The sequence below is a fragment of the Clytia hemisphaerica genome, unplaced genomic scaffold (assembly GCF_902728285.1).
Source record: "Clytia hemisphaerica strain Z4C2 unplaced genomic scaffold, Clytia hemisphaerica genome assembly, whole genome shotgun sequence".
Lineage (NCBI taxonomy): Eukaryota > Metazoa > Cnidaria > Hydrozoa > Leptothecata > Clytiidae > Clytia > Clytia hemisphaerica.
The window spans coordinates 1,028,625-1,089,572 of NW_027104338.1; the positions used below are offsets into that span (position 1 = coordinate 1,028,625).

Genomic DNA, 60,948 nt, shown 5'->3' on the forward strand with positions numbered 1-60,948 from the left:
TTCATCGCGCAATCAGCGAAGACAAAAGTAACCATGACGACCATCCAAGATCTTGGATGAGCGTCATAGTCGATATTTTTATTCCCGTCGTTGAAAACACAACTTACAAAAAGTCATCAATGCTTTGAAAAAAGAGTCAGTGATAGAGAATCATAACATACAGTCTGTCTATTATTTCGATTCAATTAAAGTGACATTTCCATAATTAAAAGTTTAGTAATTACTGTTATACATTTGGGGATCGTGTAAAGGATTTCTTTCGAAATAAACTCATTTCAACTACACTTGGAGGTTTCTGGGGAATTCGTAAATAGTAGACTGCATACTGATACAGTCTGCTAGACATTAATAAGGTAATGTTTGCTCTTCATCTTTGATTCTTTCAACAGTGATTAGATTGACACATGCGCGATAAAATTTCTATATTTATTTGTCTTCAGAGGTTACTATTTTCTTTGAAAACTTAACCTCTGATACTCAGGGTATCCTTCTGAAACATCCAGTTATCGCAAGACAGGCATTGTATTGAATTGATTCGATTTTTTCAGAGAAAGTGGAATAACCGGGACGATCGTATACTACATCTACATGGACAAGATGTAGTCTTACATGGGCTTTGTAAATACAGTTGAGGCTCTCTAATTCGATTTTCAAGGGGAATCGGATTTTCATCGAATATGGGAGCGTATCAAATAGTAGGAAGTCTCCCTAATCCGATAAACACGAGGTAAATATCGAATTATAGAGCTGAGAAAGCAAAATATAAGCGAGACTCGATTGGTTTGAACGCGAATCAGGACAAATGTCTAAGTTCTTGCTAAAAACCTAAGTTCTTCGGAAGAAAACTTTCGATATTTTCCTGTTTTGAAAAGTTTTGAGGAATCGAATTTCGAAATTATAATTCAAACGCAAAAAAATCGAAAATTTGAATTTCGAACTCCGTCCTAAAGGTCTTTTTACACGCTAGAAATCGAATAAGAGAGCGAAAAACCTTCAAGGGACTTCAAATTTTCATCGTAAAACGGGAGCTTATCGAATAATAGAATGTCGAATAGTAGAGCGTAGTTTATGAGAGTTTCTTAAGGAAATTTGACGGTGACTTTCAATTTGATCGAAAACGGGAGCTTATCGAATAGTAGAACGTCGAATTAGAGAGCTTCCACGGAAGTGAGTCCCGTGGGAGGAATTCGCGAAGCCGGTTGATGAGACCAATACCTCGATTGGCTTTTTTAATTTTTTCATCAGGATGACGATCAAAGGCTAACTTTTGATCAAGTATGAGACCAAGATGGTTTTGATGATCTTGAACCGAAATGGGTAAATTGTTGAATGTAATTACTGGAGGATCTAGGTTTACCCCCCCCCCTTTACCCTCCTTGTAAAGTAGACTTCAACGGCCTGTTTAGAAGGCAAGGTTGCAAATTCATTAAACTGAAAAGGTTAAAAAGTTGACAGGGTCGACTTTTGGTCATTGGTCAATACTAAACAGGTTAGAAAACGCTCAAAATTCTGGATTTAGATTTCAATCTCGATTTCAAAATTATTTTTCGTTAATCATCAGCACGGGCTCATCATTTTTAACAGACTCTCCAAAGATACAGGACTTAAAGCTTTTGGCGATGAGCTATTATCTAAATTTAAAAGCAATTAAGAGGAATCGTGGTCAAAAATAAGAATAATTTATTTCTCTCTATTATCAATTGATTTTATGTCAAAAATGAACCAAAAAGTACTAAACAAGGGAAAGAAATTTGGTAAATCGTGACTTCCAATTTTCCCCAACTGACAACTGACAGCAAGATTACATACCACAATGGTAAAGAAACATCTCCACATTTATAAACCTTTCGTTTGATAGAGAATCCAAAAAGACAAGCAACATAAAAGTTTGTCTGAATCGCAGACCTCTAAAAACCCCAGGTAGTATCAAGCACGAATCAATTAGTGGATGCCAGCAGCTTACATAAAAGTTGTTTTCTCATACTATTTAATCCAAAATTTTTTCTCTTTCTTAGGAAAAATAATCCTAAACTATTCTTACGGTATTCTTAGGTTAAGATCCAAATTGAACTTAAATTTAACATATAATACATACCTAAAGCATAAAATTGCATTTTTAAGAAAGTTTTGAATCTTATCCAAGGTGGTTATATTCTTAGCACATCCTTATAAAATATATTCTTATAAAAGAAAAAGCGTGTATTCAAAAAAATTGATCTAAAATTGTTTAATTCTCCCACGATCCTGGATAAATGCCACGGTTGTTCAAACTGAATGCGCGCTAAATATGGAATCAGATACTGCCATGGTGCGCCAACTGGTTAAGGCTGGGCCCACGGCAACAACTTTTTTATTTAAAAGTTTTTCCCCGGATATCGGCCTGACTGCCGTTAGAAGACAGGAGACGGAGTTCATGGAGTAGATCAAGCGAGATCAAGAAGGGAGACAAAACAAAATGTTAAGTCTAATTTCAATCGATAACTCATTATACAATATCCAAACATACAGTTCCATAAATTCAATAAAGTTCAACACGTCGAGAAGGCGGGAACGCACGATCGACTCTGCCTGGCGAGTGCCTGGTACCTGGATCTCTTCTCTCATGTTGATACTCCCCGACGGGAGGACTTGTCAAGGTGAGCTTCCATTCAATGGTTGGTATAACTACGAAAATGAATAATAAAATTGCGGAACTATGTCCTCATGACAACACTCCCTCGACAATGGAGATTGGTCCCCAATCTGTAGCGTTTTTATTTTTTTGTTCTATTTTGGCATTGCTCGTAATGTTCTTTTTGCGTACTCTGAACCAACAGTTAATTGCTAAATGGTTCTTGACAAACGTAACAGAGTTTTTCATTGTCCATGGTTTTGGACTGGTTTGCTTTATTTTCGGACATTTCTCGATGTAAAGGGTTTTTTCGATTTCGACGATTTTCTCTTTTCGATTGACAACTTCAGCTTTAGTCTTCTAACAGCCTTTTCGTACGAATCAATCTCGTTCAGGAATAAATCATTTTGAGTGTTTTCGTCTAAACCAGCCATAAAGAAATCTAACTTTTCATCTGGTTTAACATTCAGCTCGGTAAACATTTGTTCCATTTTCTCAACATATTCCTCTAACGTAGACTGACCCTGTTTGATAGAATAGGGGTCCTTTTTCAAAAGAGATTCATTGTCAAACTCAGTAGTCAGACTTTCAATGATTTTATCATACGTATTCTTTCGCTCGTTGCTTAGTCCTCGGAAATACCATTTTGGTCTTCGTCTTAAACGGGTTGGTAGTAGAGTCAGCTTCTAGTTGTCACTCAATTCAGCAACGGAAGACAGTTCATTAAAATCAGCCAAGAAAGATCTAAAAGTCTTATCATACTCATCGAAAATCGGAAAGTCATCGTGGTCAACGTTTAGGTGATTCATATGATCTCAATAAACAAAAAGAGGAGCAGTCGTGGACGTTTTCAATAGTCACATCGTGTTTGATACAAGGTTGGTTATCTGAAGAGCGGCTATCGGTTTAAAAATCGATTGAATCGATGTTGGATGCTGCTATAGACGTTTGGTCCCGCGTTTGGTTTCCACAAATAATGAAATCAGAGCATCAATAATTAAGTTGCTTGGGTTTGATTTAACCCGTGGTTTCTATACAACGTTTGTTCATTATTGTTCATGATTCGGGGCGTGGCTGACGGTAATTTGACGGGTTTTGGTTCGTCGACAGGTATCAATAAATCATTAGTTATACATATTGAAAAGATAAATCAACAAAGTTCGAAATTTAATTGTCTCGTATGGATAAGCAATCAAATTTTAATTTGATGAAAGGCTGCTCGTAAGCAGGTGCACAAGTTTCAGTGAAAGGTGCATACATTTGAAGAGTTTGAAATCAGCTACAGTTTGTTTTCAATTCACAAAGATTGTTTGTTATTGTTATAATTTATGTCCATCGTACCGTCGATAGTGCGACGACTAACTAGACGGGGAAATAATTGTCGTAGTTTTTCAAAGTAGGTAATGTGGATTAATGCCTCAGCTGCCACTTGCCCAATGTCTGAACGTCCCGAGAGGATAATTGATTCGATAAATACGGTCGAAATAGTCGGTTTCTCGTCGTACATCGCTGCCAGACGTTCATTTTAGATTCTTCAGGCGATAATTTGAACTTCTAGGTTTGTCTGAGCTTGGAATTGTGCAAAAAGGTAAACACAACTAGGCAAGCTAGGACAAAATGCGGAGTTTGTATATCGCTGAAGAAACTTGTAAGTAAACTTGAGGTATGGAACTACAATCAGTGACAAAATACTTGGCACAAAAGGGAAATTCACCGGGGTGTTTTGAAACCACAATCGATTTGTAAGTGCTCAAAAGTAGGCTCGAAGGGTAGAGTTTTAACTATGAGTTTTAACGCTAGACTTAAAACCTTAGGATCTGAGGATTCAAAAGTTCAAAAATGATCCAGTAGGGCTTGAAATATAGCCTAGAAACTAATAAACCCTCCCAGATCGAAATAATCTATGAAATCAAGTTAAAGGCCTAAAAATTGACATTAGCCAAAAGTGCCAATATATTATGGCACTGATTGTATGTCAAACTTTTCTAACAAGAACCACACCCACCATAACGATTAAACAATTCTCCAACAATACAGAAAGTGTTTCATATTCTATTCAAGTATTCAGCATTCAAACAATTCGGTTCGATTTCCAGCTGTTGTATGTTGTAAATGTTGAAATTGTCGTTGTATTTTTTTAAAAGTTCGGTTTTTGAATTTTTCCATTTTTTCATAGTACCTCTCCCTTATAATCTCCATCAGGGTCATCCTCTAAAGCTGAGTCCCCAGATGTCAAGGTGCGCCAGCGCCGCCAGCCGGTTACTAAGGCTGGGCCCAGGACAACAACATTTTTATTTAAAAGTTTTTCCCCAGATATTAGCCTGACTGCCGTTAGAAGACAGGACATGGAGTAGATCAAGGAGGGAGACACAAAATATTCAAGTCTAATTTCAATCGATAACTCATTATACAATATCCAAACATACAGTTCCATAAAGCATAAATTCAATAAAGTTCAACACGTCGAGAAGACGGAAACGCACGATTAACTCTGCCTGGCCAGTGCCATTTCCGAACGAACTCTTTACTCCTCCTGGTACCTGGATCTCTTCTCTCATGTTGATACTCCCCGACGGGAGGACTTGCCTCGCCCGATGCTAAAAGCGAAGTGTTTTTTCTCCTAATAAAATTTCTATCTAACGTATTCCATTCAATGGTTACCATAACTACTAAAATGAATAATAAAATTTAAGAGCTATGTCCTTATGACAATACTACTGTGATACTACCAAGATAATAAGTTAAGGGAAACAAATTTCGTACCTAGTGCCTTTTGATATTCCAAATCTGACAATTTAAATTGCACTGGTAATGATATATTTCCATATTTTATACACGTATTAAAGTCTATTCACGATAACTGCACTCAACTTTGCTTTGCTTATTATTTCTCACAACCAATGCTTCAATCTGAACAAGTTATGTATCGTTGGAAAGGTGGGAAGGGGCTTGTTAATTTATTGTTAGTTTTTTTGGTGAAATTTAAAAAGATCATGAAGAAAAACGAAGAAGAAAAAAATCAACTTTTCATAGATAGGTCGTATAAAACGTTATTTTTACATCTTTGGAAAGTTGAAAGCTTGGCGATTTCAAAAAAATTGGACCTTAGGATCTCAGGATCCAAAAGCTCAAGAATGTTCCAATAAAGCTGAGAATATAGCCTGGAAGCCACTTAACCCCTCCCAAATCGGAAAATCCAATGAAGCAAAGTGGAAGTACTGAAACTGCAATTCTCGCCCGACCTTTAAATTCTGAAAAACGCCAAAATACCCAAAATTGGCAATATATTTCGGTGCTGATTGTAGATGGCGTGCTTCAAGTTCTTCCAAGCAAAAAAAGTAAATATCGCAAAAAATATTGCTGCTATTGTTTTTGAAAACCCGCGAAGCTTCTGACCACTGAAATTCTATTGTAATGTCACGTGACTTAGGTAGGATTTCCTACCTAACCTCGGCACACTTTTCAGCAAAAGCCCGATATCTATCCCTTCAGGCTTTATAGATGTATGATTAGACAGTCCTTTGTTAAGGTCATCCACATACCCTTTCCCAAGTGGGATTGCTTTTGCTATGGATTTTTCTTTAACCAATCAGCAGTCTCTAGATTATTATTCATTTGGTATCAACATGAATTTAATATAGACACTGGATAAACAACGTATAAAACGGTGGAGAACGAAGCATTGTCTTTCTTTTGTTAAAGAAAACAATCGAGGATATAGCTCTGTCCGCAAAGGACAACTGTCATGGCGGCTCGAAGATCTCTGATTTTGAAAAATGATTAATAATCTCATTTCTAAAAAGTCCTCTATCTTTATCTTTTTGTACTTTTACTCACCAAAAAATGCTAAAATACTTAACGGATACACGTATTAAATCTGGTATGACAAAAACAACATCAGACAAGAAAAATCAAACAAAAGGCCTAAAATGACACAGAATTTTAAGTTGGCGATATCTTTCTAACATCTTTCTGAGAAGAGCTAAGATTGACATATACTAGACTTGAGTGTCTTGGCTTCACCGTGATATGAAAATATTTTAAAGGCTCTTGGTGGATCGGTGGTCTTATTGAGGTTAAAGTTTGAAAATTTCTGGTGTCAACATTCAATTTTTCATACATAGGATGTTTTTCGTATCTTTCTTGCGACTTGAAACGTCATAACGACACATAATTAGCAATTATTGATGCTTTCGCCTCTCTAAGGAAAACTTAATTTTCATTTGGGAATTGAAATGACTGTGTTAAGATAAAAAAAATGATTAAAATGTTACGAAAAATCGTTTAATGAAGGAAGGAGAGTGAACAATAATGTCATTACTGCGGACAAGGCTACAACATTAGAAATCAATGAATGTAGCTCGTTGTTTATCCAGTATCTATAATAAATTCTTGGTATCAAATTACAAGTTCGCTAACATAAAGTAAATATAAACGCTGACTGTGTCATTGATTTTCCTACAAAACATTCCATGGTATTTTTTGAAGCCTAAAAATGTTCTTAATATGTTCTAATTTTCTCCATTTTATGACCATTATTACCCATTTTCCTTAAAAATTGGGTGTTTTCGAGTCTTCCAAGCCTTTAAATACTCTTAACTTATTCTTAGTAATTTGGCTATCGAAGCCAAATGTTCTTATATAGTTTGTTTTTATAAAAAAACGTGTACTACAGGTACAAAACTGAGGCTTTTGTCAAAGGATTAGGCTGCTCCATTAAAGAACCATACATGTGGATAGACGAACCTTTTCAAGTAAACAAAAATTATTGAAAATGTGTCGATACCCGCTGTAAAATGGTGAAATTTGCAAATGTACCCTTGAAAATATTCTTTTTCAAACCTTAAAGTGAGGGTTGATGTACTGAAATCAATCTTTTACCCTGTGGAAATTTTAGAATAACTTAATACCCCCTTAGAAAAATGAAAAAAGACCCCCTGGAAACTTTTCTCGGATTACCCTCTGGAAATGTTTGTCTACCCCTGTATGGATATAAAATGGAATGGCCCATTGAAGATGAAAATCTGAAAAAAAGTATCTTTGCTCTTTGGAGTCACTTTCAGGATTCATAACGTACCTCGAAGACGTTTTATCCCGGCAGGCAACTCTTTCACAGATATTGCTTAATTTGTGCTATACTCTTAAAGCCTAACATAAATATTAACTTTTGTTTGAATGGAAATTGATCTCTTCGAAAGCAAACACTTACAAACTTTCCTAGTTTTAAAGTATCAAATTTTCAATCCATGTTTTTTTAGTTTCAGTTTTAGTAGCTGTGGATTTAGAATTTAAAGCGAGATCCATTTGATTGTTTATAAGAAACGGAAAACTAGTTTTATCAGTATTTCTACCAATTTATTGTAATTTTTTTTGGAGGGGGCTAAGCCTCGCTCCTACACGTATAAAGGTTTAACCGTTACTGATTTTGTTTAGATTTTCATGAAATGTGGAAATATTTGTTAACTTTTGGAATTCTGGCAGCCGGTATCGAAAGATTGGAAGGTGCAAAGTATGTCATTCCTATGGGTATAGCTGTTTTAACCGATCTGATCTGACGGAGATAAATTGATAAAGGAGCTAGGTCACTTCGAAAAAATCACCGTTATCATATTATTTGCACGCACAATTTTTAGCCTGAATCGCAGAATTCTATAGATATACTTCCTATATATGTCTATAAAAGAAACTTTTTTCGCTGAGGATGAGCAGAAGCCTACGCAACTTTAGGCTTATGAATAGATTAAAAAAGATTTTAGCCCGAAAATCTTTCTCTCGGGAAAATACCTCTGGAAAATCCACTCTGTCTCTGAGCGGAATCCTCCACCCGGGAACCCCAGAGCATTGTCTTGCATATGATACTTCTTAATCAGCTTTGGTTATTTACAATCCATTAGATCAAAGGTGCTTCGAATCAAACCAACGAATGAAGAGCAAATTGATGTCCTCCTTGATTTGATCGATATATATCACGTAATATTTTCTTTCCTTCTCAGTTTAAGGGCTCTGACCGTAGTCAAAAAATTGATTTTGGTATTTGAGCATAAAAGTTATGTTTCAGGTTCCTTTACACTTTTAACAAAGAATTGCCTTTATAAATTGCTTTTTGATCAAATCCATAAAAGTAATTAAGAATTTAATTACAAAAATGACGTTATGAACTTTAAAAAGACGTTAATAATATGTTGCATCGCCCTCTTTTATAAAACGTGCTAAGTTTTAATGGGTAATTAACCTTTTTGTTTCGAAATTTTTTCAAACTGTCCGCAAAGAATTGAACTGTTTTAAATTTTTCGGAAAATTTTTCTAAATTGATGCATTGAAAGTAATTGCTGTTTTTCTATGAACAATTGGGATAAAAAATAGGTCAAAAAGCACTTTTTTCAAGATTTTGAGACAAGTAAGCTTTTAAAAAAATTTTCCGAAAATATAATTTTAGTTCGGTAAAGGATACACCATCTACCACAAAAGTTTTTTCAAAATATTTTTTCTTTGACCAAACTAAGCTCTTCAAAGTTAAAATACTCTTCGTCGCAATCACTATGGTCAGAGCCTTTAAATCTAAACATTTCCGGTCTTTTAGATTTATTGGTATCCTTACAGTGCATTTACCAAACGTCTCTGACCCTTACAGCATAGTTTGGTTTCATATCTTATTTTGCTGAAGCCACCCTGAAAATGAGCCTGAGATGCCCTTGAAATATCGACACAATGTGCAAAACAAATCAAAATGGGCACAGCTCAAAACTAAAAGGAAAATATTTTTACTGTCAAACTTGCAATTTAGTAGTCCCCAAACACACCCCTACAGTGTATCTAGCTAAAAGAAGAACCTTGTATGTAGTGCACCCTATCAAAAATACACTCTTACAATGCATTTCGAGGGTCCCGAAAAACCTAAACTTTAAAGGCGGCACATGCCTTGAATATGAATGCCCACCCCCCCGGGATTATATCTAGTGAATTTTCAGGCATAAACCTTTTGATAGCAATATAATATGATAATAAAATCTATCATCAATCTAGCTTGATGTATGGAAATCAACACAATTACCGAAGCCGACTTTCGACATTCTTGTGAAGAATGCAAAAGTTGAGAAAAGCCTCCATGAAGAACATATTCCATACAATGTGATGGTTCATGATGTTGACAAGTTGATGGAAAATGAGCAAAAGTCAAACCAGAAATTAGCTTTCTCTTCAGGATATGATTATTCAAAGTATGGAACTTGGGATGAGGTAAGTAAAATAACTGATGACAACAAACTCTTGTCTATGTTCTTAACTCTATACTTTGTTGAACTCTTATGTCTCAAAGTAGCTCCCTATTTTTTTCCCCCAGAAATGAGGTTTCTGAAATTTTAAGTTACATAGTATTCTAAAATTACCTTTTTGAAAAAATATGAGGGTCCCTCTATGGTGCGGACCTTATTTGAAATCTTGGCCATTATAACTTTTATGAGAAAAATACCTAACACCTAACGATACTTTTTTTATTCCAGATTCTCAGTGAAATCAAGAACTTGGCAAACATTCATAGCAACAAAGCAAGTTTATTCAATGTTGGAAAGACGTTTGAAAAACGAGACCAAATCGGCATCAAGGTACGTTTGAAATGTTTTAACTTCTATCAATTTCCATGTAAGTTGTCTTTAATTTTTAATCTCTGTCACCGAAAGATTATGTAGTTTTTAACATCACATCTCTACAAAACTGTGGTTTTGGTCAGCAGCCAAAGGATTCAGTGATTAAAATTCGTTTCAGTAAAATACTGAAGGAGTTCTGTACAATGAGTGAAGGTAGAACAGGTCTATCATCATATTTTACCCTGCCTGGCAGTGCTTGGGATTCAAACAGTCTGTGATCGAAACCTCCACACTGCCAATCGGCAGAATGTTAGTGAGACACATTGATAGACACATCTAGATGGTAAGTGAATGTATATCAAGTTTATCGTTCTACATCTGCAAGTTGAGCTTTACTATAAGCTCATTTGACTTCAATTGGTACTTCGATTATCAGCCGGATTGAGAGAGAATGACAAATGAGTGAAGGTAGAGCGTCTATCACCATAAAGTTCTGTACAACTTGAATATTGAAATCAATATTCCTTTAGATCACAAATGGCGATGGAAATGATAAACCAGTCATTTGGGTGGATGGCGGAATTCACGCCCGAGAATGGATCTCGCCTGCTTCAGTAATTTATCTCGTCAAGCAGTTATTGACAAGTGATAGTGATACAATCAAATCAGCTCTATCAAAATATGATTTTCATATTTTGCCTGTTTTCAATATCGATGGTTTTGTTTACACACATAAATCGAAAGAAACCCGTTTGTGGCGCAAGACAAGAACAAAGAGTGGATATAAATGCATAGGAGTTGATCCAAATCGTAATTGGGGATCCCATTTTGGAGGTACGCATTTCAATAAGTTTCCTTGTTAATAGTTGGTTATATCATTGCACTTTAAGATTTCAAATAACAAACATACAACGACTGATACCTTCGAGGAACTTCTAAAACTCTATAAACCTTTCTTATTTCGCTAAATTCTGAAATCCTTTACAGTTAACTTCTAGTCAAATTTCAGCCTGTAGGATTTGTTAAGTTACAGTTTTGTTTTTTAAAGTTGTTCGCTAGATTCACATTATAGGTAAGTAAAGGTTATTGACCTTTAGATCATTGGAAACTCCAAATTAACGGTAACTGAGTGTGAAATAATAACATAATTCAAACACGCACGTGAAACACAGATTTATTAGAATTTAGGAAATTTCGAGTTACGGAATAAGTTTTATCAGGTATTGTTAACTGACTATAAAACTTGTTCGAGTTAAAGAGACACCACTGTATTTCCATTCACTTTTTCAGGAAAAGGCACAAGCGACGATCCTTGCTCAAATATTTATCATGGAAAATACGCTTTCTCTGAAATCTCTGTACAAAATGTTGCAACCTACTTGGCAAACCTACCACACTTAAAAGCGTACTGGAATGTTCACGCATACAGTAATTTAGTGTTAACACCATGGTCTTACACTACAGAGCTACCAAAAGATTATGAAGAAATTGTAAGTGTCTTAAATATCTATTGGTCGCGTCGTCCCTCATTCGGACACCCTGAAATATCCGTTCGTGAAAGTATTGTCGTTTTTATGTAGAATTAGAATTAAAATAAATTAATATTTCAGATGGTTCTTTGACTTGAGTATCTTTCCAACAGAATTTAAAGATAATTGTTCTTTATAATCATTAGACAGTTGAGGAGCTAGGAAAGTTTTCCACTTTTTGGTGTCAGATTATTGGAAAGGTCTGCTTAAGAAATACTAAAAATTTTGTCACACTTTTGTACGAGTGGAAAGACAAAACTTTGAACCTATAAATAAACAGTTTTCCTCTGATCTAAAATTCTAGAAGCGCGTTGGAGATGTATATGCTAAAGAAGTGGTCAAAAGATATGGCACAAAATATACTGTTGGTCCTCCAGGAGAAATTTTATGTAAGTTGACCAAACAAAAGCTAAAAAGAATGGCTACTAGTACTACACTGGTTGGAAATACATGTTTAAATTAATGTTGAGAGAAACTAAGGTGGGGCGGGATTTCCTTTTAGAAACTTTTTCTTCCTCGTCTTCTTCTATCGCATAGTCTACTATAGAATTAATGAATAAAATAACGATTCATCTGACAACTTTTTCTTTAAAGACCCCGTTGGTGGTGGTAGTATCGATTGGACGTACGAAGCTCTGGGTGTCATTTATTCTTACGCATTGGAACTTCGTGATAATGGCAAATATGGATTCTTGTTACCGACAGATCAAATTATTCCTTGCGCTGAAGAATTTACTGATGCTCTGATTGCCAGTGTTCTTGCAATGAAATGATAGCAAATCCTTTTTGAGTTTTATTGCACCAATGTCAGTTGAATATTAATCTTCTACCTTCTTTATTCTATTGACTTTAATTCACTGTTAGGACAGAGGATCATTTAGAAGATACACTACAGTTCATTATTAACTGAAATTAAGGACAAAATGTTCGAGACAAAGGGGATTTCCCTGCGAAATTCAGGCTCAGATACAGAGGGAGGCTATAACCAATGGAGGAGAGTGCACTTTATTATCGTATTACCTTATATGGAAACTAATTACTCTCCATGAATAAGCCTACCTCCTGTATCCGACCCTGAAATTGTAAACACCATAATTCATCTCTAAGCGCGTTAAACTACGGTTGGAAACCAGAGTTTTAAATCTAGATTTCAACATGAGACTTAAGGATCAAAAAGTTCAAAAACGTTCCAATAAAGCTTGGAATAAAGCCTAAAGAAGCCACCAAATCCCTCCAAAGTCCTAAAATAACAGTTCTTGCCGGAGCTTTAAATTCTGAAAAACGTTAAAATACACTAAAATCTCAATATGATCATGATTGTGATTATGTCTTAAGTGGTCGAATACAGGTGAAGTACGTTGTCCTGATTGGTTTTCTAGTGGTCTCTATTTTCCCGTAAAGACAGCTGTTATACACCAAGAGTATAATTTATATCGCAATGCTCCCGGTTTAAATTTCAAAACACTATTCAGCATAATAAGGAACGACTTTTAAAGTTTCGTTTGATCCTGTTTGTTTATAAACATTTCAAGACCTAGACCATGTATTATATTTTTTTGCACATATTTTTTTTAGATTCATTTTTGTGAGCTTTTAGATAAATATATACTGTTTTTGCACTGGTAAAAATTCTGGAAATAGCATAGATACTACTGTGTCGTACTTCATAAATATATCCAATTCCTTGTGTTGATTGTCGGAGTTGATTGTGATGAGGGAACTGGAGAATCTTTCAGAATGTTAAGTGCATGGTTTTATTATTTCTTTTTGGCAATTTCACTTTTTCATTTTGATGTTTTAGCGGATACCCGTGAGAAAAATGAAAGTGGTGGTGAGTAAAGTTTGCATACCATTAACACCATTGGAAACGTTGTGCAATACACCTTTTCAACCGTAGCCACCAATTGCCTCGCGCGCATTTTCTTGTCCGTTTTACCACCCTAAAACCACCCCAATCTTTTTTTCGCACCTATAGACAATAGAAAAAGGTGTAAAAAAAGATTGGATCGAGTTTAGGGGGATTAAATAATAAAGCGACACACGCCTGACCGCGTGACTACAGTCGGAAAGGTGTTTATGAATTTATTAATAGTGGGCATTATGAGTCGGTAGAATAAGTGTTTTCATCATTAATTTGCCTGGAAATGCACTGAAATATAGGGTGAAGAAATTTTTGTTTATTTTGACTCATTTATCTTTTATGGCTGCTTATTCTTCCGTAAGGTGAGGCCTGTAAAAGTAAAACTTTCGCCAGTAAGGATCAATACAATAATCTTTCTGAGAATATTGTTAGTACATCTTAAAATTATGCATTATTATTGATCATATTGCAGCCAGCTTTCCCCAATAATCCAACAGATGGTAGCTTCGCACCATTGCCTTTTCAAGCAAGTGCAAATGCCAATTGACTGAATCTGCGGTTCCTCTCGTACTGAGCAGAATTACTATTGCAACATGCTTTAATAAAGTTGTTCTTACAAAAAGCCTATAGAGGTTAACTTTTTCCAACCTAAGGTCAACCCCCCCTCCCCGAAGCCTTGGTAGAGTAACCTATGACAAATTGTTTATATCATAGTCCTATCATTCTTATGTTTAAGCTTCGGAAAACAAGATGGCTGATGGACAAATGGATTGTGGCAGTCTTGTCAATGATATCAAATTATTAAAACAGTTAACACAGTCAACCTTCAAAGCAAAAGATATTCAACGTCTTATCATAACATCATGCGGGGAAGATAACTATGATGAATTTGACCGGGAATTTCCTTTCAATGTTCTGGAAACGATATCCAGGATCAATTTGAATCTTGCCAACAAAAACACATTTGGTAATTCAAGGACCAGTTGGTTAGACTATGTGACTTTTAGCAAGCAGAAAGCCCAAAATGTTCAAGATACAATCTCAGATTTTCTATTATCCCATAATTTTACCATTCGTTATTTCTGTGATGATAAAACTGATTTGATCCGGTCCGATTTTACCATGAAAAAATTAAAAAACAATGAAACCAAATTGGGAAGTCGGGATGAGTTTGAAATTCAAGACTGGGTATTAACCGGAGATGCAGCATTTACAAAATGGTATCTATGTGTTGATAACATGTGTCCAGCGATCAAACCCTTGAAAAAATATTACCATGAAATTGAGATTGATTTTTTGGAAATTGCAAAAAAAGGACTTTCGGATTTCAAGATTTTAGCTGGTTCAGATTTTGACTATAAAATTCCTGGGATAAAAATTGGACTCAAAATTAAGTATCTGAAAGGGAGTTTGATATTTCTGCCAGAGATGTTGTTTGGTTATTTGTATGAGAGCAAAGCAGTGTTAGCGAATTGGCTTAATATGTTGAAAACTCGAGAACATACAAAAACGATTTTAGAAACAATTCAGAAACATTTTCCATATTTTACAGTTTACATACCAGGCTCCGTTAATGCATCCAATTGGAAAATGACACGCCCTCCTAAACGGTTTAAGTGATATAATAAAGATTTGGGAGGATCAGTTGAAAGCTGGCACACCAAACAACGTTGTTTTCGCAATGGGGTCCCCAGTGGAGATCATAATCACGCAACACGCCAAAATAGAATTCAACACCCCTGTGTCACAGATCCGCTGGACCTCAGCCCCACGGGAAAATTAAGCAAATATTTCGTCCCCGGTAGGAAAATACCCTTGAATTTCAACCCCAATGGGAAATCGACTTTGATTTCATCCCCACTCGAAATTCCATGTTTAAAAATTGCACTCCAAAACCATCCCCACTGGGTTTTTTAACCCTGGAACAATAGAATTTCTATCCCCATTAGGATTTCAAAAGGAATTTTTAACATTATAATTCAGCTGTGTACTTGACGGATTAAAAGTGACATTTTTGCAAGGGGTTTGATAACCCTAATGTTGTAACTATATATTAAATTGAAAGTAGGAATTGTGGATAATATGAAACTGTTTGAAGACATTTTTTGGGTTGACCAATTTTTTTTTGAATATTTATAGTTATAGGAACATGACTGCAGTAAGTGGTGGTGTGACCATTGATTGTCACTCATTTCCCATTCAAAACACGTGAGCTGCGTGGTTTTCACACAAACCCCTGATTGAATTGAAGATTGCTAGAAACTTGAAAAAATTTACGCACAAAAACAAAGAAAAGCCTAGATTCAATCCATCATTATAATACGGCGCAAATCTTCACTTTTTTTTGCTTGAGAAAGGTTAGAGAGAATCCACCATCGCCCTGGAAACGTTAGAGTTCGATATCGGTCGACAATAATAATTTCTGCTGTTGATTCTTGAGGTCTTGATGTGCTGCTACAGGTCCATTACGTATCTTTGGGCAAATGCTAGTAAAGTATGAAAAAGTTATCTAAAAGAAAAACAATTCCCTGATCCAATCCACACACCGGTTGGTACAGCTTAAAACCCTCTATAAGGAAAAGTTACGCTAGAAATTCCCTACTGACAGCAGCGTACTCATAAATGATGCGAAATCTCATCTAAGACAACGGCTTAAAGGTTTTAATACAAGATCTTACAAAAAGGGAAGTATTATAACAACTTTCTCTTCACAGGTCGATATTTATTCGATACTCGCAGTGCTAATTGGAGGGCTTACTTTTCTAATATGATCAACACATTCTTTTTTTTTCTGTGTCAAAGTCTGTATCGCCCCGTATCGCCTTTAGAGTATTCATTCATTCATTAGTATTTTCTGAGAAAGATAAGTTTTGTCATGTAATAACTGTATAAAAGAAAAGAAAAGAAAAAAAGTCAACAAAATGTCATTTTTGTAACTCGACGAAATGAAAACCGCAAAGCTTTTAAGACGGCATTAAACAAATACGTAGCTATAAGAAATCTAACATTAAGTCATTAAGCAATTAAGGTTTACCTAATAATCTACTAATACCTCTTTTAGATTAGGAGATTAGGAGCTGAATTTCATTACTTTCTTTTGAAAACGAAATCACTTTTCTTGTAAAAACAAAATGAAAGTGCAAAAAAAATCATTTTCGTGTTTTGTTATCTCTGTACTTATATCCGCAGTGTCCATATAAATGATGGAATCGAGACATAATTCAATCTTTCTGGAAGGGGAGTTTAAAAACAAGAGATAGTTCAAGGTAAGTCTAAAGTTCGAAAGAGACTTGTTTTTTTTAGGACTAGTTTCTATTTTAGAATTTTCGCTACCGAGTCTGCTTTTAGTATATTACAATAATGGAGTCTCCTTACTTCGAATAAGATTTTTGGTTCTATCATCAGTTACTTTAAAAACAGCTCCATAACTCGAAATTCAACTTTAACTATAAATCTCTCTAATATAAGTTTGAATATCATAAAACTTTATTTCTTAGGTTTCAGCAGTAGCGTAGACAGGAGGGGTGCATAATAATTATCTTTTCATAATATAAAAAGATAATTACTGTGTCATAAAAATCTACTCCTACACAATTTTTGCGTTCCTCTTGTCTACGCTACTGGTTTTAGCTCTTTCAACCATGATCTTTTACCTTCTAAATGAGATTTAATACTTAATCCTTTAGAATTAACTCCACAGATAAATCGTCAAAAATAGGGCGGAAAAGATCGCGGCGATCTTTTGTACATGCATACTGGTATAGGACCGAAAAAAATGAGAGATCTCACTTAATGGGTTAAAGACCCTAGCCAATATTTTTGAAGCCTATGTAATCTTTTCTAAAGAGATTCCATCGTTATTTAGCGGCCAATATAGGTGAAAAGCGGTTTAAATAAGGACTAGAGCGTAAATCTGACCAAGATTAACCTAGAGCTGGCGTAAAAAGGGTACGTTAAGCTAGGTGGAAATTTTAATCCCCTGCTTACTATTACTACTTTAGTTTTTTTATGTCATGAAACTTATGCCATAGTCTAAGACAAGTTTTATCTAAAAAGGAACAAACGTGAAGACGGGAGTTTTTTCGGGGTAGCTGTTGTCTTAAAACACAGACTCTATTGTCCGCCACGCAACATATTACGTTTTATAATATACAAACTATGTTATATCATAATAATATATTATCTGGACGAAAAGCATCGTCTAATGCGAGTGTGTTTACTCAAGTATTTACTTTGTTTATGTATAAGACGGATACACGTTTTTTTATAAGAACATCCAAAAGTTTTGAAGCCTTCGTATGTTTTTAGCCTTTAGAGTTTTCAGCCTAAAAATATTCTTAAAATGTTCTAATTTTCGGCTTTTTTTGAGTACTTTTGTCCATTTACTAAGAAATTAGGTGTTTTAGTGTCCACCAAGCCTTAAAATGTTCTTAACTTGTTCTTAATATCTTATTGGCCAGTGAAGCCTTATGTTCTTATTAAAAAACGTGTAGTGCCCTATATTTACCTACAAACTTACGATTATGACTTCTAATTTTCTAAATACACTCGCAATAGTGTATTTTACATTTTGTAATATTTTGTTTTGCTTTAAGGAGATGGGTTTTACCTCATCCCGGGGAGAGGGCACTCGATTTAAAAACAACTGAGCGTGCGGTCTAAAATTAGGCCTTTAATATCGGACCCTTGCACTGCAGAGAAAATTTTGCCAAATTTGAGTGAGTTTGGGCGGGAAATGGACGCTTACGGTGCATCTTCTTGAAAGTCTTTGACTATTCAAGGGCAAAATATGATCAGATTTTTCAAACTTTACACCCTTACAGTGCAATTTTTTTTCCTTGCTCATTTCGACCCTTAGAGCACTTTGAAAAGCTTGGAAAAAGAACCCTTAAGGGCCGCACATACGGTAGATCGTTTACTGTACCATCCTTGGGGGACTTTATATAACCTATGGATTTTGTTTTTTCTTTTAGTTGGACATTGATTAGTAAAAATGCCAGCCATTTCAAATAACTTACGAAACTACATAGAGCTGGTGGAAGAACGGAATATATCATACAGGAAATCAGCCATCTTTTGGGACCAGGTACACAAATATGCCAATATCTCACTAATCATTTTGACCTCTGTTGCGACTGTCTTATCTGTAATGGAAAGTTCGATTCCAGTGTATGTTGTTCCGATAATCACTGGGATTGCGACGATGATTTCAAGTATGATCGGTGTCCTTAAACCATACGAAAAACGAAATGAACAAATGGCTTCTTCAAGGAAATTTAAGAAACTGATGTTGAATTTAATTTCAGCTGAAAGTATTGATGATTATAAGAAGGTGAGATCTGAAATCCAAGATGCAATGTTGGATGAACCTTTTACGAGCTCTGTTAAAAAATTGAAGAAACAGCGAGCCGCCGAGAAAAAGGATGCAATTGGTTCGAAATCTACAGATTGTAAAATACAGATCGGGGGCCAAGACGAAAACGAAGTTTTCCAAAAGACAAACGCACTGAAAAATCAAAAGAAAAATCAAAAGAAAACAGATAGACTACAATTATGGGCTTTAAGTACTAATCTGAAAATGGAAGTTTACAAGGATGAGCAGAAATGGTTGAAATTTAAAAAAGAAGAAGGAATAACGCGTACTTTTGATGATAGTGAAAGTGTAAATGATAGCTGTGAGGATAAAGTGCTGAAAAACAGTGACGGTCGAGCTATGGATCAGATTGATTCTGAAAGAACCACCAAATTATCGGAGGAAGAAATGGATTGGGCTATAGACTTAGACAGACCATTTGAATCACGTAGATCATTTGACCAAACAGATGGTGGTAGCATTAAACCAATGCCGAAGTCAACACCAACAAAGCTTAAAGATGTGCCAGAGAAAGAAATTCCCTTCTTGATGAATAATACAACGGATACGAATCATATCAAGCCTGATCATGATTTTATCGCAATTCGAGTGCAACCATCTGGTAAATCAAACATAGAATCTAGCTCGAAGTGTTTAAATATACCACAGAATCCCGATGTAACTTTGGTGCCACTTACTTCGGAGAAACACCTAATTGGCGACCATGAAGACCATAGTCAATTATCTCGACAGAACGCGGTAATCAGTGATCATTTGAATAACAACGATAACGAAGAATCACTCAAAAACAACTGAAGGACTATTTTTTTTAATTTAATTTGTATAGGTTCAAAATGTGCTATTTATATCCATACAGGAGGTTGGACAAGCATTTCCAGAGGGTAAATTCGAAAAGAATTTCCAGGGGGTCTAAGGAAGTCTTTTTTTTTTCTTTTTTTCCAGGGTGTAAAAAGTTATTCCAAAAATTCCAGTGGGTAAATGACTAATTTTCGTTCGTCAAACTAAGGTATTGAGAAAAAGATTTTCAAGGGTTTTTCAGAAAATTTTGCCATTTTCAAGGGGGTATCATTACATTGTACATTTTGAAAAACTTTTCTTGGCTTAAAAAGACTCGTCTATCCCCCTGTATGGAAATCAAATAGAACAGTCCAATTAGAAAGAGGCAACATAGTATAATACTTATGGGAACTGTACTTTGATGTTAGAGGACGTTTTTTGACGATTGTACCAGCTGGAGTGTATGGAAGAAAACACAAAGGACCAGAGCTTTGATGAACAATTTATGCTCGTTAAGCTCGATAACTTTTACATGAACACATATTCATTTACTTATACGGAAGAATATTTTATTCATACTGAAGAAATCTTGTCGACAAATAATATGTATGTAAAGGACCAAGATAAAATTAATTTAAAATTATTTTTCAGGGTGTGTTTTCCACTCTTCTACTTGACAATTACACCTCTGGCTCAATGCCCTGATGGAACTTTTGTGTAACACCCATGCAACTCTTTCCATTCTATTTCCAATGAAAGTTGAAAACTCAGGGCAATTTTTCCACAGGGAACGATTTTTTCGCTACTTTAATCAGTGGGGATGGGAATCTACCAGATCTGTGACACATGGGTGTATTCTTAATGATTTTGTAAACAAGAAAGCTATTCGAATTCGACGAAAGTTTGAAAGTCATTTACTTTAATTATACGTAGTCCATAAATTATACATTATCTGTATTAAACACTGTCTAGCTTATATTTATTTCGTTACAAGTACACATGCATAAAGTTGCCAACTTATTCATTCTTATAAAGAGAACATTCATTTATTGGAAGTTTTTCAATCACCACAACAAGACCATTTGACCACAAGTTTCCATTCTTCATCATTTTGGTATCGTGTGTAAAAGCCATGCCCTGAAACTGTAGAGAAATTTTTGGTATTGTTCAACTCCTTTAGGACTATGGGGAAAATAAAGGTTATTGAGGATATTTTTTCAAAGCAAATGTGCTTAATTTTAAATGTAATTTTCTTCACTTTAGCTGAAGCAAAATAGGTCATGTTTGTGTTCGTTGGAAAGGTATTTTCAAGCTCTATCTTTTGATGTTCCACTTTTTTAAACTACTAGGTCACCAATAAAAAATGAGGAGTTTTAAAAACATGAGCTTAACTTGAACAATACCAGGGATAAAACTCAACAAATAACATCCCAAATAGAAACGTCGATGATGTTTGTACTGGGATAAAGGGTGAAGGGTTTAAAGAGCACGAGCTCGAATGAACGACGCTCATAAACTCGAAATGATAAAATGAATTCCGACAAAAACTAACCTGCAGCAGAATATCCTTTTCCAATGCTCCATTCATTTTCATTAAGAATAATAGCTGGGAGAACTGATTTGATCAAAAATGCATAAGTCACATCGTCGTCACTTTTGTCTTGGTCCAAGGTTTGATCTGTGATGTCACGCCAAATCTGGCTTGAGTTTCTTTTGATGGCAAGGCTTCCTGTCAAAGTTTCACCAAAATAGCTCTCTTGTCTGTCATAACTGGTGACACTAACAATGAACTTTGGTAAAGCTAAAACAACAATTAACTTTTAGTTTTAATTACATGCATAGTAGTTTGTTACTGTAGATGACTGTGTCAAAAATTTCAATTGTTGTTGACATTTTTAATAATTGGATTTTATTATTGGCTTTTTAAAGATTGGATCAATTATCACATGCCAGTTTTGAATTCTTACGACTGGCGTTTGAAAATTTGAGCTCATTCTTTGAGTTGAGTTGATATAGAGAGTACTTGACGTGTAAATACTGAAGTTTTTTAGCAAGCAGTTTTACTGTTTTTAACTTTTATCTTTTATTTATTTTTTAGACCTGATAATGATACAAAAGTATCGAAATATATTGTCAAGTAAAATAAAAATAAATAAATTCAACTATGTTAAAGTCTATTCACGATAAGTGTGCACTCTTTTTTCTTTTACCTATAACTTTTGAAGGAATTCTTCGTTCTTTATAAATTTGGTATCATTGGAAAGATATTAGTGAGTGTAACAATTTGAAATAAAAAAGTCTTTAAAAAAATTCTAAAAACGAAGATGAAAATGAAGAAGAAAAAAATGAAGATCTTGTAGAAAAGTGCTATAACTATCATTTTCACTGAAGTGAATCCTTAATCATCGAACGTCATCACTGTGAAAAAAATTCTCAAAAATAATCATTCAGTCAAAAGATATCAAACAAAGTTATAAGCTGATTGACGTCTAAAAACGCTGTTTTCTGCAGTTTTTTGCTGTTTTTTGGGGTCAATCACTTATTAACTTTGTATCATAACTTTATATTGAATAAATATTTTAATGAAATTTCTTCACAGTGATGATCTCCTAAGATCAAAGAGTCTCTCCAGTGAAAATGAAAGTTATAGCACTTTTCTACAAGATCTTCATTTTTTTCTTCTTCATTTTCATCTTCGTTTTTAGAATTTTTTTAAAGACTTTTTTATTTCAAATTGTTTCACTCACTAATATCTTTCCAAGGATACCAAATTTATAAAGATTGAAGAATTCCTTCAAAAGTTATAGGTAAATGAAAAAAGAGTGCACACTTATCGTGAATAGACTTTAGTTCCATACATACCTTTCCATGATCTGTATTGCGAGGATATACTTGAAGTGAAGCAACTTGTTCTGAAAAAGAAGTTGATCAAGGTATAAGCCCCTGTGAAATAAAGAGAAAGGTCAAGATTTTAAGGTACATGCTACGCAACTTTGTTTCAACGTTTTTCTAGTGTTCGCAATGTCTGAATAACGTTAGATTAACATTGAAACAACATTGTGTACCATCTGGGAAACGCGCGTGCATCGCGCTGGTACATATTCACTCTTCCCAGTTTTGTGTACCACTTTGATCTTATCCATCCAGATTAGGGATGAATATTAATGAGGTTTAAGCCAAGTGATTACAGTAGCTGAATTATCGCACCAAAATCAAGCGCCGCTATGTAAACATTAACCCAGGCGCTTTCGCTTTCTTTTCAAACAAAACGCAACGCGGTTTTGAATGTTTGGTTTTAAATGTTTGGTGGAAAAACCAGACCAGATTTGCCATATCCCAGCGCAGAGAGTGTCGTGCGTGGAATGGATGATCTGTTTTGAGATTAACAACATACTGACCTGTTATCGTTGCGTTGACAAAGGTAAATGACACCAGAGTCTCTGTTGATAAGTAAAGAACGGATCTTAGGATTCTCTTGATCTCCTATAGGGAAAATAATAACCAGCTTTAGTTAAAACTGAATGTGTAAATACAATGTGTCAAGATCACGGCGATCTGTAATCGGATTTATCGGATTAAAAAGATGTCTACTTTTGGTCGTAGAGAAAAATTGACGATGATTAACGACAGGATCTTATTTTATCCGATAAGGAAGATAAAAACAAATATCCAGTGAAAATTTGAGAACTCTAGCCTTTTCCAATCGGGAATTAAGTCGATTCCGATTTTGAGGGATCTAAAGCGGGATGAAGTGGGATTTTGAGGGATCTAAAATCAAACAAAAAAATTCCCAATTTTGAATTATTCTTATCAAAAAAAAATTTTTTTTTTTTGATTTGCACGTCAGAATCACTACGAGCCTCCACCAGAGTTTCGCCCTACTCAAGCAAATAGTACACATATGGGCTTTATTGACTCAAAAATGGGGCCGTTTTAAGAAACAGTACTGTACTTATTACAAAAATAAACTTTTGGTTTCCCCGATTTTTAAACATTACTCTAAAGATTGCCGTGGATTGCGCTCGATTAAAAAACAGCTTTCTTTCTTTAGAGGTAAGATCCCGAGAGAAAAATTTTCTTTACCAGGCAATGTCAAGCGGACCATATCGAATCGATATTAATAATCGGAACATCGAATTCTATCAAACACAATCAAACAATAAGCGTTAAACTAACCAATCTGATCGAGCTGTAAATATTCATGTCTTCGATACTATTCGATTGAATTCGATTAGCTCGGAATCGAGCGATTCGATTGACTTATTGCCTGGTTATTTTGTTGTTGTTGAGAAAACATTAGAAGAGTTCTCGTTGCAGAGCCAATCCATGATTTTGATTTGAGTGGTACTGAAACTCACCAAGTGTGTTTTCAGCAATACATCCATACATTTCTACCCTCATAATTCCATTTTGTGATTCGTCCGATGGGATCAACCGGAAACTTCTGCCAATGATTTTGTTGGTGGTGAGATCAGCAGATCGTGAGAGTTGTCCGTTTTCAGGCCCTGGAAAGATCTTTGATAAACTTTTAGCTTTAAACTGTTGCAGAGCTCTTTCAAATTTTAACTACTCTAAAGGTTCTTATTAGAACCCCCCCTCCCCCGTTTATTAATTCTCCAGTTTATTTGTTTTTGAGTTGAAGTGTAAATCAGGCTTAATATATTTCGAACGTTAGGTAAAAGGAAAGTTTTAAATATTTTCAGCCCCCCCATTTATTCAGACCCTCCCGTTTATTATATTTTGCAAAAATTTCGGACCCCCCCCCCCTTTTATTCAGACCCTATTATTCGGGACCTTAGAGTGCTATACTACATTGAAATTTTGTACTTTAAAGTCAAGCCCTCTGGAATATATGTTAAGCTCGAGCAGATTATATCATTCTATTTAACTAGTCCATTCTCTTGGACCCAAAATTCACGCCATCACGCAAATGTTTTTTCGATTTCACGCCATCACGCCTGAAAAATTTTGATTTTCACGATCACGCCAATTTTTTTCGATTTCACGCCATTACGCCTAGAAAATTTAGTTTTCACACTCATATTTTTGTTATATAAACTTAATTTTTACCCACAAATAGGTGGTCGTCAATTAGTTTTTCGGCATTCTCATACGCGTAAGTCAAGGTTATATCATTTTTCCTATCGGAAACAGCCAAAAAATCTGAAAGAAATTTGACCTCTGTTTCTCTATTTTTAGTAATACACAGGGGTAACAAATTAGGTAACAAATTTCAGTTTTTTCGAGTGTAGGAAAAATGACGTTATCTTGACTTATGTATATAATTCTAGGGCTGAGGTATATTTGAGTAAATTGACGAAGCCCACCATGGTTGGGTAACGGAGGAAATTTTTGAATTTGGAAGGGTTCAAAGTGCAATTTCAATTCAATTTGAAAAAGAATTCATTTAAAAATAATGGAAATCTTTTAAAAGTACAAGCAACATGAGGAGAGAGTTATATCGGATCACCCAAAGTTACCTTCATTTTTTTATTTTTCATTTTTTTATTTTTTTATCCACGGATCGCTGATAGTCACCTTTCCGGGGGTTTTGTTGTTTGGAATTGATTAACTAACAGTTAGGTAGGGTCAGGGTTGCTAGTAACGGCTTGTCACTGTGCCGGGTGCATACTCGGCGCCTTGGGCCCCGCAGGGTTGCTAGTAACGGCTCGAATTTCAGTCAGGTTTAAAAAAGGGGTACTTTTACCCATATTATAATAACATTACCCCCGTCTTTTGCCAGTTCGGTATAATATGTTATGAATTGTGTGGATTTGATGTGCGGCTATGGCTCAATGGATAGAGCGCTGGCTTTCAAATCTGAAGGTCTCTCTTTGGTGGTGGTTCGAATCCCGCTCGGGTCGAAAATTAGGTTGGTCGAAATTGATGGACAAATGATTGACAGGTATGAAAACTCAGGCAGAAATGAGAAAATAAGTCTCAGAAACTCAGAAACTCAGACAGTCAGAAAAGAGAAAGACAGGATCAGAGATAAGAAAATAAAATAAAAACATGAAGGTACTTTGGGTGATCCGATGTAACTCTTTCCGCAACATGAGGGGCCATGCTCCCTGATCCCCCGTTGACGGAACCATGGGCATTAATTGTGAATTAGCGTGAATAGTTTCAAAAGGGGAACGAGGAGGCGCAATCATGGTTAGCGCCGACGAGAGAAATTTTTAATTTAGTTTGGCTAAAATCGCCCTCATTTACTCTCTTTTTTCCAAAATATGGTTTAAACATCACAGGATTCCTTTTATCAATCTGCTTAAAATTACACCTCATAATAAACCTGTTGCTTCTTTCTGTTTAAGGCTTTTGCTACAAATGTATATTTTCCTGAAATAAAGGACCTGATATCTTTGATGCATCTATAAGAATAAGCATCTAAGAAAGATAGGAAAATGTTAGTTACGGAGGAAGCACAACCATGGTTTGCGCTGAAGGGAAAAATCTTCAATTTTCGACCCTCTCGTAGCATTCGACTTTATTTTGAAGACTAGCTAGCAACTGCTAAAAACAATCGGAAGTTACAAGGATAAATGGCAGATTAATAGAACTGTTTGCACCGTTTCGTTTATGTCTTAAAAATGAGATATATAGGAGGCCCACCATAGTTGGGGCCGACCAAGAAAATTTTGAAATTTAAACCCTCTAAAATGGACATAGAAAAACGATTCAACTGATAAATATAATTTTCACGATCACGCTGAACTGCAAATTTCACGCCGTCACGCCTAAAAAAACTCGATTTCACGATCACGCCGGCACTTCATTTTCACGCCATCACGCCGTTTTTTTCAAAATTTCACGCCATCACGCCACGAAAAACCCTCAATCACGCCATCACGCCAACCGTTGGGGGGGCCTCCTTAATGTGTACTGATCTTTTTTACTTTTGCTTGCAATTGCCTCATTCCTAACACATTTTAAACCGTTGAAAAGGTATTTTGGAGTACTATAATTTCTGGGGAAAATAATTCAAACATTTTTTAGGGAAATGCAAGAGCGAAAATGAAGGAAGAAAATAAGCTTTTTTGCTTTTTGAGCTAGGAACTTCCCTTTTTGTACCAATTCTCATTTCAGCCAATATCACAAATGGTTTCATCAAATTTTTAAAAACTTTCAGAGAATTTGAAAATTTGAACAGGGACAATGAAGTAAGGGTGATTCTATTGATTATTTTGAGATCCTATACCTTTTTAGCTTCATTCTTCTCATTCATAACATCGAACCAAGTTTCCAAGTCATTACTGTATTTCACAGAATAATCCAACACCCTTTGGCTGGACAATAAAGCATGAGATGCTCCTTGGATTACAATCGCATTGACCTTTGAATGGAAAAAAAGGGGAAAAGAATCTTTTAAAACGTCATTAGAATTATTGTCTGTTTGGCTTTTCAATCTAGACTAGATCAACACTGAGTTTGACAAAAGGTATATAAAATTATAATAATAATTTTTTTATCCGCAAAAACTAGTTATTCTTCATCAAGTAAACTAGCCTGAACCACACGTAATCCGTAATTTTTACAGTTTGCTAAGACTAAGACCTGAAAAATACTATAAAGCGAAAAAATGTATAAAACCAAGTGGCGTCTTTTTTTCTACGGAAACACCCCGGTTATTGCCGGTAGTGGCAATTTAAAACAATTTTTCTAACTTGTTTCTGTAAAGAATATTACGCCCGGGGGGGGTACTACCCTTGTCGACCGACGGGGGTACTCCGCTGAGTTTCGAAAAATGGACCCTACGTGGGACTCGAAATTTGCGAAAAAGTGACCCTGAATGGGACTGAAATTCCAAAATTTTCTCAAATTTTCTACTTTTTCCCCAAATCATCTAAAAAATAGGCACCCTACGAGGGACTAATTTTTATATTTTGGTGTTTTTGCGACCCTACCTGGGACTCGTGGAGGTTAAAAAAGGTACCCTGACCAGCGGAGCATCCCCGTAACCCATTTTGCCCTAGTACCCCCCCCCCGGGATATTACGTAATGAATATCATAAATTTGATCATATTCACCTTATATAGTGTGCCAAGATCAATCTGCAAAAAATTCCGTTCTTTCATCACATGCCAGCCAAAATTTGGTGCATTTGGCACGTCAAAGTTTAATCTACCTTGCCATGGTGTGGTGTTGTTTCCTTTACCAAACATATCCGTAAAAGATTCATCTGGTACTACTGTTGGGTTAGCGAGACCAATCGCTTTGAAACACGTGTCTAAACGTGAACAAATCCAGATCACTAACTATGCGTTATAGACAATATATTCAATATTGAAATGAATGGCAAACAAAGCCCACACACAAATATAGTTCTTTTGGTTGTACTACGAGACATTATCACAACAAATACACCTTTTTCGACCGTAGTCGCGCGGTCAGGCGCGTGCCACTTTATTATTCAATTTACCACCCTAAACTCGATCCAAACAAAACGGACAAAAAATGATATTTTTTTATCCTCTTGCATATTTGCTCAAAACGGCAACATACAATTTGAATTTCCTACCTTTTTGGCTCAATACGCATCCTTTCAAAAGAATTCTTGCACAGACCAATTTGCCATTATTTTTCTTCGGCCATATTCGTATTCCAATCACTTTTAAACGACGGTTTCACCCAGTTTTGTTTATCATCGTTAGGGAAATTTTCTTCGCCTTTAAATACCTAAATGTCGATTCGACCAATATAAATAACAATTGATTAATGGAAACAGAAATGCGTCTTTACTTTAGAGTTTCTTCGTTAAAGTTTGATTAAAGGGTTTGGTAAGGAGTGGATTATAATACTGAAAACATTTGGCGATTGAGATCAGTGTCGTATCCAGAGCATCTGCATCATTTTTTGATTTTATCGATGGACGTGATTATATACTTGCTTTAGGAACTGTCTCCCCAACAGGGTCATAAATCCAGAATAATTTGGATTGAATTTAGAAAATTTATCAAAGTAGTCACTCAAAGGGTCGCCAAAAAAGGGGCAAAATTTCGAAATTCATTCTAAAGGGTCTAATTTCGGACATCCCGTTATCTCACAAACCTACTATCCTCCTGGGTGTACGTTTTAAGTACTAAAAGCTGTGTACAAGTTTTTAACCTTGATCTGACCATTCTCTCGATATTGCATCCACTGATATTCCTTGGTGAGATATTCTAATGTGTATTCTGTGATCCAGTAAGGTTTACGGTTACGGCCTGATGTTGAGATTGAAGTCAGTTGAATTGGATGCATGAATAACATCTACATTGGAAAGATTTTCAAATTAAAGTAAAACCAAAAATATAGCCTTTATACTATATGATTTATTAAGGATTTTTTCGCTGGAACTGTTGATTTTTGAACAGTGCTGGTGAGACTTTTTCACTGTGTGGATGAAAAATCTATCGAAATCTCGATCTCTTATATCGTTGAAAAATCAAGTAGGGATGAGTATGAAGTGCAATCTTTTACCTTGAATTTCAAATGGGGATGTAATCAAACTCATTTTCCCAGTGGGGCCGGAGTACCAGCGGGTCTGTGACACGGGGATGTTATAACGCTTTCAAATATATATTCAATAACCTGTATATGTTCTCCTTGATTCTTCGAAGCACACCAACCGCTCTTTTGTGAACTGAAGTTCTCCGGTGGAGTGTTTCGGATAATACGATGAAGCTGTCACGTGACTCGCTTTGAGTAATTGTTCGTCGACATCGATGGTTTTACGACACGCTTGTTTTGAAATAGAGAAATATTAAATGATAAAAATCGAGAGTGGTGAATAGTATCTTACCCACAAGAAGAAAAGCCAATAAAATATGGCCGAGAGATGGAGTCGAATTTCCAATATAGGATTTGTAGCCACCTATTTCCTACATAAGTTGCGTAGCCCGCGTGGTTTTCATACAAATGCTGTATTGGAAAAAGATTTACTGCCAAAATTTGAAAATGTAAAGTAGGAAAACAAAGAAAGTGTTTGATCCGATCCATCATCTGAAATGCGGCGCAAACTTTAAGGCATTAATTATACTTTTCTTGTCCGAGGAAAGTTTAAAGATTCCTCACTAGTTTCGGATTGAAACTCACTTGTACAGGTCCATAGAGACTTTATTCATTTACCTTCATCGATTATTGGTAAAAAAATCGGCTCAAAATTTGTCCGAAATTGATCTCCAGTTTTATCGTACTCCAATTGTAAAAGAATATTTTGTACATGGTATCCAGGGGGTAATGTATGGTTTCCATCAATTTTGATTTGAAGGCTGATTGTCAAAAGATCGGTGTCGAATATTGATGTCAGAAGATAATTTTCCATTTTCTAGAAATTATAAAATTTTTTCGAAGATACAATTGCCGTCGAAGAAGTGATTTCTTTTACCACTGGTAACTAGGTATGTATAGGAAAAGATCAAGACTCTGCGGCTGATTGGAGAATGAATTTCAGATAGAAACGCAGTCAGCCACCAGTGTCAATCAGAAATATCCAGGAAAAATTACTGGAATCTTGAACCAGGAAAGAAATAATAACCAGCTCTACGGCTTTTGTTTGCCATATTTGAATCTATTTATTGGCCAAATGCACTGATATCAAAGCTGTAAATTATTTTCTTATTTTGATGTTTCCGCTATTTACATCTTGGTTTGTACAAAGAACCCAAGATGAAGTTATTAAGTTATCTTAAATATACAGTAAAGTCTCCATAACTCGCACACGAATTTGTTCGAGATATAGAAATTTTGAGTCATGGAGTAAGGTTTACAAAGCTTGTTAATTGATCGGACGAGAAAACTTGTCCAGGTATTCGGGTTATAGAGGTTCCAGTCTCCACTGTACTACAGTTAAGAATGCTTGTTTTTTTTGCTTTTAAAACTGTTTCTATGTCTAAATTATTCACTTCGATTGATTAAAAAGATAATGAACCGTTTTGTTGCACAAACTTACCTTAGGTCTAACATGAGTTGCACCGTTTAGAGTTATTTCAGTGAGTTCCGTTTCATCTGAGCTTGTGAAGCGAACGTGAACATCCTTCAGTGTCAATTCAATGTCTTTCATCTTCTTAATGTTGATATTCAAAGTTGAGACTGTCCTATTTTGAGATTAATGTTTCCTTATATCAATCCTCAACTTTAGTGAAGTGTGATTTGGTTTGATTGTTTAGTAGGTTATGTTCCGGGGTGGGGGGGGGGGGGGTACTTAGGAAAAATTGGTGCTGGGTATTTGCGAGCCATAAGGACCCCTTTTTCACACCCTCGAAGTCTCTCAAAGGGGCACAGAAACCATTAAAAAAGCAAGATGAGTCTGTGACGTAAGGGACTAAAATTCACGAAAATTGAAATTTCCTCTCTCAAAGAGAAAGGTGTTTTTCTAAGGTTCTCTCTAAGGTGTTCTCTCTAAGGGTCCCAAAAACGCCAATCTTTCCCCTCTCAAAGGGTCGATTTTCGATTCTTGGTTTGGACATACCTGTGACATCGCAAACCTAGTACCCGCTTCCTCGGGGGTTATGTTTAATATTTAGTGGAGCTTTAGCCTTAAATACGCCTTCATCAACCTTGAATTCGAAGAAATGAAAATATACCTCAATGGAAAGAGCTCTTTTGTTTTCCGGTACTCTATATACAAGTCACTCCCTAATTTAATCTAAAATTGAAAAAAAAAATTGTAAAGATAATGTCAAGTGTGTATCTGGTCTTCTAAAAGTTAAGTCTATTTTTCTATTACACAGGTTGCTGCACCCCAGAGGTACCCCAACGGAGTTCCTGACCACGCCATGACGTAATAATAAATTCCTATAACGCCGTCACGCTTTAATATTCTCTCATCACGCAATCTTACCAAAAGAATTCTCTTATCAATTAAATATCATCTTTTGAAATAATTGATCACACCATCACACCAGAAAAGAACCCAATCGTGACATCACGCAAACCACAGGGGGGACTAATGAAAACTAAATTTTTACCTGTGATACTGCACTTGCAATGGCTGGCAAAACAACTGAAAAGAAAACACAGATTTACAGAGAATGTTTTGCTGATCTCTTTTTTTAAAAGAACAATTTTATAAGAACAATATGAGGCTTTCCCGGGGGGAGGGGTACTAAGGTTGGTGAATGAGGGGTATGTGCGGACGGGACCTCCGAAAACCGACCCTTAGAGAGATCAAATTTTAGTGAAAAAGTGACCCTTAGAGAGACTTTTTCGAAAAATTTTCTCTGATTTTCAAAAATTTCCCACCATTAGAGAGACTACTTTGAAATTTCCTGATTTTTGTAACCCTTAGAGAGACTTTGAAAGGTGAAAAACCCGACCCTTACCGTCCGCACATACCCAGCACCTATTTTTGCCTAAGTACCCCCCCCCCCCGGGAGGCTTTAAAACAATTCAAGCCCAAGAGGTATTATATTTGCAGAATAACAGTGGGGACTTAATTTTCAAGATGATCATTGTGTAGTTAGAGATCAAATCCTCGTTACATCATTCAGCTTTAGTTCCATGGTCAATCACATACGTTGGAAAATCAGGACATACATGTCACCATGGCAACAGTTTAAGAAGAGTTTCGTTATAATTTCAACAGTACTTACCTAACATAAAAAGTTTGACCGAAGGACCCAACATTTTCAGATATGCGGTTAACTGATGCATGAAAAAGCCACTAGGTGTCATATTGTAAGTTTGAGGATTGCGGAGTGTTTGATCTTCGTCTTTGTGCGTTCTAGCTGTTAGGTGAAGCCCTTTATATTATTCAAGCTTTATTCAAGCTATTATTCAAGCCATTAGCTTTAGAAAGAAACTTCGAAAGAAAAGAAACTATCAATATTCATTGAGCTTGGAAGAGGAAAGCTAACTTAAATTTCATTGAGAAAAAAAGAGTTTTTCCGAAGAAAATTTAATATTTCATGACCAAAAGTTTTTGCAGATTAAACTGATTTTAATGAGAATTCAGAATTCAGCTGTGAAGGACAAGCTTGATTTATTGTAAATCAATTTCCTGTTTACAAAGTCAAATATATTAGATAGAACACCCAAAACTCTACAATCAAAAAATAGTTTTATCCTAAATATTTTTATTCAATTATTATAGATTTGTCAATAGGATTCAGACTTGAAAAAAACCTAAAATGTTCATCCAGAATAGCATGATGTTTAATGCTTGAAAATACCGTGACTTTAATATGAAACAAGCCCAAAACAAATTGAGAAAAACCTTCTATTTCTGTTCGATTAGAAAAATGTCGATATCTGGGACTAAATGTACATGAAAAACCCAAACCTCGTTAATTTTTCTGAGGAAAATGCCTTTTGAAAGTCTAAATCATGATATTTGGATAATATATACCTTTTTCGCTCGAAAGAACCTGGTCCCGGTGACTTTATCCTATTGGTAGCTTTTTGGATGGAAGTTTAGGTCTGAACTCATTAGATTGTACAGGACTTCTCAATAGTAGAGTATGTCACCCACATTTTAGGTATGTGTTTTTATGTGTTAAGAGGCATTAGTGTTGGAAAATGCATTAGTATGATCCCTTACCCCTGCCTCTGTGGGAATCGAATTCATTCAATTTACATGACAGTAAGGACAGTGACCGTTTCAGCACAACGCCTCTACCCGAAGAGAAGAAATTAATTGGTAAAATATTTGCATCGAAAATTGTTTGCCCTCAGAAATCTTGGTAAATTTGAAGACTATATATGAAAATTTCGATTGTTTGCTTTCGACATTAGTAAAGATCCCTCCCATCCGATGTCTGTGACGCCCCTTTTTCTTGTCTCCGCCCAAAAACTTTACTTCTCACAAGCGTTCTATTTTGTGTAATCGCAGTATCCAGGCAAGAGATTTTTATGTAGAAAATAATATAGGTCAAATTCTCATCGCTTGCACATTTTTTTTAAAGAAACTTCAATTTTTGGGTCAGGGCTTAGGATATAACTCTTTGTTCCAAGATTCTGGGACAGGGGACAGGGGAGTTTGAGGAAAATTTATTCAAACATACAAGTTAGAAATTTTATTTGATCCAGCCAAATAAGAATTTCAAAAAACTGAAAATCTAAAATACAAAGAAATATATTATAAATTAAGAAAACGAGAAAAAATATATAGGAATAAAAAATAATTTACACAGGTCGGATAAGGAAGACGCTTCTTAGAAATCTCTAGAACAATATCTTCCTAAATCAAGAGACAATACACTTTATCAACCCTTGAAGCTTAAGTTGAATGAAAGAAGACTGTGTTCAACAGTTTTAAATATTGCCAATTACTTCCGGCACAAAATCGTTCAAAATTCTATGGCAAATCACAGCAAATATTTGGCATAAATTATACTACAGTAAACTCTCGCTTATTCGAACTTCTATTATTCGAACTTCTATAATTCGAATCTTTCTATAATTCAAATACATATTACCAGTATCCGTCAAGGAGAAGCCCTCTCAATATACTTTCTATAGTTCGAATCTCTCTGTAATTCGAACATATAAGATTCCCCTTAGGAGCCTAAATTAGTGAGAGTCAATTGTGATACTTAGGTAAACCTTGAAATTGTGATAGCAGAATTTATTTCATTCGACCCTGTTAACTAGACCCCAATACCCTTGCCGTGTTAGGTTGATAGAGTGTATTATTAAATGCATTAATCTTTACCAATGATCCCCTCTAGAGGATCACCTCGTATGATTTGGCAAGAACATGATTTTGTAAACGTGATTCTATCAATTCTCCAACGAGATAACTGATCCATACCGACGTTATGTTCATCATGTAAAACCATTGTTGGTTGGTTGTTCATAACACAAACACCAGATCCAGTCAAACAGGAATAATCACCTTTGTTATGGCATGTCAAGTGGATGTGCTCTCTTGGAAAATAACTATAGAGATATAAGGAAAAAGTAACCAAAATGTCCATCTTTCTACTAGAACACTCCTGTCTCACAGCCCAGTGGAACATTTTCCCACGGCGAGGATGAAGTTCTTTATTAGACACCCCCTTCTTACAGACCCACTGGGACCCCTTCCCACTTGAAACATTGTCCAAAATATCGTTCCCGTTGGAAAATTATCGTCCCCGTTGGAAAATTATTCTCCAATTTTTGTCCCCTCTGAAAAAAATCAAATAAACCAATCCTCACTGCAAAATATTATACTATTTTTCCCATTCCCACTGAATTTTCTGACTTGAAAACAAAAGAATTGAAATCCAGAGCCATAAAAAATATGGGAATATAGATCCCCACTGAGTTTCAGCCTGTCATTTTTACCCCCACTGGCAGAAAAAATCCTACCAGGTCTGTGAGAAAGGGGTGCAATTTTCTACATTGACTTTCCAATGGGGTGAAAAAGAGTCAATTTCCAAGTGGGCTGAACTTGTTAGGTATATTTTCCAACAGGAGCAAAATTTTAGCCCGATTATCCACTAGAAACAGGATCCCACCGGGTTTGTGACACAGGGATGTACCAGAAGCACCCTTTCTGAGCTTTCTCACCGTGAAGTGTCAAATTGTGGGAGTATTGGTCAAAATAGTGTAAACCAAACTGATAGTAATGTACTTTATGTTTTTTAAGAGGGTATTTTGAAAACTAAAAGGGAATATTCGTTCTTGGGCTGTTAAGAAGGCTAGTTTGCTGGTCGTTGAAGGGCCAGGAATATATCGCTTGGATTTTCCAAAAAGCAGGTATAACATAGTCCATAGACTTACCTTTCGGGAAGGGTTACGTCATATTCACAGTGATTACATAATGTTAGCGTATTATTGGCTGATAAGGATCCTTTAGAATTACATTTATCACCACGTAATTTGACAACAGTTCCAAATGGGAAATTTCTTTGTAAGTCATCAATTTCACTTATTCTCTCTTCTTCTTCTTCCTCAGGTTCAATCGTTTGTTGCAAAGATGCTAAAACAAAATATATTTTGGAATGAAAACCGCAAACATTAAATTCTGAAACTATCGTCTGAACATATTATGATGGACATCTAAATTGACCATTGACATCTAAATTTTTGATATTGTGATTGTCTCAATCACCTGAAAATTTCTTAAAAGACTTTAAATGAGACAGGTCTGTAATACGCAATATGTTTGAGAGTTTGTTTTTCCAAAGTTTCCCACGTCTAAAGGTTTTCATTTACCTGAATTTGAGAATCTATTTCTACATTTCTGTCTTTGTTCCAAATAATCTTGAAGTCCAACTTTCTTTAAGTCAACCAAATCATTAACTAGTTTCCATTCTTCTTCTGTCGAACTTTTCGGACACACTGCCCATTTAGTTCGTCCGAAAGCTTTAGAAACAAGACTGAGCTTGGAAATAAATCTTTCAAGTTTAGGCCAACCGCATCCATAATGGTTACTTAGGTATTGTAGATGATGACGTTGCCGTTGACGACGTAAAACTTGTGCTGGGAACGCATTCACCAGAATTGCAATGGAAGATGAGAGAATGAGTAACATCAATATCACCTGGAAACAATAAAGGAAGTGAAACCATTATAAAGTTCATAAGGCATTGTTATAATACATAACCTATGGAACAGCTTTGGTTTGACAATAAAGCAATAAAAGTCATACTCAATCAGGCACCTCTGTAGTCTAGTAAATCTGACTAGGCAATGACAAAAATACTTTTTTAAGTCCTTATTTAGAAAAGAGGTCACTACTAGTATCAATTAGTCCAGTTTGTGGTTAACAACATGCTACAGAATAAAATAATTGGAATAAAATGTTGGATCGAAGACCTCAAAAAAATCTTGTCAATATGCTTACCTGAGCCATATTATATATTGGGTTAACAAGAATTTCGGAAGGAAATTAAATTCTTAATCTATAAAAAATGCAAGCATAAAGTAAGAATGTAAAAATGAAGGTATTTTATGGAAAGTCAACGCCAAATTGTCTAATTCTGGCTGACTATTCAAAAGATTTCGCACCACACAGTTATTGTCCAACGAACAACCACCCTTAACACTCAGTAGGTCTAAAATGTGTATAAAAGGCATCACATGTAGAAGGTATTTAAAAGTCATTCACAAATATGATACTTTTATAGGCAAGTGGAATTAGAAGGATAAGGTGTCTCCATTTAAGGATTAACTCAAAACAAACATAGATTCACTAGTTTCTCATCATCAAACTTGCCCAGCTGGCACACAACGTTGTTTCAGCATTCAAGTAACGTTATTTGGACGTTATGAACGTCAAATGGACATTGTTTTGTGCCGGCTGGGTGATCTATAACGGTTCTCGAATTAATTAAAATGTGGGGCTGTCTCCCACGTTTTCCTTGTTATTTACAATACTTATTTCACTGATAGTTTTATATTTGACTTTACTATGAAAAATGATACTTGATAATGATTTTTGGGTGCTTCGTATTGCACTGTGTTGCGTCAGACAGTCGCCTGACTGGAAAAAGATTTTCATCACGTTTCATACCTGCGAGTATAGTTGACATACATACCTTAAAAGGGGACTGACTTTTGGCCAGAACTACAATCAGTGCCATAACATATTGGCACTTTTTGGCTAATTTACCATTATTCGAAAATGTCAATTTCAGGCCTTCAACTTGATTTCATCGATTATTTCGGATCTGGGAGGGATTTATTGGTTTCTAGGCTATATTTTAAGCCCTACTGGACCATTTTTGAGCTTTTGAATCCTCAGATCCTAAGGTCCTAAGTCTAGCGTTAAAACTCAGAGTTAAAACTTTACCCTTTGAACCTACTTTATTATGGCACTTACAAATCGATTGTGGTTTCAAAACTTCCCGGTGAATTTCCCTTTTGTGCCAAGTATTTTGTCACTGATTGTCGGCTAACCTTAATATAGCTTTTAGAGAATGAAAACAATTTTACAGACCAAAAATATAAAAGCGTGATACTACGTTTAACATTGTGAGAAAAACAGATCAAATTTTGTCATCACATCACAAAATAGACCTTAAACAATAAGTCTGCTCGTTCTAGAATATTGTATTTACTTAGGAATTTAAACCGATTTAAGTACTGGATTTGATAGTATCATAAACATCACGTTTTGGTCAAAGCCAGTTCAGATTAGATTGAAAAGTAGAAAAGAAGCACAAAACATTAACAAAGATCACGAAAAGTTAGAATTCAACAACATTCATGGCAAATTCACATATGTTCACAACGTTTGATTGGCTTCACATAACAATTTCAGTGTTCATTTTTCCAAAATATTCATTCATTCATTCATTCATTCATTAGTTGCCCATACCAAGAAACCATTTACCAGCACAAAGACCATCATTGACTACTGTATGAATTTATAGAACCATCGCAAGACGAAGTTCAAGCTTTAGAAACAACATATGATTTTTCCCTTACCAAACAAAAGGAGAGAGACTTATAAACACAACACGACAGAAAACAAACAACAAAAATTATTAAGCCTATAATAAACAGTCAAATTAAACACACGTATTCATTGTTAAAGAATTTCATTCCCAAATAGGATGTCCATATTACGTCCATGGCACGTTCAACCGAGATACAGACAGGATAGCGTAACTGGGGGACTTCCAAAGACAACAACACTAAAAATATACAATATATTCAGCAAATATTTTGCTTTTGACACTAATAGTACTTCAAATTGTCTTTATAACTACGTTATTTTATTAGCTAAATTAATGTTTTATTGTATTGGTTCCTCTTCGTGAAAATAGCCAAACTTAGCCTCAACAACACGAAATTTTAAACATATAATAAAATTGGGAAATCCAGGAAACCTTGTAAATCAAAAATCAACAACACGAAATTAAAAAATAAAATAAAATTGGGAAAACCAGGAAATTCTTGTAGTAAATCAAAAAAGTTGAGTTACGAATTTAGGGTCAATTCACAATGAAGAAAAATTACGGCCATGTTGATTTTCCAATCAGATCAATGTTATCAAAAAAAAAGTATTGACCTAGTTAATAGAAAATGGTGGTAAAAGTTTAGTATTCATGAGAGCCCAGTCAAAGAACAATAGCAGCTTATAAAAATAACGTGCATTCTTATGCAAGAATAGAAGAGAGAAATTGCAAATTGTAACAAAATGACAATAAAGCAAAGTCAGTAGCCAGAAAATTCTCACAAATGTTGCAATCACATTGATCAGATTCTTTTCAACTCCCACGACCTTCATAAATTGACTGAAATGATGCTGGCTTGTTTAGTTGACATGATTTTAAGATGACACGATCTTAGGAAAGAAAGTAATGAATGACGTTGCTTTTATGTCTTATATTTTTTGAAAGCAAATATTGTATCAACCAGTATCAACCAAAAACCCGAAAACCCTATATTAACTTTCCGATTTTACGGATTGCGATGTCTTCAGACCTGACACAGTTTTTTGTGCTTATAATTTGAGAGGTAAGAAATATGGAGAAAGTACTTATTTTACGAGTAATGCCCTGTTGGAATGAGAAGGTATGTGTATGTTTAAACTGACCTCACCTAACAGAAAAGAGTCAGAGCCAGAGCCAAAACACCCCTGTCTCGCAGCTTTTTCCCACAGTGGGGATAAAAATTTCTATCGAAATCCCAATGGGGATAGAAATTCTATTGTTCCCAAACTTAAAATATCTAGCGCGGATGGTTTTTGATAGCAATTTTTTGTATTGAATATCGAATGGGGATGAAATTAACGTCAATTTCCCAGTCAGGCTGAAATTGTAGGGTGTTTTGTCCACCGGGGACGAAATTTTGGCCATACTTTTCAGTGAGGCTGGGGTCCCAGAGGGTCTGTGACACAGAGGGTGTGCAAAAGATACTACAACCAAAAGGGCTGTTTTTGAGGACTTCTAGGACTTCAGGTTGATGAAAGTGAAAAATAATTTTGTCAGTTTTGAAAGAAAAGAAGCGTTGCTTGCAGCAATAAACGTTTAGTGAAAAGAAATAAAAATTTATGTGGTATTTCTGGAAAAGAAGCAAACATTCAAAATTTGCGTTTGTTCAGGTTGAATGCGTTTGAAAATATACTGAAAGTTAATTTGAAAACAATAAACTAATTTCCAAAACAGAAAAAAAATGTACATTTAAAAAGTAACAATATCTTAATACCAAGATAGAAATTTGAGCTGGAAATGATAGTAAAAATGGGCAAAATGTTGAAAAATCTCATTTTTGGTGCCAAAATAATTTTTGGGATTTTATTCATTTCTCAATGTACAAAGTCTGCTGAAACAGGTATGCTCAATTCTGTATACATTATCTTCCTACACACTTTTTGCTAAAACGGTCATAATTAAACTGAAGAAAGATGGAAATTGATTAGAGATGGCACTTGTTTTCGAAGCCACAAGCAGGTCACATAGGCCCTTCACAGCTACGATCAGAAAGAAAGTTGAGTCATTTCAAACCAGAGTTGAATCAATTCATCAATTCAAATTATAGTCTGATCATCCCAAATCTCAATCAAAATTCGTATTGAAAACCCATAATATTTTCTGATAAACTTTTTCTCATCAAACAGGTGACGGAGTCTGCACCAAATTACGTCCAGAATTATTGAAAGTACGTTTAAAAGGTGAAATCCCAAAACCAGCAGAAATCAGGAAAATCTTCATCAGAGGTTGCGGTGAAGATTTTGACGAGAACAACCATGATTTCCCATTCGCATTTATGGAAGAAATTACTAGTATGAGATTAGATTTCAGTCAACCAGGAGATCTTGGTTATCCGGCGCAAAGTTGGGTCAAATACCGAGGCTTCGAGGAAGCTCAACTGGACAAAATCAGACGATTGTTGGCACCTTTATTGAAACAGAAATTCTCATTACGGCATTATGGTATGAAGAAGCGAGGTAGCATTCGATCAAATTTTGCATTATGGAATGATGGTACTATTGAGAATGCCAGCTCTCTTGGTAAAGATTGGAATTTCCTTGGAGATACTGCATTCACATTCTGGTGGTTTTGTATAAACGGTAAAGTTCCAACCAATAATCGAAATTTCATCGAAAATTCAGCTTTCTATGATGAGATTGAATTTAATGAAAAAGATATTAAAGAGAGAGGACTTTGGAATGTTGAATTCTTTGCATCAACTGACTTGATGAAACATGCGGATTCTTTACAAAATAGTCCAGATAAACCTATCCTCTTACGAGGCAAAGTACAAAATTTACCAGAAATTGTGTTCGGTTATTTCCTCTTAACCAATAAGATGGCGACGTTACAATTAGATGAATTTGAAGACTCGGCTGAAGATACAGTCACAAAGATCTTATTGAACACAATCACAAGCGTTTTCCCTGTTTTTGAAGTCAAAATCCCTGGCACTATCAATAAAACGAATTGGAAAGAGCGATCTAAAGATGAAGATGACAAGAAAAAAGACAACGATAAACATTAATGGTTTAGAGTTGGATATCATCTGTGTGCCAGATCGCAGCAGAACCATCTATCAGTTATATATAGCATGAATGAAAAAGAACCATCCACTCGAAGTGAGGAATAAAGATCACTACATCGAAATATTAAACTAACAGACTAAGATAACACTCATCTATTATCTCCTTTAAGTTCTCGTTGTAGCAACTGCTTCATTGCAGATCATCCAGAAACCTTTTAAAATTGTTTAAACTGTTGAATGAATATATATCCTCAACTGTTAACATATTATTTGCTGGAAGATTGATTTGTATAAGAATCATTGACATTAAACGATAACGTAAAAAATTTAAAAATGATTCAGATGAAAATGAAAATATCATGATAGAAATTGAAATTTTGTTATTGGGGCATTTTCCCCGTATCTAAATATATTTCTAGTGTTGAGTTGGGTTCATTAGGAACAAAATATACTTGATATATCTAACATAGTGATGAAATAAATATCATTTATATAAAAATTAAAAATACTGGTATTAAAAAGCGCGCAACCTGAGCGGGGCAGTAAGGAAATTTGCCAATAATTGTCCCTAGGTTTTGGAAAATTTTTTCATACTGACTTCATATCGAAATAAAACCCATAAAAATTCGTAATCTAGCCATACCATTGATATTGAATTGAGGACGAAGAATAGTACTTCCGGTGTACTTTTAGTCTTTTTGGTAGTCTATCTGCTTTTCAAAACTGTTCCTTGGTTTCATCGATAATTCGAAATTCTTAAATGAGTTTTTCGTAAATCCTTCTTTTCCTTTGCCAAAAGAGTTCGGACCACTCGATGTAATGGTATCCCTAAAGAATAAAAAAAATACCTCAGAATCATTACTCTGGTGAGTACTACCCAGCTGGCACACAACGTTGTTTCAATGTTCATCTAACGTTATATGGACGTTGTGAACGTTAGATAAACGTTGAAACAACGTTGTGTGGTTGATTTTACATATACATGTTTATCTTTTTTCAGTAGAGTTGGCGATTAAAATAAGCACTCGAGGATGGGATAATAGAGGCTAGACATGGTTATCCCTCCTAAAAGAGTTTACTTTAGGAAGACATGTGCATGTGAAAGTCAAATTATCTAACCTTCCAACGTTTCTCATTTTCATGCGAGCTTCCAGTGGCATCTCTTCTTCTTCAGACTTCAAAAAAAAATGATAAAGAATTGGAATAAATTTCATAATTAAATTTAAATTCAATAAACTTCAAGCTTCGACTCACACTTAAGTATAGTATTTTCTTTTAAAGTTACTCTTTTTTTTGCTCAAAGGCGTTAAATTAATTTTATTGTGAAATTGTATATTATGTAGCAATGTGTTATCGATTATTTTGAGCTTTGTACCATCAGAAGGTTGTTGTGCGTTTTGAGGCAGGGCTTATTCTTAGCATAGACCATAGTTAATGATACTCACCTCTGAGTCATTATTGAAAACAGATGCTACGTTTCCTTTCGGCTTTTGCAATACAGGAAGATCCTTTTGCGTTTTCACCTGATGAAAAAGAATATAGTTGCAAATGACTAAGATTGTAAGGTCTTTACAGTATAAATCTTAGAATCAATTTTTGTATAAGTTGCTCCTTATCAGGGATACTAAATGCGTCGTGGTATAGTGAAAATCAACCTTGATTCCGGGTCAACCCATGCCATGTGAGAGGAATTGGGTAGTCAGTTCAAGGTGCTGACTCAAAGCATCTATGGTTGCGATAATGGGTTCCAGAGCCTCCTGCAACTCAATCACAATAGAATAGATAGGGATGCTAAAATCGGTAAACATTCTAACCATTGATTTATTTAAATAACAATGGTATGTCTTATAATTTTATATAAATACCTTATTTGTATCCAGCTGTACAGTGAAAGATTTAGAAGTAGAAGTTTGTTGTTTTGTTTCTTCCGTCTATAAAAATATATAAATATGAGAATTTAAAGGATGTTTATATCCAAGAATAAGCAAGTCTTTAGAAATGTGAAAAAGAGGTGTATTTTTGTACAGAATTCTAAAGAGCCTAAATCATGTGAGCCAGGCTGAGCAATCAATCAATCCTTAAGTTCTACAAACAATTAGCATTTCAAAGATGAATCAATAAAAAAATCATTACATACACATTCTACCTTCGGTTTTAATTGAAATGAAAATGGCTTTGAAGAACTTGTGTTAGGTTCCTTGGATTCATCAGATTTCTTTATTGACCTTGATTCTGATTCTGTGAAATGTCTTCTCTTCTCATCTTCATATCGACGTTCATGTCTGTTGTCTCTTCTTCTCTCATCACGACCACGATTCCTATCTCTATCTTTATCGTAACTTCTACGTCTATCATGCCTATCATCACGATGTCTGTGAGAATCTCCTAAATAATGCAAAGCTGGGAAAGGTCTATAAAAGAGTATCAAAAAGAAAAATTTTGCCTTTCTGTCGAACTAGTTGTAACTCAAATCTGGAAGACAAATTTTCATGGCATATTTTTATTTTTCAAATTTTGCCATCCACATTAAGAAAAGCAAGCAAACATTATCCCAACTATTTTCTGTCACATTAAAAAGAGAACAAAAAGTTCCAAATCGAAAAATTCTTTACAACTGGAAATTTTTGCCAAACAATTTCTTGCATTTAGCCTTATTTTTGCAAATTTCGAAATCCCATCTGTTTATTTGCCACATTTTCTTTTCAAAACTAAAGAAGCTAGATTTTCCATCTCTAACAGTGGACCTGATTTTTGAAATTCAGTCCTAATTTTGTCAAATTTCGTCATTCCATTAGAAAAACGGGACTGTCCTGAGATTATGTATTATCATACAAAAGATAAGCCTGATCTGAACTCCATATAGGTTCCAATTTTTCTTTTGACATTGGTGTACCGTAGTTTTGTGTTTGAAAAGAAAACTTTAACGATGCAGTCATCACTTAAAAACTAAATAGCATGCTTTCAACAAAGATATCCAAATCAAAACAACATTTTTAGTAGACCCAGAGTAGACCTTTTTACTGTGAACTGAAAACAATAGAAAGAACCTGGTTTCATTTTGAATTTAATGTAACCATACTGCGGCCCTGCCATCACAGCGCTTGAAATGAAAAATAGGGAGTCGTTGTGTGTGTAGTCTCTTAGCGCCTAGAGCGTATTTGTGATAAATAAGGATTGGGAAACCAGGCCGACTAAAGCATGCAAATTATTTTTATCATGTGACTTGAAGTGTATATACCGTCAACTGCTCCAACTTGGGTGGTCGCAACATGGGACTTGTTGATATCTGGCCTGTATTTTCACTTACTGTTATATCTCTTTGACAACAAATTTGTTTTGATAACTCCACCAAGTTTATCAATAATACTTTCTGTCATAATGTATGTCATGATAACTTTCACTGATAGCGCGCCCTTTTTAACTTTTGTTTTCATTCAAAATGACCGGACGCCGAATGGAGATTGGGATTAACAAATAGCGAGTGTGTAACTTGCTGCGCGAGTGACGTCAAACGCACCATTGTTTGCCCCTAATTTGGTCTTCTTCATTCCAGACACTCGCGTGTGTTGCACTACTGATTTTTTTCATATTTCGATTTAAAAGCCTACCGTAAATTGGTCTAATATCAACATCCCTCTTCTAATTTCGACATCCTTCTTTAAAGATAGGAATGATAGGAAGGTTAGAATCACTGATGGACTCCTCAACTGATAACTTAGCAAATGACTTTGGAGGTTTGGTGAAATGATGGTGGAATGGCCGTCCCATGTTGCGCCAGATAGTCCCAAGTTGGAGCAGTTGACGGTAATAAAGTTGTAAAATTTTAATGATGAAAACAAAAACTTGCATGTGTAATTCATGTGTTGTGTAAAATTGCTTCTCTCATTTGGTTGCTTTTTTAGTTGAAAGAATTGGAATGCTAAGTGAACTTGTTCGATGAGAATAATACCAAGAATATCATTATTTAAAGGTTTGTTTTAATTATTTTGCAGATCCACGCGGTCGCGGTGTCGAGATAAACAAGACCATAGACCTTTTTTCAAAGAGGCCACCCTGTTGAATAATTATGTACTCCAGCAGAAAAACAATGATAAAACCATGCATAATTATTACAATATGCATGATACAGTAATTATGCACGGCTCTATCATTGTTTTTATGGCTGGACTACATAATTATTCAACAGGACGTCCTCTTTGAAAAAAGGTCTATTTGACAGACCAGGATCAGAAATATGTATGTGTAATGATATTTTTGCTATTAGAAAATGATCTATCTGTCTATTATGATTAAGACCAGGCGTAATCTATCGAACAAAATCGAATTCGATTTTTAATCGAATTTATCGAAACTAATCGAAATTAATACTTCGATTAGGCTTCGATTAATCGAAACTATCGAGCCGTAATCGAATTAATCGAATTTTCCAAGGTTTTTCTCAATTAGTTCGATTACCATTCGATTACTTCGATTAGCTATCGATATATTCGATTATGTTCGATAACTTCGATTAACTTTCGATAGGTTTCGATTAAGATTCGATAATCTTCGATAAGCTTCAATAAGTGTTCGATAGCTTTGATTAATGTTTGATCTTTATCATATTTTCTCTTTTTTTAGACTCGAAGAGAACAAAACATCGAAGACGCAATGGAAAATAATATATAACATTCGGAACATTCACCGCGCTTCTCTTCGTTCTGATTAGGTTTGGCTTGTTTTTCTGCAGGCGTTTCAGCAGGCGGCAAATCACTCATTTTTAAAAGGGCGCTTGACAAGTGAACCGTCGTAAGCCGATCGTGAAAAAATGTGATGAATGTGTGAACCACAGAATTTTCCACGATTTGGTTCCTCGGTGATTTTAAATTGGGATAAAAACCTATCGTCAACTCAGGGATGACTGGGGCCTGAAGCTCGATTTGTTAGAGGAAATTTCCAAATCACGTACAGTAATCATACTCATGTGTGGTGATAGTCAAGCACGCTATAATGTGACATCTTTCTCTATTTCTTTCTAGTCTACGATTCGCATTGGAAAGGAGTGCCGTGGCAATTTAAGGCAATTCAGAAATCAGAAGATTTATGCTAAGTACGACCGTTGAAGCAATACTCAACAGCTTTTACTTGATAGCAATGACTTATCGATTAAAATTCGACTGTAATATTAAGGCCAATACGTGCAATGAATAGGAGTGGAATACCTTTGACGAGGTCGCCATTTTTTAAGAAAAACACTAAAAATCCAATTCACAAAAAAACTACTTGGAGCACTTGGAGTTTAAAAATGAGAAACATCTATATCATCAATATCAATACCAGCAGCAGATTTGCAATACCGTATTGCAAATAAAAACTATAAAAAAGCTTTAAGTGGACCCCGCGGGCTAGCGGCCGCACGCTCCGGCGGCCAGGTGCTTGGTTCGATGGCCCGAGGTTCAGTTCGACGGCCGGATGCTCGGTACGGCGGCCTGATGCTCGGTTCGACGGCCGGCTGCTCGTTTCGGTTAAACGGCCGAATGGTTCGTGTGATGGCCGGACGGTCATCCTGGATGCCTTATCGTTTCACCGATTTTGAGCCCGACCCCCTCCCCCCTGATAGGTAAAGCTCTAAAGGAGCGGACCCACAGATTTCTGTAAAGCCCGAAGGGCTAAATCTCGTGCTTCAAGCTCTTCCAAGCAAGAAATTACCTGCTCCAGATGTGAATTTCGCTATCGACACGCTTTGCTCTAAAGGTACGATGCGAAGTATACATCTGTGGACATTGGCCATAACGCTTTGAAAGTTTTACAACAAGGTGCTCGTTGTAAAAACGGCGCCCCATTTGAGCCATTTCTCACCCGCCAAATCTATCAAAAATGATCTACCCATAATCCTTTGCAGCAAAATCAAAACAAATTTTGAAGCGGTGTCGCTAGTTTCCAGGATGTTTTGAACGCGGTCTCGCATGAATCCGTCCAACAAAGTCGTCAGATTGTTTGTTTTCTCCCATCCCTTTAGAGCTTCAGCGTGGTGGGCAGAAAACAATTACAATCTGTTCTCAGGTTAAGCAAGAAAAAGTGAGTATACATATCGGATAAAGTATTTCTGCTATTGTTTCCGAAAATTGGCTAAGCTTCTGATTGGTCAAGCGCTGAAATTCTATTATAATGTCACGTGACTTAGATAGGATTTCCTATCTAACTTCGACACAATTTTCAGCAAAGCTAGAGATCTAGTTCTTCAGGCTTTACACATCGTTGAGCGGACCATCCATTGAACATGAATGGGACATGAATCCAAAAAAGAAGATTGGGGAATAGAGCTTATCGAAGCTTATCGAAGGATAATCGAAACTAATTCAAGGATAATCGAAACTAATCGAAGGATAATCGAAACTAATCGAGTGATAATCGAAGCTAATCGAAGCCCAATCAAATTTATCGAATTAATCGAATTTTCCAAGGTTTTCTTTATCTCAATTAGTTCGATTAGGCTTCGATTATTTCGACTAATCGAAATATAATGGCTTCGATTAGCTTCGATTAGTTTCGATTAATTCGATAATCGAAAAATTCGATAGATTACGCCGGGTTAAGAAAATAACTATTAAAATGAAAAGAAATAAAATAAAGTAAAAATAAAAAGTGAAGTTTTCATACGATCTCGGCTCCGACTCCTGCTCCTGTTCCGATTACCCCTGTCTTCATGGTATCTTCTTGAATTTAAATCGTTGCTGTATCTATCTGAGGACATTTTAGTATTGTCAAAAAGGTACCAGTAACAGGTAAAAAGACAAAGTTTGAGACATGGAAAATATTTTTTGAGATTTTTGTGTCACTCGGCCACTTTCGTTTTGAAGTTTGTTTTCCTTTTGAGTAGTTTAGTGTGTCCAGGCTTTTAGCATTTTTAAGACCCTGTCCTCACGGTATAGTGAAACTTTTAATGACCTCTATCGAAAAGAATATTGTATTAATTTTTCCGAATAGTGGTACATAAACAAAGAGGAAGAAAATCACCGGGGAGGAAGAAAATGGAAGAAATCGAAAGTATTTTCAGGCAGTCAGGTAAAGAAACTGTGCAGCTGGCATTTCGAAATGCAACAGCTAACAACCACTAGGATTTAAACTTGAAGAGCGGAAAACATCCGTAAGTATTTAGGGTAAGTGGTAGATATTTCTTTCATTCAAGTAGCTATCAGATTAGATCATAGAACATAAGAATCACAACACAATTACACTGTAATTTTTGGTCTAATGATATTAACATCCCTCATCTAATTCAGACACCCTTTTTATTAGCTGAAATTGATAGAAGGGTCAAAATTATTTTTCTTTGCTTTGTGGTCAGAGAGGAATAATCCTTTTTCAATCAGTGATTCAAACTTTCATAATTGTAATTCCTGTCTCTAAGAAAGGGTGTCGGAATTTAGACAAGGGCAAAGGGTTGGTATTCATTGTACATTGTATTGATTGAGTGTTTTAAAAGGCACCTACCATTGCAAGGATAGCCCTTTTCAAGGCATTTTATAGCAAAGATGGGTTGTTATGTTTTATTTCACCAATAATTTTCCCTGTCAGTCAGGCACATCCTGGCAAATGAACTGGGTATTTTTCACTTGCGACCATTGGCAAATGAACGGGGTTGAAAACGAAAGTGACGTAATAGCGCAGAATACCCAGTTTAATTGAACCGGGTTGGAAATATTTTGCTTCATTTCAAAGAACTGCATAGATGAAATTTTTTTTCCATGGGTCAATTTTGTCTTCGAAGATTGAAGAAACTTTTAACGAAAAAATAAAGTTCCCAGTTTTCTTCCTTTTTTCCCTTTTTCAGTTTGAAGTTCATTTTTATTCATTTTCACGCTTTTAGCCTGAGACGTCCTATCTCATTTACACTGGGTGACGAATACCCCATGCAAATGCTCACCCCGTTCATTTGCCAGGATGTGCCTGACTGCCTGTTAAAACCTTATAAAATTCCGCTTGCAACTGTACCAAGAAAGTTTAACGCAGAATTCTTTTTTAGGTCAAATTTTATTTCTGCCAGACTACTAAGGTACCGTAAGTTAGTCTAATATCGACATCCCTCGTCTAATTCCAACACCCTTCTTTAGAGACAGGAATAATATGATAGCTTGAATCACTGTCGCACAAGTGTTTCAACCGGTATTCCAACAAAGCCATATTTTGGTTTGTACAGAAATTTCGCCCGCTCAAATCAAAACAACAAAATGGTCAATCTCACTAAAGCAAAACATTGCCACCACGGCATTTCCCTGGATAAAAATCCTGGTCACGTGACCATCCATGATTTTAGACCAATGAAAACGCTTCATTTCCCCGGATTAAAGTTGTGTCTACACTAACACGCGGGAAATAGCTAGAAAAAGAGAGAAAAAACTGGGGGTCAAATTAAATTTTTCTCCCTTCTTGCGGCAAACATAAAAGACTTTAAGAGGCCGTTTATTTAAGAAAGGGGTGTTATATCATAAATAAATTATGTAAGTAAGTGATATTTTAAGTAACAAGTTCATTAACAATTTTATTTTGAAGTTTGTTTTTAAAAACAAAACCCCCGTGCTTTGGCAGTGTAGTTGCAGCCTATAAAAGAATTGGAATCTGAAGTCTGAGTCTGAAGTCGTAACTCCTTGCCAATGACCCCGCAGAGAAATTTTTAGTTGGCAGACACTGACTTTAGGTTGGTTTGGAAATCGTTTTATTTTGAAATGTAATCTTCACTTTAGATGAATACTTTTATTTTTTTTGGATTCACACTCTCAGTTTTAAAGGTCTTTATTAAGACCTTTTGGGTGTATCAGGTAACGATCCGTTATCGCAGAACGTTTTGGGTCTTGTTCTAAATCAGACCTTAAGGTCTTGATTTCAATAAGACCTTTATCGCGCCCAATAGAGACTATTCTAGATCCCGAAAGAGACTTCAAGGGTTCTGATTCTATCATACCTAAAAGGTCTTATTTTAAACGAGACCTTTCGAAAAAAGTCCGTTATCGCAGAACGTTTGGGGTCTTGTTCTAAATCAGACCTTTATCGCGCCCAATAGAGACTATTCTAGATCCCGAAAGAGACTTCAAGGGTTCTGATTCTATCATACTTAAAAGGTCTTATTTTAAACGAGACCTTTCGAAAAAAGTCCGTTATCGCAGAACGTTTGGGGTCTTGTTCAAAATTAGACCATATTAGTGCCTAAAAGAAACTATGTTTAGTACTCGTTTTTGAAGGTCTGTAATTTTCAAAGGCCTAAATTGCCAAAACAAAACCTAACAATAATTAAGAGAAGAAAAGAATAAAAATACATTCAAGTTCAAGAATTTCAATCTAAAAGATATATTCTACCCATTAGGATTTCTAGATATTTTTCTAACAAGTATAGTTATATTATATATATAATAGTTCTTTGATATCGAAACGTACGAGAGATTGATATCGAAACGTACGAGAGATGTATTGTACGTGTCCAGTTTGTTCATGACAATGATGATGATTCACGACAAAGTCTAGCTGTTTATGTAAGTACGACTGTAAACCAGATTGTCAAACAAACGTCCAAGAGTTGAAAATTGAATAGACGTTTGTTGGTGACGGTGACACGAAACTGTAACGAACTGGATTGTTGCGTGCTAACATGAAAGCTGGATAGTTGCTTGCTAAAAAAATCAAGAGAAGTGAGATAAAGATCACAAAACTGGTTTTTAGGCCTATTACTTCATCGAAATGTCATTTAGATTAGAAAATTTGAAAAATTCTTTACTTTTGATCCAGCTCTTCAAAGTTTTCCAGAGAAAAAATACAAATTAGGCAAAGATATATTCAATTTTTACCTCAGGAGAGAGTCGATTTTGTTCTGGCCACTTTAAAACAAACGTTTAGAAAATGTGATGGTGGGATTACCAGCGACAGCGACATGGGCTCACATGATGTTGGGTTAGATTCTCGTTAATGTCGAAGCTGAAAAATAAAATATAATAAAAGATTCAAAACGAATATGGCACAAAAAATAAAATAAAATTTCGTAAAAGCCTACAATCCTTCAAGAATTATTTGAGACTAATGGGAAATTCCCCAGGAAGTTTTGAAACGACAATCGATTTGTAAGTGCTCTAAAGTAGGTTCGAAGGGTAGAGTTTTAACTCTGAGTTTTAACGCTAGACTTAAGACTTAGGACCTTAGGATCTGAGGATCCAAAAGTTCAAAAATGGTCCAGTAAGGCTCAGAATATAGCCTGGAAGTCTGCCAACCCCTCCCAAATTGAAATATTCGATTAAGTTAAAGAGATAGCCCAAACTCGACTTTTTCGCCTGAACTTTAAATCTCGAAAAACGTCAAAATAACCGGAATTCTCAAATATATTTCTTGAAAGATTGTAGCTAGTAGGATTTAATAATACAAGCACAAAATTCGATCGAGCCTCGCCAAAACTTTCCATGGGTGTATTTGCAACAATAAAGCTCCATGTTTGTGGAAGAAAAAAGGATTCATCCGATCAAAAGATATATAGCTCCAGTTGACAAAAAAAGGATTTTAAGAAATTTTATTACGTGAAGAATGTGTTACTTACCTTTTTTTCTTCAGACCATCTTCACCCTTTTGGCTCCAAAATTGTTTTGATCGTACTTTTGCAATTTGATTCATTTTGAACTTTTCGAATTTCGAACGACGTTCGAAACATTCGAAAATTCGAAAGAAGTCGTTACACTGCTCTAGATTTTTTAAAGCGCGCGAAATCGAGACCTTTAGAGGTCTTCATAAAAGCCCTTTTGATCGTGTCTATTGGATGTTCACTATCGTGTCTATTGAAAAGGCTTGTATCTGGCAGACCTAAAAAGGTCTTGTTTCAAACTAGTGAGCCTTTAGAAGTCTTGAAGGAGACCTCTTTGGCGACCTTTTGCAGCGCGCGAAACTGAGACCTTTAGAGGTCTCCATAAAAGCCCTTTTATCTTGTCTATCGGATGTTCACTATCGTGTCTATTGAAAAGGCTTGTATCAGGTAGACCTAAGAAGGTCTTGTTTCAAACGACTGATTGAGACCTTTAGAAGTGTTGAATAAGACCGTTTACAAGAACAGACCATGAAGGTCTTATTTCGAAAATACAAAAGAGACCTTTTTGGTGTATAGAACAAGACCTTGCTTGAATGGAAACCTTGCAAGGTCTCAATCGGCCACACAAGAGTTTCAATTCAGACCTTTCATGATATACTAACATCTAAGTAAAAATTAGACCGGCTAAGGTCTCAAAACTAAACCTAAAAGGTTTGAATTCAGACTGATAAGGTCTTTCTTCAAATAAGCATCTAAAGGGTCTCATATAAAACCCTAAAAACTGAGAGTGCATGAAAGGTTCAAGGTTTGTTTACTTTTTATTTCAAATTATTTCATTGATTTATTGAGCTGCAATAGCTGATTGAAAAACAAAGATTTTTGAGTTATCAGCGTGGGCTTGGCCGCCATTTTGTATTTCAATTTTTTTTCTCCGTACTCAGCAATTTAGAGGTTGTTCATAATACGCGATTTGGCTTACGCGTAACACTTGTGGTCGACAGCCCCATAACAGTTGTATATAAGTGTGCAATAAAGAATGCAGAAAATTGAAACTAGGAATTTTTTCAATATTTATAAATTTTATAGCATTATGAGAAGTATAAGAAGAAACATAATCCAAAAATAAACATTTCCTTGGATTTTTAAATTAAAAGAACAACAAGAAAATAGAGTCGATGTTGTAGGAATATTTCGACGATCCTTGTCATCATTTTCAACTACACGACACGATGAGAAATAATGTGGAGATGTAATCTATGTGGCTCTTACATACAACAGTATATCAGACAAGAGTTGAGAACCAGATTCTTTATATACATCAATGTTTGATGTCACAAACCAGTTTCCCTTTAAAAGGCAAAAAAATTACTCTGAAGTGATTAAAATGTTACACGTGAGTGTAAAAAGTTTTTCTCATTTTTGTAAAAAATAAATCTTGCTAGGCTTGTTATATTTTACCTGACAAAAAAGTTCTGAATTTAAATTTGACTTCATTATAGAAAAATCATATATGATTAAAAAGGAAATGCTTCCACTAAGATTACTTCTATTGGGATGTTTTTCAATCAAAGTCATGACAGTATCTTTAGATGACGATCCAAGTTTATGGCCAGGACATTTGAAGCCCTTTGGAAGTGAGCAAAAAAGTGCCAATGTTGAAACTATTGATCATTGGCCTTCTCCACAAGGTATATGCTTTTTGTCATTTTTAGTATGTTATGAATACTGTTTTAATAGAGTTAAATCTTACTATACTAAATGAGTTTATGAAAAATTTCTGTAACGCTTGATTCGAGTATGAAAGAGGGATTTCGTGCAGTTTTAAGACAAAAAATCTTATTGTCTTTCAAAAAGCAGTTGATGATACGTCGTGGTTTTAATTTTATGTTTAAAATATCATTTTCATCTATGATTGAGAGCAAAAATTAGCACTACCTTCCTATAAAACCCCCGTCCAAAAAAGAATTTGACGTTCGAATCGAAGAAGCCCCTACAGTGGATTTTTAACGAAAATAATTCTGACGTCAATTATTCAAAACACCATGTGACATAAATTTTCGAACTTTAGAAGGCGTGGTACTTTCTACGAAAAAGTTAGTAAAAATATAGTTTTTAAATTGTCAATAAGGTAAAAAACGGAGGTCTTTTGCGTGAGAAGTGGATATAAGTTGTTGTCCCATAAGTTCGGATATACCCATGATTGTTTTGAAATCAAAGTATTTATTGTTTGGTCTTTTAAAGCACGTCATGTCGACCTCAAATTCGTAAATACAGCAACATTTTCATATCTTTTCCATTCTTATACACTGATATATTGACGCTCAATAAGTTCCCATTTTCGGTTAAATTGAAATCGCTTTCAAACTTCCTGAAGAAACTCTCACAATTGAAGGTTTATTTTTTACTAAGCTCATATTTATGGTGAAGATTTCAAGTCCCATTCTCTTATTCGCTTTGAAGCATAAAAAGGTATTTACGAGACATCTTCACACTACTCGATATACTCCCGTGGTTGGTAAAAAAAAACTAATTTAAGTCTTAAAGATTTGATAGATAAAGATAAATTTAGAGAGCATCAACAGTACCATCTTTCTTATCCTAGGGGCTTTTGATGCGCAAGCTAAAGTGGTGTTTGCGACGACGGGAACCGCCTAGTTATAGCTAAATTCAAATGACATCGAAACTTATGTTTTGATTTGCAGCAAAGCAACTCTTTATTTCACGTAATAAAACATTGTTATCCTTGTAATTTATTTCCTTTTTTGTATTTTCTAGATTTCTTTGAAGATTATAATGACAACAGTCGACCAGTATTATTTAAAGGGCTAGCAAAGAAATCACCAGCATTTACATTATGGGATGATGAATATCTTAAGAACCATCCTGGAGCAGATAAATCTCTTGTCTTTGTTGAAAAACAGAAGAAAGAAAATCGTACACTGGGAGGAACAGAGATTAGTTTGAAGCAGTTTATTGAAACCTACCAAAAGGAAGAGATTTACATGGTTAATGGCTGTCCTAAAATAATCCGGTAAGCATTTTAATAGATTAATTTTCAAAGTTCTTAACAAAGTTTTTATATTAAGTTATCATTATCAATGATAAGGATAACTTAAGTATACTTCTATCTGTACTACATTTATCTATTTACACATTAACCCAGATAAAGACTGACAAACCGTGCAACTTTATAACTTTGAAAATTATTCCCTCTTATTCTTTTCTTCAGAAAAGATGTCTTAATACCACCACCACTTCGATGTGAAGAGACGAGGCGTTATTTATTAGATGCTGTAAGATTTGGTTTTAGATCTGAATTTGTCATAACGTTGTATTTGAAATGACCTTGCTTTGATTAAAGTCTTTATTAAACTTGTGTTGGATACTGTTTTTGTAAGATAATAATTATACCATTGAAAAATACAAAGTGGATTCAACCTTTTTTGGTCTTTTTATATTGAATTTAACATACATCCCAAATTGACCACTACTTATCAGCACAGTAGCGGATTATAACTAGATCTTGAATGTTAAGGATCTCATTTTAGGTGACATGGTTCAGCTCAGGAGGTACTCAATCTGTCATTCACCACGACGATCTAGACAACATCAATTGTTTATTTCGTGGTCAAAAGGAACTTGTCTTCGTCAGTTATGACAAATATGGTGATTTTCTACCATTAGATCAAGGAGGATATTCATCTATTGATGTTGACAAAGTCAATTTTACTGCTTTTCCACAAGTCAGAAAAGTTCAGGAGTATGTAAGAGCTTCAATGGAAGCTGGTGATTGTCTCTTTATTCCTTATAAATGGTGAGCCATTAATATTTTCATGTTGAATAAGATGTTATACTTGTTAGGCTGTTCTTGAAAATATGTTAAGGCATATTCACCCGACTAATTCTAGTACCCACGACCGGCCGATCGAAAAGGTCATTGCGATCTTACAAACTAAAGAAAATATCTTAACATACACAACCTTCAAAAAGAAACGCTCTTAGTGTAGGGTGAAAACTTTTAAATCGATGAATTTTTAAGTTCTAGAAGTTTGTCTGTGATATGATTCAAATTCAAGTTATTAAATTCAAATGATTAAAACTATAAATATTCCGTCATTTCATGTCATTTGTGTTCAACATTAATCTTTCATCAGGATTCACCAAGTTAATTCAATTGCTAACGAGAAGAAACAGAACGTAGCTGTCAACATTTGGTTTAAACACACAAGAGGGCATAAACCAAAAACTTGCAAACTATCTCCAGAAGATGCTACCATTGATAAATATTATTTCTCAGAATTGGAAAAAACCCAAGCTAGTATTGATGGCCGTGAACCACCTAAAGAAACTCCGATGTAGGTTTTGAAAACTTCAGTTTCATTTCTTTAAATATTTTCTTTTGTGAGGGAATTTTGTATAGGTGCAAGAGATATCCAGTGAAGGATATAGAAGGATTTACTTCAATTTAAGTAATATTAACATAAGGCTTCACTTTGTCTTGCCTTGCAAAGGTTGGAGATTCTCTTCCAACTTTCGTTTCAAAACTCAATGAGTATGAAATTAACAACCTTCTCTCTAAAAAGACTCATTTATTTATTTCCATCTTTTTATTTTTTTAGTGAAAAATATGAAGCTTTTTTGGACGAAACAAAGAAATTGCGAATGAAATTCAGCACTTTTGTCAAGTTATATTACATGGTAAGTTTCATAAATAAATCTGTCTTGAAATGTTATAGATCACTTTTGGGGATAAAATTTGGACTAAATTTTATGAAGAATATTTGTTTATGGCCTATTTTGAAAGCGTTGTGGTATGCTGCACCACTACTATCAAGTACTATATGTGTCAGGCTGTTGAAAAGGAGTTTTGACATTGCGTATTCTCCATTCTAGCATCTGTTGATAACTTTGGCATTTTAAAATATAGGGTTTTCAAACATGGAGGAAGGAATACGGACTTTTGTTTGAAAGCTAAGGAAAAGGAAACTGTAATGTACTACGTGTTACCATTACATGCAGAATTTCCTTATCAGGACTGAATGGTAGAAAATATTGAACGCGGATATTGCTTTTATGATAAAGGAAACTGTTGATGTTTACGACAAGGAAGTAAAACCTGTCTTTGCTTTTGCGAAATTGGAATGAGAAATGGGAAATTTTTAAATTAACATGAACTTCCGCGTTCATGTCACTGACCTCTCACTACTTGTGATGTCTGTGATTCCTGTCTTTTCAATATACAAAATACTGCAATGTAACTTTGAATATTTTCTATATAATACGTGCATATCCCGCAAATTATGTTTTGAAACTCTCGTGTGTTTGTCCCAGTATTTTGTTGGGCTCATTACAGTTTCTTTTTTATACAGAGTGAAATCTTGGATGACGAAGTGAGAGAATTTGCAGAAGAAAATTCAGAAGAACTGAACAAGGTACTTAAAAAGGTAAAATACTCAATTTGTTCTTTGAATCCTTACAATATCTCCCCTTAACACTAGCATTTGAAAGTCCTTAAATGATTCCTTTCCTCTTTTGGAGGACACTATGTAATTTTTGCTACACTTATTTCTCCTGAGAAATTAGGATTTTGTCCCATGTTTTTGTTTTTCGGGGTGAGTTAAGGCCTTTCCCAACATTGGTTATCTTGAGTGAACAAGCTTTCGTGAATGAACTAAATATTGTTTGTATCAAATGTTCTATCCTAGCCAAAAGGTACAGCCCTTTCATAATAATCTTTTAAGGTTTTTTGAGGAAATTTCAATAACTTAGAGTGTATTTCTTTTTTTCTTGAGAGAATCTTTAGCGCGATTAAATTCCGCGAATTTGCCTAAAATTCAAAGCCATCGCGAAAGTTTCTTCCCTTTAATTATTTCTATCAATAGATTAGTGACTGGGAGACAAGAAAATGGACACAAAATTGAGTCGTTTGACCCTTATGGAATATATTCTGTAGTATGGCGAGACTAATTTTAGCGTTTTAGCGAGTTTTCCCTATTTTCGCTAAAATAAATCTCGCTAAAACACGCCGATTCGACCGATAGCTAAAATTTATCCGCGCGAAATTTTTCGAAAAGCTGATTCGCTAAAATAAATCCAGTATGTTTTTCTTTCATTTTTTATCATTTTCATATTTTTTTCAAAAACTACAATCTTTTGCAAAATATGTGAGACACTTTACAAAAAAGCAACCCCCCTCCCCCAAAACAATGTTGTTTATGGAATCAAGCTGTTACTGCACTCAACATTGTTTTGGGGGAGGGGGAAGCTTAAATTTGCTATATTTGCAAGGTGTCTCATGATATTTTGCAGAAGATTGTAGTAACCGGGGATGGGGGCCAGACCACCTTGAACAAGTGGAGACCTACGGTAGTTTACCGAAGTTAAAATTGCCATCATTCTTGCACCTCTTTCTAACAAGAATTTTGTAACCCTCGATATTTCACGAGGTAGATGCCCTCTAATAACGCCATCTTTGTAGGTTGTTTTAGTGGCAAAAACATCGAATGGATGAAACTTTCTTCAGGGAAACATTTCGTGGATTAATTTTTTCTTCAAAATCATTGCCCTCGCTAAAATTAATCCACGCGAAATTTTTATCAGACGAGAATTCGCTAAAATTTATCCACGCGAAATTTTTTGAAAGAAAAAAAATCAAGATTTTCTTGACCCGCTAATATACGCTAAAATTAGTCTCGCTAAAATTTCTACGATTAAAGTATTCTATAAGTGTTATATACAAATGTGGCGGAAATATTGGGGTCACGCCTAGAGGAACTTAGTGCATGGCGTAGTAGTATACCCTTAATAGGGCATATACCAGAGGCGGCAAACCAGAGGGAGTAAACTAGAGACTCTGTACAAAAGGCACGACAGGCAGTGTGAACATCAGAGGCCCAAAGAGAATCTAGACGTCACAACCAAGTGACCAACCGCGACAGTGAGAGGAGAGACCCAGTTTTCAACTATCAAATTTATCTCTATTTGATCTTTGTATATTCCATATTTCAGATCTTCGATGCATTAGATTACACAGACAATGGTTCAGTCAATCATGCTGATTTTGAACAAGCTATCGTAGATGGGAAAGAAAAGGTAACTACTAATCCCTTAATCTTTCAATCGCCAAATCTATAAACAATTCTTGTTAAGGGTTACGTAAAGAATATAATGAATATTAATTTCAAAGTTTTAATTGACCTAAACCTTTCTAGACGGGTTCAAAAGGCTGAAAGCTGAATTACAATCTTTTCGCTAAAGCAAGCTGATTGATTATCAACACGCATTTTCCTTAAAATTTTCCATTTTAGATGCCCGAGCACAGTATTGTCTCACACTTATTGATACTTTTACCAACATAAAAATCATGAATTTATCTGTAAAATAAAAAGGTTAGATGTCGTTTTCTCACTACTCATGTTTGTTTGTTTCAAACTTTTAGGAACAACACCAAAAGATTTTAGAAGCGGAAACCCTTGTGGAAGACTTTTTTAAGAACTCTGGTATAATACCTTTATTTCCATTTTTTGACATCCTTCTCTCTTTTCTAATGGATGGATGGTTTATTTTGCTGAAAACTTTGTGTTCTTTCTTTAATTCAGTGCATCGAAATCGGCTGCAAGCTGTAGTAAGCATTGAATGTTGTACACTTAGTGGGAAAGACTAAGGGCCGGACAGCATTTGCAACGAAACTTGGAATGTAGAAATTGACCTAAAAGTCAAACTTAACGTTGTTAACGATAAAGGACGTTAATTGCACTAAGACTATGTCAACCTTTTTCAGTCTTAAATTTCAAAGTACAAACTATCAGTCAATCTTTTGCCTTCCTATATCGAACAAAAATAAGGTAAAATCAGCCGACATTAGAATTAGGTTTAACATTTTTTTGCTCCTTGCATTTGCAGTTGATGATCAAACCAATGGAGTAACCAGAGATGCTGAAGATGAATCTGATGGAGAAGAAGTGAATAAACGACCAACCGGTGAATTATAGGTTCTAGATATTTATTTAACATTATGTTTGCATATAGATCAATTAACAAGTCTCAATGTTTTTGAAAAGGGCATACGAAGCTCGCTCCAGTTTAGACGGTCAACTTAGCCTTCCTCATTTTTGATGAAAATCGGCTAGTTTGAGTATGACACGAATAATGTTGGTCTAAGTCTAGAAATCTAATAGGGGATACAAAAGAGAGCGTTCAAAGTTTCATTACATGACGAAAGTCATAGAAAAATATAGAATGCAAAACGCCATATTAATTCTTAAAATTCCAATATATTTTCACATACATTTCCTTATTTTTAACTTTCTATATAGAAACACACCAATTGTATTTGCACGAATTTTATTTGAATTTTCCTGGGTGTTTTTTTTATATTTTTATATATATTTTTTCGTACAGTGAATTTTCCCTAGATACTATTGTATAATTTAATAAATTAGTTATTTGATACATTAATGACATTATTGATAAAATATTTTTGATAAAGTTTGATTTTTAATGGGGAAAATATAACATACAATTAATCAACTATACCTAAAATATCCTGTATTTAGTTGTACTGAACGAAAACTATGCAAAAACAAAATGTAATATGCAGTGGGCTCTCACAAATTCTGATTTGAATAGTTATTCTGTTCTCGCAGTTCTATGACAATTCGAGCCAATTTTAAGATGAAACAACAATTTAAATTGTTTTAAACGATTCGAAAAAGTTCCTCTAATTGGGCGTTTGTGGGCGTTTTTAACCTTCTTTGTTATTGACATCTGCTATCCATTGTAACCTTTAGAATTAACAACATCCATTGCAACTGTATTTGAAGGAAGTCGAAAAAAGTTAATTGACCTTTCACGCCTCTGGCAAACTACCAACTTCGTTACAAATCGTTGTAAATGGCTTTTGTAACCTGGTACTAAAAGTTGTCTATATGACCTTTCTAATCCTGTATTTTGTAACAATTCTGTTGCATCCTTCTATAAAATCTCCATTGAGTAGGTATATTATGTAGACAGAAATTCGTAGCTTTATAATTTTTATTTTCCAACAGAAAGATTCTTCATTTTCAACGAACTCAAAATGATGAAGGGTTTCTTACTTTTTATGTTTGTGGTAATGGCTTTACACGAAGTTCAGATGGCACCCGTGAATTGTATGTAATTTTATATATGAGCTTTTGAAATGGTTCCTATCTTACAGGAGTTAGTAGCTGGAGGTTTCCAATGTAACATGGAACTCATAGTCAAAAAGAGATCTCCTTGATGTATCCCTTGTATCTTTGTTCTAAATGTATCCCTTTCTTTCTCTAAGTTATTTAACTTA

General features: G+C 35.1%; 8 protein-coding genes across 10 annotated transcripts; 5 read left to right on the forward strand and 3 right to left on the reverse strand.

The window, feature by feature from the left end:
• The first annotated feature begins 8,013 nt into the window (after positions 1 to 8,013).
• On the forward strand, positions 8,014 to 12,608 carry LOC136817793 (carboxypeptidase B-like). The gene is made up of 8 exons (XM_067074109.1): positions 8,014 to 8,120; positions 8,506 to 8,581; positions 9,635 to 9,847; positions 10,111 to 10,212; positions 10,725 to 11,028; positions 11,485 to 11,684; positions 12,028 to 12,112; positions 12,318 to 12,608. Exons 1-8 carry the CDS (start codon positions 8,056 to 8,058, stop codon positions 12,494 to 12,496), a joined length of 1,224 nt encoding a protein of 407 aa, XP_066930210.1. The 5' UTR covers positions 8,014 to 8,055; the 3' UTR covers positions 12,497 to 12,608.
• A 768-nt stretch (positions 12,609 to 13,376) lies between these two features.
• Positions 13,377 to 15,280, forward strand: LOC136817794 (uncharacterized). The gene is made up of 2 exons (XM_067074110.1): positions 13,377 to 13,554; positions 14,321 to 15,280. The coding sequence occupies exons 1-2, from the start codon at positions 13,461 to 13,463 to the stop codon at positions 15,202 to 15,204; spliced, it is 978 nt and encodes a 325-aa protein (XP_066930211.1). The 5' UTR covers positions 13,377 to 13,460; the 3' UTR covers positions 15,205 to 15,280.
• A 1,545-nt stretch (positions 15,281 to 16,825) lies between these two features.
• On the forward strand, positions 16,826 to 20,266 carry LOC136817805 (uncharacterized). The gene is made up of 2 exons (XM_067074125.1): positions 16,826 to 16,850; positions 18,558 to 20,266. The coding sequence occupies exon 2, from the start codon at positions 18,578 to 18,580 to the stop codon at positions 19,751 to 19,753; it is 1,176 nt and encodes a 391-aa protein (XP_066930226.1). The 5' UTR covers positions 16,826 to 16,850; positions 18,558 to 18,577; the 3' UTR covers positions 19,754 to 20,266.
• A 360-nt stretch (positions 20,267 to 20,626) lies between these two features.
• Positions 20,627 to 32,513, reverse strand: LOC136817806 (uncharacterized). 2 transcript variants are annotated; one of them, XM_067074126.1, is made up of 9 exons: positions 28,841 to 28,931; positions 28,254 to 28,411; positions 27,763 to 27,962; positions 26,934 to 27,068; positions 24,094 to 24,250; positions 23,134 to 23,218; positions 22,598 to 22,647; positions 21,288 to 21,536; positions 20,627 to 20,878 (listed from the first exon to the last, which is right to left on the reverse strand). In XM_067074126.1, the coding sequence occupies exons 3-9, from the start codon at positions 27,895 to 27,897 to the stop codon at positions 20,796 to 20,798; spliced, it is 894 nt and encodes a 297-aa protein (XP_066930227.1). In that variant the 5' UTR covers positions 27,898 to 27,962; positions 28,254 to 28,411; positions 28,841 to 28,931; the 3' UTR covers positions 20,627 to 20,795. The 2 variants fall into 2 exon arrangements, 1 of the variants encoding a protein (XP_066930227.1); XR_010848155.1 differs by lacking the exons at positions 20,627 to 20,878; positions 21,288 to 21,536; positions 22,598 to 22,647; ... (2 more) ...; positions 26,934 to 27,068; positions 27,763 to 27,962 and adding exons at positions 29,306 to 29,455; positions 29,843 to 30,041; positions 30,666 to 30,810; ... (1 more) ...; positions 31,684 to 31,718; positions 32,308 to 32,513 and having other exon boundaries at positions 28,260 to 28,411; positions 28,841 to 28,984.
• Positions 32,514 to 34,160: 1,647 nt separating this feature from the next.
• Positions 34,161 to 36,912, reverse strand: LOC136817924 (uncharacterized). The gene is made up of 4 exons (XM_067074266.1): positions 36,489 to 36,912; positions 35,858 to 36,185; positions 35,423 to 35,621; positions 34,161 to 34,594 (listed from the first exon to the last, which is right to left on the reverse strand). Exons 1-4 carry the CDS (start codon positions 36,495 to 36,497, stop codon positions 34,357 to 34,359), a joined length of 774 nt encoding a protein of 257 aa, XP_066930367.1. The 5' UTR covers positions 36,498 to 36,912; the 3' UTR covers positions 34,161 to 34,356.
• A 2,852-nt stretch (positions 36,913 to 39,764) lies between these two features.
• Positions 39,765 to 41,406, forward strand: LOC136817925 (uncharacterized). The gene is made up of 2 exons (XM_067074267.1): positions 39,765 to 39,925; positions 40,212 to 41,406. The coding sequence occupies exons 1-2, from the start codon at positions 39,823 to 39,825 to the stop codon at positions 41,090 to 41,092; spliced, it is 984 nt and encodes a 327-aa protein (XP_066930368.1). The 5' UTR covers positions 39,765 to 39,822; the 3' UTR covers positions 41,093 to 41,406.
• A 55-nt stretch (positions 41,407 to 41,461) lies between these two features.
• Positions 41,462 to 47,963, reverse strand: LOC136817926 (PEST proteolytic signal-containing nuclear protein-like). Of its 2 annotated transcripts, none has more exons than XM_067074269.1 (6): positions 47,732 to 47,963; positions 43,239 to 43,477; positions 42,958 to 43,023; positions 42,538 to 42,615; positions 42,212 to 42,267; positions 41,462 to 41,920 (listed from the first exon to the last, which is right to left on the reverse strand). In XM_067074269.1, exons 1-6 carry the CDS (start codon positions 47,823 to 47,825, stop codon positions 41,782 to 41,784), a joined length of 672 nt encoding a protein of 223 aa, XP_066930370.1. In that variant the 5' UTR covers positions 47,826 to 47,963; the 3' UTR covers positions 41,462 to 41,781. The 2 variants fall into 2 exon arrangements, with proteins under 2 accessions (XP_066930370.1, XP_066930369.1); XM_067074268.1 differs by having other exon boundaries at positions 43,230 to 43,477.
• Positions 47,964 to 53,132: 5,169 nt separating this feature from the next.
• Positions 53,133 to 60,161, forward strand: LOC136817927 (tRNA wybutosine-synthesizing protein 5-like). The gene is made up of 10 exons (XM_067074271.1): positions 53,133 to 53,317; positions 54,405 to 54,660; positions 54,859 to 54,922; positions 55,178 to 55,443; positions 55,784 to 55,984; positions 56,249 to 56,327; positions 56,999 to 57,073; positions 58,638 to 58,721; positions 59,068 to 59,128; positions 59,532 to 60,161. Exons 1-10 carry the CDS (start codon positions 53,140 to 53,142, stop codon positions 59,618 to 59,620), a joined length of 1,353 nt encoding a protein of 450 aa, XP_066930372.1. The 5' UTR covers positions 53,133 to 53,139; the 3' UTR covers positions 59,621 to 60,161.
• Positions 60,162 to 60,948: the final 787 nt, after the last annotated feature.

Bases quoted from the DNA above. Each gene is read 5' to 3' on its own strand.
- LOC136817925 (XM_067074267.1), top strand. From the start codon at position 39,823: ATGATAGTAAAAATGGGCAAAATGTTGAAAAATCTCATTTTTGGTGCC. The intron at 39,926-40,211 runs GTATGCTCAATT...CTCATCAAACAG, and splicing joins TACAAAGTCTGCTGAAACAG to GTGACGGAGTCTGCACCAAA.
- LOC136817793 (XM_067074109.1), top strand. From the start codon at position 8,056: ATGTGGAAATATTTGTTAACTTTTGGAATTCTGGCAGCCGGTATCGAA. The intron at 11,685-12,027 runs GTAAGTGTCTTA...CTAAAATTCTAG, and splicing joins CAAAAGATTATGAAGAAATT to AAGCGCGTTGGAGATGTATA. The intron at 12,113-12,317 runs GTAAGTTGACCA...TTTTCTTTAAAG, and splicing joins TCCTCCAGGAGAAATTTTAT to ACCCCGTTGGTGGTGGTAGT.
- LOC136817926 (XM_067074268.1), bottom strand. From the start codon at position 47,825: ATGTCCTCAGATAGATACAGCAACGATTTAAATTCAAGAAGATACCAT. The intron at 43,024-43,229 runs GTATGTAATGAT...ATATTTTTATAG, and splicing joins TAAAACCGAAGGTAGAATGT to ACGGAAGAAACAAAACAACA. The intron at 41,921-42,211 runs GTTAGATAATTT...TTTATTCTTTAG, and splicing joins AAAATGAGAAACGTTGGAAG to GGATACCATTACATCGAGTG.
- LOC136817805 (XM_067074125.1), top strand. From the start codon at position 18,578: ATGCCAGCCATTTCAAATAACTTACGAAACTACATAGAGCTGGTGGAA.
- LOC136817806 (XM_067074126.1), bottom strand. From the start codon at position 27,897: ATGTTTGGTAAAGGAAACAACACCACACCATGGCAAGGTAGATTAAAC. The intron at 27,069-27,762 runs GTGAATATGATC...TTCCATTCAAAG, and splicing joins ATCTTGGCACACTATATAAG to GTCAATGCGATTGTAATCCA. The intron at 21,537-22,597 runs GTATGTATGGAA...TTGTTGTTTTAG, and splicing joins GCAATACAGATCATGGAAAG to CTTTACCAAAGTTCATTGTT.
- LOC136817794 (XM_067074110.1), top strand. From the start codon at position 13,461: ATGTTAAGTGCATGGTTTTATTATTTCTTTTTGGCAATTTCACTTTTT. The intron at 13,555-14,320 runs GTGAGTAAAGTT...CTTATGTTTAAG, and splicing joins TGAGAAAAATGAAAGTGGTG to CTTCGGAAAACAAGATGGCT.
- LOC136817924 (XM_067074266.1), bottom strand. The intron at 35,622-35,857 runs GTAAATGAAAAC...ATTTTGTTTTAG, and splicing joins AAATAGATTCTCAAATTCAG to CATCTTTGCAACAAACGATT. The intron at 34,595-35,422 runs GTAAGTCTATGG...ATATCTCTATAG, and splicing joins GACGTAACCCTTCCCGAAAG to TTATTTTCCAAGAGAGCACA.
- LOC136817927 (XM_067074271.1), top strand. From the start codon at position 53,140: ATGATTAAAAAGGAAATGCTTCCACTAAGATTACTTCTATTGGGATGT. The intron at 54,923-55,177 runs GTAAGATTTGGT...ATCTCATTTTAG, and splicing joins GGCGTTATTTATTAGATGCT to GTGACATGGTTCAGCTCAGG. The intron at 58,722-59,067 runs GTAACTACTAAT...TCAAACTTTTAG, and splicing joins TCGTAGATGGGAAAGAAAAG to GAACAACACCAAAAGATTTT.